The sequence below is a fragment of the Rhyacophila brunnea genome, unplaced genomic scaffold (assembly GCF_057557595.1).
Source record: "Rhyacophila brunnea isolate RB1 unplaced genomic scaffold, BYU_Rbru_1.0 scaffold_14, whole genome shotgun sequence".
Taxonomy (NCBI): Eukaryota; Metazoa; Arthropoda; class Insecta; order Trichoptera; family Rhyacophilidae; genus Rhyacophila; species Rhyacophila brunnea.
Window position 1 is genome coordinate 38,590,196 of NW_028232796.1, and position 60,948 is coordinate 38,651,143.

At 36.6% G+C, this 60,948-nt stretch overlaps 1 protein-coding gene across 1 annotated transcript; it reads left to right on the forward strand.

Annotated features, from left to right (window-relative positions):
• Window positions 1-34,787: 34,787 nt before the first annotated feature.
• LOC147075952 (cilia- and flagella-associated protein 53-like) lies at window positions 34,788-59,926 on the forward strand. Its single transcript, XM_085941815.1, has 10 exons — window positions 34,788-34,874; window positions 35,374-35,510; window positions 47,889-47,969; window positions 48,191-48,370; window positions 49,681-49,843; window positions 52,261-52,444; window positions 54,115-54,293; window positions 55,598-55,774; window positions 56,374-56,586; window positions 59,891-59,926. Exons 1-10 carry the CDS (start codon window positions 34,788-34,790, stop codon window positions 59,924-59,926), a joined length of 1,437 nt encoding a protein of 478 aa, XP_085797941.1.
• The last annotated feature ends 1,022 nt before the right edge of the window (window positions 59,927-60,948 follow it).

Genomic DNA, 60,948 nt, shown 5'->3' on the forward strand with positions numbered 1-60,948 from the left:
TTACTTACATAGTTGTCAACATTGAATTAATTTTACATTTGCCTACAGTGAAAGTAGTACCAAATTAATATTCACTTTCAAAGATCTCGGGCTCGAGCTCCGCAGCTGACCCATATCGACGTGATATTTTTGACCTAAAAAGTCTAACTACCATCCGTCGTAATTATAGAATATGGTTACGTGTCAATTGTACGTATTACATTTATCCGTATCACAGTTAACGTGAGCTGTCGAACCGGAAATAGATAGCCATATAGCAGTGGCGAAAGGTGGAAATAAGCTTTGAATATCCGACATAAACAATTCACAATAAACTTTGTCAGTCATGCGTATTTGTTTTCATTGAACTAAGACTACAATTTAGAGATGGGTTTGGTTAGTTTTTTTTAATTCAATTAAACAATGCGAAAAACAAGCCATAATAGATAATAGTCAAAAAATAATCGTCGATCTATAAAATATCTAAAATTATGCCAATAAACCATATATGGTCTTGGATATTTTATAGATAGAAGAACATTTTTATTGATGAAGGTTTACTATATACAGGAATTACTGAATTAAAAAAAACTAACACCACCTGTTCAAATGTATTCTTAATTTAACGAAAACAAATAAGTATGAATGAAAAAAATGTGCACTATTTTGCAGTGGCGAAGGGTGGAGGTAAGCTGTTAATATCCGCCATAAATATTGCACACGAAACTTTGTCAGTCATACGTATTTGTTTTCATTGAAATAATACAACAATTTACAGATGGTATAGGTTAGTTTTTAAAATTCAATTAAACCTTGCGAAAACCAAACCATAATAGACAATAGTGAAAAAATCCTCGTCTTTCTATAAAATATTTAAAATTTTGAATACTTTGAATATTTTATAGACAGAATAATATTTTTTATCTATTATAGTTTGGTTTAGACAGGGCTTAATGAATTTTAATAATGAACCTACAATATGTGTAATATAATATGTATTCTTAATCCAACGAAACGAATAGGTATGAATGAAAAAGTATCCACAATTTTGTCATGTCACCCAAAATATACCAATAATATTATGGTTTGGTTTAGGCAGGGCTTAATTGGTTTTTAAAAACTAACCAACACCATCGGTAAATTGTAGTCTTAGTACAATAAATTTAATATAAATACGTATGACTTAAGAAAGTTTAATGTGCACTATTTTTGTGCGGATCTTAACAGCCTTCCTCCACCCTTCGCCGCTACTATTTTTTCGAATCGCCCATAACATACCATAACGTCTTGTGGTTTGGTTTAGGCAAGGTTTAATTGATTGTTTTCTGTGCTACGGTGAAATGTAATACGTTAAATTTACATGTAACCTATGATATTATACGTCATATCCTGTCAAATATATATTTTTATATGCAATTGAACATTGTTTGTGTTTCGTAGTATCTCTTCAGAGCAAGTGGAACTCCATTAGTCGAAGCTTGAAAATACCGATGAGTAAATATTTTGATACAATCACTCCAGACAGAGATGGCTTATAAACTTAAGTGTTTACGATTTCGTAGAAGACGTCTCGACGTGTATTGAAATAACATTGTTCACTACCAACACTTTGACTGATGTTGCCATGTAAATATGGCCTACAATATCTTGAAATAGGGCCTCTGTCCGGGACAGAAACACAGCAGGGGTCGTTCCGGCGGCACCTATTGTCCGCCGTCAGAATAAATAGCCTGCGAAGCCTGTAAACATTCAAATTAGGGGTCGTTCTGAAGACAAAACGTACGTAAGCCAGACCTCTACGGCTCTACGCCTCTACATCCCAGAGTCGCACCTGGAATATCTGATGCCTTCGTGAATTATTGTTTTAAGAGATAGGTATGTATATTAAAAAAAAACAGAACATAATACGTCTAACAGTAAAAAAGATATTTAGCACATTCTAATGGATTATTTTCTCTAACACTATTCGTCGCGATTTCATTTCGAGTGCAGAGTGAGTGGTGTATTTGAAAGGAAATAGAAGTTCCCCTGCACTAATTATTATTTATTTTTTAATTTACATATGCACAGTTTTTATAATGTTACCGAAACAATTACAGACAACATTTTACACGGTTATACGAAAACCTAAATTTTAAAAGAGCATGAGGTCAAGGATCTGACTGAAAATCTCCTCCAACGGAGAACGTAAATTGGTAAGATTTTACATTTTAAAATATTGATTATGATTCAATACTTCACTAAGGGGTTATCGTAAGACAATGATGTGCCACATAATTATGAATTTGTTGATTTTGAATAAAACCAATTCTCAGGGCAATCACTCACGTTTTACTTAAGACACGTTAAAAAAAATACACTGATGTCTCAATAATTATGATCAATGTGTAGTTCTTACAAATTCAAATTTTGCTAAGAAATGGTTATAACAATAATATGATGTGCCATGCCAGTCAAAATTTATATCGGTCAGTCATCCACGCCCTCTGCTCCAAACAGAATAATTAGATGTGAGCAGTGCTCGAAATGGAACGGAACGCACCGGAGCGCCGTTCCGGCTCGTGAAATTTGTAAAATTATCGCTCCGTCTCGTGGAAAAAATATGTTGACCGTCTGAGCTAGATATGCCATAGAATAGAAAATCTGATACACTTATTTTTATAAAATATACATACGATTTGATGACTATGTAAACATCTTCAGAAAGTTTGTCGAGCGCTCCGGTACGTAAACTTTTCCATTTCGAGCGCTGGATGTGAGATGTATCGAACATTTTAACGAGGATAGTAATTTTTCGTGTTACAATAGTGAATGAACAAGAACATTAAATTGCTCATATGTTTCTGTGGCATATCATTGTCTTGCAATAACCCCTCTAATGTCCGCTGACGGAGAAAAGATTCATTCATGTATATCAAGCTAGCCGAGAGCCATCTACGGCTTTTTTTCCCAGATCAAACGCCTCTCTTTGTATTTGTGTGTACTATGTAAAAATGGCGGGAGATTTATAAATTTATAAAATTTAATTGTTTAAGTAAAAAAAATCGTCTTATTGATGCAATATTTGATGGTCATTAGCTTAAGATGGTCATATGGCTTAAGCGTCGGCCTATATCGTCGTGGGTCCCAGGTTCGAATCCTGGTTCTGACAAGTACACATATTGTTTTTCAATTTGTGTATGGGTCATAGTATGGACCTAATAGGTTGAGCAAGTGGCTAACATCCTTTTCCCGTAAAAAAAAAACCTCCACTCTATCGAGGCCCATATAATCGTATTAGGATCAGACATCGTAGGAAAAATTTTTTACTAGACATAAAAATTACTTTAACTGATCTTATCTTTTTGTATGTGCATTTATTTGTGATCCTTGTTTTAATTCGTCCTATCCATTTTAATGCGGTCTTGTCGCGACGTTTATGCAAAACTAAGAATCTGCAGTAAAATTGTTATACATAATTATTATTGCGAAAGTTTTTAATGTGGATTATACAATGTTTTCAGAGGATTATTTTGGTTGTTTATAATATTACCCTAAGATTAAAATGCTTAAATAATGATAATACTTATATCAAACACGCGCGTCAATATTATTTTACTCCCTACTTCAATTATAGATTGTCAATTTATGGCTACGGCCGTATGTTGTAGCTTAACCACTGGGGAATGACAAAAGAAATGGCGTATTTAAAAAAACACTACCTTATTCTTAGGTCAATAATTATTATAAAGCAATCATTATTCATAAAATGTTTATCACACTTAAATGATCAAAGACATAGCTTATAAAAATTATCTTTAGAATCATCTTCAATTGTGTTAATCTTGCCGATTTTTTGAATAATAAAATGCCTAATTCTTGTCAAATTTGGGATCACAGAGATTATCAATATAATTTTTATCGTGAATATTTTACAAAAATTATCTTGTATTAAATTATACTAATGGTTTCATAAATGCGTTTAAAAATTAATAAATGTAAAAAATCTTAACACCACTGCACAGTTATGTACCGAAATATGACTATATTCTAAAACATTAGAGCGAGAGGTTTAAAAGAATACTATTTTATGTAACAAAAATACTTTATGCAGTCATCAAATGTTTAAAATAACTATAAAGGATAATAAGGTTTCAAAATTATATAAATAGATTATCTACAACGTTTAAGGAGTGTCCAGGATCATGGTTTGAAAATACAATAAAAACTCAATTTTGACCTACGACGAGCACGTGGGCCGTTAACAATTCCAAAAATACACTAGGTATTCTTTTTTCTAGGATTTTCTTATTCACATAATATGGCGGTTCTTATTTATAAATGTTTTTTCCTATGCGTTACAGATAAATCAAGACACATATGCCATACGGTAGTGATGGTGAACCTATGGCACGCGTGCCACTGGTGGCACATGAGATGATTTTGCATGGCACGCGAATGTTTTAGTTTGAAGAAAAAAAATACCTATAATAATAATAGACAGATCGCAGTGTATATAGTTGAGACTGTATAGGTTGAGACTGAACTGTCGATCCGTGCAGACGTGTTTTTGCATCGCTATTATTTCGCTTTCGTTATCTTCAATTCTGACCCTGCTATTCACAAGTTTTTGATTTCGTTTCTTCACTAATACCTTTGCCTGCCCTTGGAATATGATTTGTGAAACTTTTGTGTGTTTTCCCCTTGGACTTTCTCGGGAATCGTGACTTTTAATTCGTTTAATAATAGTTACGTAATTATTGTAACAATAATATTTATCGTGCGATAAATTGTGGTTGAGTGAGTGAAGTGTGACGAGTGTTACCTAGCGCCATGGTCAATCACAAAGGGGAACCCATGCAAGTGGAAGGAATGTCCACTAGGATGCGGAAGTCGGACGTGGCTGAGGGTATTGGTGACCCAAAGCAGGCCCCCAAGGTCAAGTATAAAAGGCCTGATAAAGAAAAAGAGAAAGACAAGCAGAGCGCTTCCACTTCAAAGGGTAAGGGCGTTAAGTCAAGGGCTGGTTCAGCTTCAGCATCTTGCGAGGAGATCAGTCCCGTGGCTTTGAGTATTCTCTCTGAGTCTCAGGAGAGTGCGTCCAGGGCGACGATTGCCATCAAGAGGGCGCTTGCCACCCTCGAGAAGGACAGTCGTATTGCCAGAGCAACCGTGAACGCAGTAGCCGAGGAGCTTGAGATGGCAATCACTGAAACGTGGGCCATGGCGATAGAGCTGGAGGCGCACAAGGCAATTGTTAAGGATCGTGCCTCCTTAATGAGAGCCATCATCCAGGCTCCTTCTAATGCTCCTCCCAGGGCTCTTTGGAGTGACGTAACCCGTAGAGAGGCTCAACCAACTAGAGTCTCTGAAAGGCCACCAGTTCCTCCGAAAACTGTCGCCAGGAGATCAATTCACGACTGAAGCACAAGTGACCAGTTGCGCAAACTTTACACAACTTGCTTCAACTGTAGCATATTAAAAGTCAACCGCTGGGTGTCACTAGGCCAGGCTTTGGTAGTACACATGCTTTCACGGTAGGGGCGCTCGCAACTCTCCGTTTGACATAATAAACGTCAGATTTCGTATCGTACGTAATATTGGAGAAAGCTGTTGATCTATTGTTTTACATTTACCACTTATTACCACATATTACCGCTAAAATTATTATTTCGTGTTTCAATTCTCATTTAAGGATGTATTTATTGTGATTTTGTAATACAGAAACACACATGTTTGTTTGCAAAATACAACGGAAATTCCGTGTTGTAATCATGTTGTAATATTGTTATATTGGAGACGTAACTATCGTGTTTAAAGATTAATTGGTTACGTACTTCAACAATGAATGATTTAATCATGCAACGTTAACGGTAAGTACTGATTAAATATGAAGTCATTACCACAATGGATAAAAATGTTATTTAATTTGACAATAGTGCTGTTTGACATGTTTACTTTCTATCTTACTCTAACGCATGGACATGAGGTATAAGCATGTTGAATGCTTTCTCACTCGCACTTATATGCCGTTTACCCGTTTCACGCGAAGCTCTGTACACCCAATATCTCCTGTAAAACTAAAAATTTTACGAGCTTCAATTGAAGCGGTTCGGTGACGAGTTTTGCACTGCTTCGTTCAGGAATCGCCGTCCAGGCCGGGGGTGATGTTTTACCCGACTAAGGAGGGTCAAGAATCGACTGCCACAAAGGAAGCGGTCATGAAAACTATAGTGCCTGAAACTTTGGGAGTGCACATCACCGGGGTACGCAAGATCCAGGGAGGAGGGATCATCGTGCATCCCAAAAGTGACGACAAGGCTAAGCGGCTCATGTCTGCCCCTGGGCTGACTGAGGCCGGCTTAAAGGCCCAAGTCGCGGGGAGAAAGCTTCCCCGCGTCATATTTTTTAATGTACCCATTGAGACGACAGAAGAGCAGCTCAAGGAGGCAACCATAAACAATACCCAGGAGGCGTCTGGCCTTGCATCTGAGGGTTACGCTGGAACCAAACTGAGCCACAAGGCGGGACCGAAGACCGAACGTTGTCATATGATAATGTCGATCCCGGGAAAGGCTCGAGAGGCGCTGCTTAATGATGGCAGACTTTTCATGGAATTCGTTCCCTGTGCGTGACTTTTGCGGAGTTGTCAAGTGTGCAAAGTGCCACTTATACGGACACATGGCGAAGGGTTGCAACGCTAAGGTTACAACGTGAGGCCACTGCACTAGAGAAGGGCATGACAGAGCAGACTGCCCCACCGCTGACGAACCGGGCAAGTGCCCTGCGTGCACGCGCTACAAGGAGCCGAACGCCCACTTGGCCACCGATCCCGACTGTCCCGCGCGCCTACACGCTATTGAGGAGGAAAGAAGCCGCACTGATTACTGTCCGCAATGATCTCCTTCGCTCAGATCAACGTGGGCAGAGGTCGAGCCACATCTGTCGAGCTGCTTGAGGTTGCTCGGGATCAAAATACGGACATAATTATGATACAAGAGCCATACGCCTTTGGTCCCAATCGGGGCCTAAGCGGTGGCCGTATCATACAAACTACCCCGAAATCTCTAGCTTGCATATTTGTAATTGACACCGCACTGACTGTGTTGCATCTCTCGCATCTATCCAATGAGCTCTTCGCGGTGGCGGAGATTGCTAATAACAGGGGGCTCTCCATTGTAGTTATATCTGCGTATTTTCAGTACAGTTCTTCTACCCTGTATTGCACAAAACAACTGGAGAAAATCTTATATGCTTATGCTCATGCAGAGGCAAGTAGATAATTGTTGGGGCGGACGTTAACGTCCAGTCCTTGCTCTGGGCCCCCTCTGGGCCCCCTAACGGGCCGGCCACTTTCTCCACCAGAAATGGTGAGTCACATATTGATGTCACTCTGACATCCAGTGACGTTGCCAGACGCGCCGTGGACTGGCAGGTCCACACGGACGCGGTGGCTAGCGATCACCGTCTGATCACATTTTTGTTCAGAGTTGCGGGAGATGCGGCCCCATTGAGCCAAACCGAGAGCGTACTGCTTCCCAGGCGCTTTCGGACGAGCGGTGTCAATTGGGATGCTTTTGATGTCAAAATTGGTAGACTGGCATCTGCCAAGTCGGATGACGATCTCCACCAAAGAGCCAATGACTTGAATGCGTTCATTACTCAAACTGCGGAGTCCACGCTGGGTAGAACCTCTCTAAGGCCACCCAACCTTGCGCCATGGTGGATACCAAAATTGACGTCTTTGAGAAGGACTATGAGACTTGCCCAAAGAAAATTGCAACGAGCTAGAAGATCTCAGAACGACTTACCCAGAAATGACGAACCTACGGAGATTGCTTATAAATCCGCAAGGGCAAAATTCAAAAAAGAGTTAAATAAAGCCAAGAAAAAGCACTGGCGGGATTTTGTGTCTGAAATGGGGGGCTATAATCTGTGGGAACCGCCTTTCCGCGTGATAAAGCTGGGCTCAAGGCCTAGTAAAGTCATGGCGGCTATGCGGCGCCCCGATGGCACTTTTGCGATGGACAGCGCAGAGTCTGCATCCATACTGCTGGAAGCTCTAATTCCACAGGACATACCTACGGCACATGAAGATGACAGAACCTGTCAACTAAGACTATCTGCAATCTTGTCGTTGGAGACTCACCATTCTCCTGAGCTTACCCAGTCGGAGGTGGGATTAATTTTTGATGGCCTCAGGGCGGACAAAGCGCCCGGACCTGATGGGATCAGCAATGTGATTGCCAGAAGGGCGTGGCTTCGAGCACTTCATGAGATAGTCGGGCTGTATGCTGACTGCATGAGCAGGGGCATCTTCCCGGACTGTTGGAAGAAGGGTCTCCTTAGGATTATACCTTAGATGAGCACACGACCACCGCATGACCCAAAAGCGTACCGTCCAATCACTCTTCTGCCAGTGCTGGGTAAGATATTGGAGCGGTTAATCAGCAGAAGGCTGGAGGACCACCTTGAGAGAATCTACCCTATCTCGGATAGGCAATTTGGCTTCAGACCCGGCAAGTCTACTGAGGACGCCATCAGATTTGCACATAAATTCGTTAAGGACTCAGAAGGAGTCATTGTGGCAGGCTTCTTTTTGGACATAGCCGGTGCCTTCGACACCGCATGGTGGCCATTAATTCTATCTAAGCTTCGACTCCGACAGATCCCGGGGGACCTCTTTGCCCTAGTGCAAAGCTATTTTAATAAAAGGGAAGTTATATACGACTCTAGCACTGAATTGATTTACAGGGAGACCACCATGGGGTGTCCGCAGGGTTCCGTGCTTGGCCCCTTGCTATGAAATATACTTTTTGACGATGTTTTGACATTACCTCTGCCACCGGGCTGCGCGCTCGTCGCGTACGCTGACTAGTTTGACTGCTTTTTGACGCTGACTTTTACTAGTTGGCTCGTCGAGCCGTCCGACACTCGAGCGCGTAGCTAAGGACGCATTATCGAGAATCCTTAACTGGGGTAAGCTTAATAAGCTTGCATTTGCACCTGGCAAAACGGAAGCTATCCTCCTCAAAGGCAGCTCAAGGATAAACATAAATAAGCGATCACCCGCAGTGCGCTTCGGCGACTCTGCTATAAGGTTTTCTCGAGAGGTGACCTACTTGGGGGTCGTTCTGGACGAGAAACAGACCTTTTTGAAGCATGCTAAAGTAATTGTGGCTAAGGCCAACTCAGACTATCAGAAGGTTGCTCGCCTGGCGGGCAACAATTGGGGCCTAAAGCCTCGGGCCCTGAGAATCGCCTACGAGGCTATATTCATGGGCATCGCTGGCTATGCCTCCAGCGTGTGGCACACCAAAGCCTCGCTGACAATTGTAAAGAGGGCTCTGCTTAGCGGACATAGAGTTGTTCTGATTGGCCTTACTAAGGCCTATAGGACTACATCTTCGGATACCCTGGCGGTCCTTGCGGGGGTCTTTCCCCTCGACTTGCACGTTAAAATTAGAGGATCGATCACTCTCCTTATGAGGAGGATCAATAAAACTCTCGCCGGTGTCCCTCTGACACCGCCATCGAGAGTGGAGGGCGTGAGCTACAGAAAGACTGTATCTGAGCTGGTCTACAAGACCGCATATGCGGCATGGCAGGCGAGATGGGTGGCCTCCTCTAAGGGCCGCCAGACTTTTCTATACTTTCCAGATGTCTCGGTGAGACACATGACGAGGAGACTGGTGCCGACCCACTGGACTAGTCAATTCATGACTGGCCATGGAAACTTTGCGGCCAAACTGCAGGGGTTTGGTTTGGCAGGACATGGGTCGGGTTGCTCATGTGGACACGACCAGCAGGACGCAGAGCGCGTCCTGTGGGACTGTCCACTTATGGGCCCCGAACGAGCGGAGTTGTTTGCCCGGGTCCGACCCCATTTGGGCCCAATAGGATACGCGGACATGGTTGCAACCGAGGCCAATTTTGCGGCCTAAATTCGCCAGAGCGTACGGGGGGCGGGACACTCTCGACTCCCCTTGCGACTCTTCAAATTAGTCATTCTGATAGTTGCCATATAAATTAACATCATGCATTCGCACTTCGGTGCAAGGTTGCATCACCAGTCCCGTGCGGCTCTGCTCGGGACAAAATGAGGGCTTAAATTCTTTGATCTGGCACACGTAAGGGTTATGTTAGCCCTCTTTCAGACGGGATTCCGGTGTCGAGCCACCGGCGTGGCTCGATTCCGCATTTACACATAACTAAATGGGAGCGTTCAGACGGAAGACACCCGTATCGCACTTTTTTTAAGCCACCTGTGTGGCGGAGATTCCGCATTTACACATAACTAAATGGGAGCGTTCAGACGGAAGATACTCGTGTTTACGAGAATCGCACACTTTTCCTTTGCCCGCCACAATGTCAAGCCGCTCGAACTCATTATTATTTGCGAGCGCGGTTTTTATTACCTTTTTTTATGCATTGCCTCGGCCGAAGCTCCGGCGATCGTAATAAAAATAATAATTAATACAAAGACCGCTTTGATGCGGTGACACGTGTGCTATTATTATTATTGAAAATGAATTTATCATTGACACATAATTAATATTAATAGGCATGTTTTTTAGCTAAATAGAAATTTCTTCAAAATAAAATGCATAAATGAAAACAGTGTTTCATACTGATCCAGATTCTGAAAAAAAAAATTAATATTATTCTGTTTTCAATAAAAAAGACAATTTACAGATGGTGGTGTTGGTGAGAAAATTTCTTACGATCGATTTGATGAAATTCATTATTGACAATAGTTTATAATCAAATAGATCAGTTTGGTCGAGCATCTTCAAAATACCTACTTAAGTAGGTATGTAAAGAAATAAATACTAACAAGTTTTTCTCTCAATGTATTTGCCATACTTTGTCGTGTAATTATTTTTATTGCTGAAGCCAGGTCTAATTACCTATTGTCTTTTCATTGAACTCCTCGGCGCTATTTATTTTGTAAATTTTAATTTATCATTGACGCATAATTAATATTAATAGGCATCTAAAATATCTAAAATTATGTGATTAAATTATAGGTAGGTACATAACTTTGGTTATTTTATTGATATGATAATATTTTTTATTATTTGATTAGGCAGAGCATAATGAGCAGAATAAATTTTAAATTATTGTTTATTGTTATTAAATCGTATTTAATATTATTCTGTTTTCATTAAAAAAAAAACTACAATTTGCAGATGGTGTACTAAGTTTTTTTAAATTCGATGAAACCTGCGAAAACCATAGCTAATAGTAAAAAATACTCTAAAATTATGCGATTAAATTATAGGTACACAACTTTGGATATTTTATAGATAGGAAATATTTTTTTTATTATTTGGTTAGGATGGGAATAATGAAGTTTGTATTTATCGAGCGTTCATAACTACAATGCACAATATAAAATTTGTCATTGATAGGGAACCTTTTTTTTTAACATACGGTAGGTGAATTTTAAACACAGCAAATTTTTCTATGATAAAATTAGGCAATCTCATAATGTATATAAATAAGTACAAATATCACCAACAAGTTAATATTAATTTAAGTAAACAATCGAAACCGACGTTCTCTATAATTTTTTTTATTCAATAATATGTACCTATATTTTTATTGTCATTCAATTGAAAATTTACGCTAGGATAAAAGCGCTTGTATATCAAAATTATGAAATAAAATGTGGAAAAAGTAAAAAAAATAAGAACCTTTTATTTTCTAAAAGTGTTTTTTGAATGAAATATGTAGGAAGGTACCTGCCGTTGCATGTCATGAATCATGTGTCTTTCCACGTTATATATATTTAAATCAAATAATAATACCTCAGTAGCGAAGGGTGGAGGTAGGCTGTTAAGATCCACTATATATAGTGCACACTAAACTTTATCAGGTATTAGTATTTTTTTCATTGAAATAACACCACAATTTACAGAATCTGTTGTTTCGTTTTTTTAATTCAATTAAACCCTGCGAAACCAAGCCATAATAGATAATAGTAAAAAAATACCTATCTATAAAATATCTAAAATTATGCAATTAAACCATACATAACTTTGAATATTTTAAAGATAGAATAATTTTTTTTTAATCTTTTATAGTTTGGTTTAGACAAGGCTGAATGAATTAAAAAAAAAAACAACCAACAAAATGTGTAATGATATTTATTCTTAATCCAACGAAAACAAATAAGTATGAATGAAAAGGTATGCACAATTTTGTCGTAACGCCCAAAATATACCAAAATTAGTATGGTTTGGTTTAGGCAGGGTTTAATTGATTTTAAAAATCTAACCAATAATATCTGTAAATTGTTCAATAAAAACAAATACGTATGACTAAAAAAGTTTAATGTGCACTAATTATGGCGGATCTTAACAGCCTACCTTCACCCTTCGCTCCTGTAATACCTAAATACATGATTGAATAGAACGGGCGTGTGTTCTTTTAGAAATGAACGTTAGCCTGCATATTGTTAGTGTGACATTTCGGATTAGTAGATATAAAATATTCTAAATCTAAATAAATTAACGTTTAGTATATTTTAGTTAGTTATAGTATTACTTTAGGTATATATTAGTTGGTATTTGTATGTATCTATATTAGTTAAAGGTACCTGCGAAAAAGCTATTAGATATAATATAATTATTAAACAACGTATTCTATACGCATTGTATAAAATAAATGGTTTGTTAAAGCTGCATCGACTAAAGAACATAGTTTATTGCGGCAAGTAATTTCTTTATGATTCAACGTCGTAATAATAATACGTAATAATAATAATAGTATTATATTCGTCGACCAACATGTGATTATTATTATATTATTATTAATTAGATGATCGTAATGAAACCGCACCATATAAATTAAACCGCCTAACGCAAATTGGTTTGACCTTTCACATTTTTGTACTGTGTTTTCAAAATATATTTAGAAATTGAACGATCTTTTCACTTATAGATATGAAATTTTCGGTACATGTAGGAGAAGGGTGTACAAAATGGCATAGTGTTTAGTTTAATGAAAAAAAGAATATCAAAACGTATAATTTATTATAAAAACGGAGCACGAATAAAGTAAAACTACAAAAATAAGAAGTAAAAACGTGTAGTTAGAAATCATTTCACCCCTCCGGTTGTACAAAATGGCAAACGACATAAATATTTGTCAAAAATAGAAACAAAAATATATTATCAAATAAAAATTTCATATTTTGACATTCAATTTCCACTGGAAAAGTAGTCATAAATCTTCCAAGATGTTTATCTCCGTTTTTATTGTTTTATTTCTATTTAAAAAATGCCTTCTTTAAGTTCTTCCATTCATTTTCACAGCTAAAACTGCCTGATTTATTTTCATTGTATCCCATGTCTCTTACAGAGTTTTACGTAGGTAATTTCGGAACATAATCTTTCAGAAACAATAAAATCATAAATCACATAATATGCCGTTTTAGCCTACCATAATGTATGCCATTTTATCCCAATCAAATGAATTTGGCAAATTCGTTAAAAAAAATGCAGTTTACACTTCAGTAATTATGATAAATTTACATCGTACATGAACACTAATAACGGCTACTTAAGCTGGTTTATATATATATAGATTTAATAATATAAAATACATGTAATATTACCTTTTGTCGACAAGCTGCAAAAATATTCGTTTGGTTCACAAATCTTTCGACTGTATCTTCTTGTACGGCTGTTTTGAGTAAACTCAATATGGCTGAATATTTAAAAGAAGGGTCATGCATTGTTCCTGAGCTAGTTGCATCATGTTAGACTGCACCATTTCGCCAGTAGAGCAAAAGTTTATTTTTCCCCACTGTGCCATTTTGAACACATTTCCCCTACTATGAATGATAGACTATTAATCCTTACAGCGCTGACAGCACAGCTGTTGTATCCTCATTTGGTGGCCATTATATATAATTAGCATGCTATTTAAACATGGTATTTAAATAGTAATTAAATGTTCCGCGGTGAAGCGATTAAACGTAATAATTAACTCAAATCATATAATTTTGCACTTGTGGCGGTTTAGTTGTGATGGTGCGATATGAATTCAGTGGCTGCCATAGCCACTGCAGTGTAGAGTGGCTGGATTCTTCGGTGGCTCGACACCGGAATCCCGTCTGTGAGAGCTCTTAGCCGGCCGCGTATGACGTGGCTGCATATACATAACGGGAGCGGAGGTGGGAATTTTACACACCATGTAGATTGCAGTGTATAAAAATAGCAGGCATATTATGTACTCTTCATGAATAAGCATTACGTTTAATGTATTTTAAGATAGTATGAAATTACAAACAAAATATTAAGTAAGTTATCTGCTAAGTATAAATGTTTCAGTAGTATGATTGATAAACTACTTTGGTACTGGGTGCCGGACGAAATCCCGAAGGCCGAAATCCCGAAGACCGAAATCCCGAATGCTGAAATCCCGAATGGCCGAAATCTCGAAAAATAAAAAAATACAAACATATTGATGTTTGTACTGAATTGCGCAATTTTTGTAAGAGAGACAAATCCCATTTTTTGCGGAAAATGGGTTTTTCCGATTGCGCATTTTTTTTTTCAGGAGAGACCATTTTGTAGAACAAATGGATTTTGTGTCTCTTGCAAAATTGCAATTATTGATGTTTGTATTTTTCGGGATTTCGGCCATTCGGGATTTCAGCATTCGGGATTTCGGTCTTCGGGATTTCGGCCTTCGGGATTTCGTCCGGCACCCAGTACCTAAGTAGTTTGTCAATCATACTACTGAAACATTTATACTTAGCAGATAACTTACTTAATATTTTGTTTGTAATTTCATACTATCTTAAAATACACATTTATGCATAATAATATACATGTTTAAGCTTTATTATAATATTAAGTCGATAAAACGCTGAAATATAATGTTATTTTCATTCTAACATCTAACATTATTTTTAATATTTGTTGTAAATATAAATAAGTACCCATGTATAGACAATAAATTAATTGATTGTGCACATCTTCAAGTTTTAACGAGAGAAGAATTATTTTCTTTTAATAAACATCATAAGGCATAATAATTATTCTCAATCTATATTAAAAATGTGTCAAGCGCGAAATGTATAAGGTACAACTACTGAGAAGATAGAAGCATATTAAACTGACTTGCTTATTTACTCCAACAAATCGTAACGTACGTATATTCCTTTGCGCATTTAATTCGACTGTGCGACGTCCAATTTTCCCGGAGGCCAATTGGGTCGGCGTCGAATTGGGTCGGCGTCCAATTGGGCCGGCGTTCGATTGTACCGGCGGCCAATTACCGGAGACCAATCGCCGGAGGCCAGTTCGCGGTGCCGAATCGTCCCATTCCCGAAATGTATGTATGTCATACGGTATTATTTTATTTCTAAATACCGTTATCGAAAATATCTCGCGACCCCTTGGAAACAATTTAAGTCCCCTTAGTTTGAGTACCTATTGTTTATTCGACATAGGCTAAAAACGTATTATTTCCTGACTTTTTAATCACTATATTATAAGGTTTCTTTTTTTTCTTAATTTTGTATTCGATGCTATCACACATTTTAGTTACTTACATACCTACACATAATACATAAATAAACGGAAAATTAATTGAACATTGAACTTTGAATTCTGGCAACTTATTCACGTCAGTAATAAATTAATAATATTACAATTCAATTACAAGCCATTCCGTAATCAAACCACTCTTATCACTACCCCCTCCTCCCTTCACCCAACCGCCAAGTTTGAATTATGTTCTACACACACAATTAATGAAATGCAGGGGATGAAAACGGGATATATTAATTGAAGGAATATTTTGGAAGGATCAAAGAAACAGAAATATTTTTGTTTTCCGGATGCCGGACAATTCCACGAAGGACAAAATTCTAGATGTTGGTACCTAATAAAAATATTTTGAGATTTCGAGACACATCACCGTTCTACATATTGTTTACGTTGTTACCATCATGAAAGCAATATAACGTAGGCATGGCCCCCACCATGGCCCCCACAAAGGGGGTGCTGACAGGGCTCTAGCCTGCGGGCCCGGGCTTAGGAAGGGCCCGGCGTGGCGAGTCGACCAGACAAGTGATATAAACACACATCACAAATTCTCTTTAATAGTAAAAAAGTATATTTAGCTTATCTTATCTTATCTTATTAAGCGCTATTTTTCTTCAATAATGTTATTATTTAAAATTATGTGGTTGTATGATACAAATTTTAATTGCGTATCGATACTCGGTAACTCCATAATTCAAATGGATGTATTAAAATATGCAAAAAAAACACTAAATATACCTACACATTAATTTTACCGCGAACACCATTTGAAAAACGCTATTGTGTCGATACATCGAGAGCGTCGACAGCTTCAAGTATCTGGGGGTACACATCACGGGAGATGGCATTTTGCAGAAAGAGCTCGCTATCCGAATGGGAATGGCTGGAGCAACATTCAACTCGATGCGAAATGTCTGGGACTCACGATTGTACTCAGTCAAAACCAAATGCCGCCTATTCGACGCTTGCATTCTGACGGTGCTGCTTTACGGTAGCGAATCATGGCACCTTACGAAGGCTCAGAGCAACCGTATACTGAGCTTCGAAAACAGATGTTTGCGACGAATACTGGGTGTGCGGTGGTATGACTTTAGGAGCAACGAGGAGATAAGAGAACGTACCAAGCAGCCTCTCATCACACTGAAAGTGAAGAGGCGACGTTGGACCTGGCTCCGCCACGTGCTGCGGATGCCAGAAGAGAACTTTAACCTGGCTTGCCTGTTCTTCAAGCCGACCGGATTCCGGCGTCCTGGAAGGCCGCTAAATACAATCTACAGAGTGTATACGGCGGAGCTACGGGATGCTGGTTTGACCTGGAACGAAGCAAGAAGACTGGCGAGCGACAGGGAATCTTGGAGGCGCAGCGTGGTGTCCATATGCTCCAGCTAAGGGGCGGATATGGACAAAGAAGAAAGAAGAATTGTGTCACACTGCCTTTATCTTTAGCGATAGGTAGGGGGCCCGCCAAATATCCTATAAATCTTGTTGATTTATTGAGTTGTCGGCACTCTGCATATTATTATGAAGCACTGGTCGCGACCTTCTTTTGTGGTAACCAAGTAACATCGACTATCGATAAAAATATCAATCATCATAATAGGTATCACGTCAAATTGCAACGCACAACCACATATTTAAAATATTTAGCAGCCCTGAAACAAAGCAGCGCCGCAGGCGACTTTTTTACTATTAATGAAATAATGTGAAAAGTGCATTTGCAAACTAATCAAGAACTCAGTAAATAGAATTATCTGGCGCAGAAATCATTTAAAAGTGGAAAAATTGCGAACTCCATTTTTCCAAAGCTCCAATTTTTTTATGAATGCCTTCACTTTGTTTTTTTTTAAATCAGTGAATGCATTAGCGGTCCTTGCATTGATTTATTCACTCATTTTTTTAAGTTTCAACCAAATAGACAAGTTTAACAACAAAATTATCGTTTCTAAACAAATTTAACATTATAACATTGACCCTTTTATTTCATTTTTTCACGAGATAGCCAGCGCGCTTCACAATAGTATTGAAGTGAGGTATTATAAAATTAGTTTCCATATTTTCAGACAGGTTTGCAAACAACCTTTTATAGGACTGTTTTTTTATGTAGTTTATAACTTACTGGCTACAATAATTGTGTTAAACTTTTCGCGCCTCCCTCGGCAAGCCTCCCCAGGGAGACGCGCCTCCCAGTTTGGAAATCGCTGCTCTAACATGTAGTTTTTGACATTAAAACTATTAGGGTAGTTGAAAATACATTTACCTTCCTCCAAGAGGTAAACTGTTTTATATTGTGATAGCGAATTAACTATCTACTCTCACTTATAAGACCTATTCGTAATTACTAATTAAAATATATCTAGCAAGAGATCTCTAATGAGCAAAATTTACATGCTTTTATGAACACAATAGTATTTTGAAAGTGTAAAATAAAGAGTGCACGGCCATGTTTCCTTGGAAAATTACTTTATCAGTGTTTCCATAAAACACGCTCCATACAGCAGGGAGTCTCTGGGCTTCTGATGCTGTAGAATCAGCGGCAGGAGAAGAACCTGATGACCTCGAGATGTGGCGATAATATTAGTGGTGTTCTCTGAGGAGTGTGTTGTGAGTGAAACCTCAGTAGACCGTGTAATTAAAATCTCGACTTCAGACACATGAATGTAAACTATGTTGCAGTGATGGCGAACCGTTTTCAATAATTAAAGTACAATTAGTTTAAAAAAAAAAAACAGATATGGTGTGGACACATTACGATCACGTCATGTGAGCACACGTGTTATAACTATCAGCGCATCTATTTTATACACAAGTTATAGCGAATTAATATTCACTTTCAAATATCGCGGGCTCGAACTTCGCAGCTGACCCATATCCACATGATATTTTTGACCCAAAGAGTCCAACTATCATTTGTCGTGATTATAGAATATGGTTACATGTCAATTATACGTATTACACTTCTCCATATCACAGTTCACCATGTGCTGTCGTACTGGATATAGAGAGGCAAATAGCATTGAGATAATAAAAAAATACCCATTGTTTACGCGTTTATACAATAAGTAACCGTCCAAACTGACAAAAAGTGCTATGTTTTAACAGATCCTCCTTGGCTGTATTAACTTTTAGGGCGAGATAGATAGTTTTGATAGTTTAGAAGGCTAACCTGTTGTAACAATTATAAAACTCAATACATAAATATGATAGACTACCGTCGATAGCACCCTCGTGTGTAGAATAGATGCGCTGTTCTGATTTACTTAACTCATTTTGAAAATAATTATGCAATGTTAATACAAACATGAGAATTCAATTTTACCGAAATGACACTTATCACAGAGAAAATATGAATATATGACATATTAAATGTGACCTATATAAATAAATGTGAATATTATATTATAATAATACTGTATTGAGAATATGACTCTAGGAGCAACGAGGAGATAAGAGAACGCACCAAGCAGCCACACATCACACTGAGAGTGAAGAGGCGACGTTGGACCTGGCGAAGAGAGCCTCAAACTGGCTTGCCTGTTCTTCCCTGAAAGGCCGCTCTCCTGGAAGGCCGCAAAAGACCTACGGGATGCTGGTTTGACCTGGAACGAAGCAAGAAGACTGGCGAGCGACAGAGATTCTTGAAGGCGCCGCGTGGTGTCCATTTATGCTCCAACTAAGGGGCGGATATGGCTGAAGAAGAGAATACGACAGCTTATATGTTACCGCCTTGTGTATAGAATAGATCCACTGGTATGCAATGAATAAAAAATATATATAATTAAAAATCCTCGACTATAATTTACTTAATTAAATATACTTTTCATCAAAATGTTGGCTGTCACTATATTTCGACAAAAGGATTTTGTGGCGCCTCCGTTAAAACATGCGAGAGGGCAATAAAATTCGTACAATTACTAATTCTTGTCCTCGCAACTCGCAATAGTAATGATTGTACATACTTAACTCGTTGCAATAGAATGCTCAGCTGGATTTGCTACACCCTTGCGGTTTTTCGGTAGGTCTAGGCTAGAACCATTAAATAAAAACTCGCTAAAGCTCAAATTACATTGCCAGATTTTCAAGCTAACCGTCTGACCTGACTATCTGCCACGATCGCCCCGATCGTGAAAAGTCACTTTTGAATCGTTACCTGGAGTTGTGACCGAATTGGAACAAAACCTATTTTTTTGACTCAATTGTGTCGAAGAACTAGAGAGTTCTTGGTCAAGAACCACGATTAAATATAATTATATTATGTCAAAAAGTACATTAAAGCGTCAATTTGAGGCGAAAGATCTTGGGATAATTTTTGATTCTTCATTATCTTATCACTCACATATAACTTATATAGCTCTACGTGCGAGTAAGCTTCTAGAATTCATCCAAACCATTCAAGAATCTCGAAGTCTTACGTACACTCTACGTCTCGTTAGTGCGTAGCATTCTTGAATATGGGTCAACTATCTGGTGACCTTATGAGGTTTCCTATACGATTTTTTTAGAAAGCATCCAGAAGAAATTTCTTCGATGTCTTTATTTTAAGACGTATAACTATTTTCCTTTCGATAATTCGTCAAATGATTATTTTCCGACTGCCTTTCTACAAGGCATGCTTACTTTTCACTCTCTTGAATCTCGTAGGTCTCTTCTGCTCTTGAAACATTTTTGCCTGTTATCGCGATGGATGGTTTCCAATCTTGGTGTCCTAAAGAATACAAATTTACATGCACCTGTCACCTACGTGGTCGCAGCCATGATTTGTTCTGGATCGGAACCGTTTCCTTGTGTCAAGCCTATCAGGCACCATTAGCGAGGGGTGCGAGACTAGTCAATGTGCTCCCCAAAGACGTAGAAATTTTTGGTGACGTGCTATGTATTTTGTACATATTCGAAAATTTATTTTTCTATATAAAATTGTACTTATGTTTTTACTATTATTATTATATAGAATATATACACATAGCTCGAAGAAGGGACAATCGTTGTACAAACTTAGTCGTCCAATGGTATCCAAGAGGTACAAAACGTCCGCAAGGTAGACCTAGAGGCCGCTGGATCGATGAAATGATAAAGTTCTGCGGAAGTACATGGCAACGCAACGGACCGGACCGAGAGAAGTGGACTCAGCTTGGAGAGTCCTTCATCCAGCAGTGGATAGATTCAGGCTGATGATGATGATGATGGTATAATATATATTCTCTTCTTCTCTCTTATGAGGGTAATATTTATTTGTGTATAAAAAAAAATCTCATATTGTGAACGTCTTGAATTTAGATTCTACAATGTTTTGTTTTCTTAAATAAATTACCCACAATAATTATTTTCACAAATTTAATGTTTTCCATCATAATACTGAATTCGTATAAATAATGCTTTCGTACAAACATTATAACCTATACCGACTGGCATAACCAATGGGGGAGGGAGTTGGTTGCCGTTGGTAACTCAAACAAAACCTAAATATGTATAATCTCACCATTGTATTCCATATGGACGACAACAGCGTAGAGTTGCGGAAAGAACGGAGAAGACAGAATTTAATGAGGCATTCTCTGTTAGCTTTATAAAGGTCAGATCTTATGAAAAATCTGCCAAAACGTACATAAAATACAGAACTCTATCAAGCCCCTAAAAATAAGAAGTGTTTCTAATTCTTCAATCTGAAAATCAACCGCGAGAAAATAGTACCTAAGTATTTTAATGAAAACTCCTAAAGAATCTTAATAGAATATTGATAGCAGAATGTCTATCTCTAGACACACAATGTCTTTATTAATTGTGATTTACAAAACAGTTTTAATTAATATTGTTTTTAGTTGAATAATAGTAAATTGATTCTGTTGAAAATATTGATACATAGACTTAGCAGCCTAAAAAGTTAATGTTTCCAGATCTTTTTTAATGTTGTTGAATTCGTAGTCATTGACAACCATAAATAATATACGTAATAGTACACTGCCCTCATAAGCAAAAAACACAGCTAATGGGAAAAAGTCAATTTTGAGGAAAGAGAGATTATCATGTTTTTCATTGCTGCTTCATTAAAAGTTAATCAATTTTAATAAATGTTTCGGTTTATAATAGATTATTTAAAAATTGATATTTTGGTTACATAAAAATGGCAAAATTACAAAAATATTGATTATAAAACTTCACTATTGTCTTTTTATTTATGATTTTGAATGGAATAATGTCAGTTTCATAAGGAAAAAAACAGTAAATATGTTTTTTTGCTTATAATTTAAATTGTAATGAATATTTTTGAAAAAATAAATATTTATTTTTTAATGTAATGGTATTTTATTTATTAAATAATATTGGAATGACAATATATATTTTTAAATATACAAGAATTCGTCAGTTTTGGTGGGAAGACTCCAAAAACGTCATCTTATTTGTAGGCATTACTCTTCCTTATTTTTGAATTATGCATTTCTTCTTTTCCTCTGTTACTCTTCATGGTGCAACGTACACTTGAGGTTTTGGTATATTAAGGAGAGAAGTTTTAGTCAAAAACTTCATATCGTGCCCCGCAGAAGCGATATCAAACGAAGTTTTGTATTTTAAATGTATTGCCTCTGACGACTTTGACAATCATCATGTCCTTCATGTAGGGTCTATACCAGTGGTTTTGTGTGGCCCTGGTGGCCGCATGCGGTTACCAGCGCTTTACAGAATAATATTAAAAAAATTCATTTATAAAATTATGAAATTGATTGAATTCACATGACTTGTCTTAAATTTCTTTCCACGCTCAAAAATGATCCATAAACTGCTGACATGTTAATTAATATTTAATTACCACATTTAAATATCATGTTAATTATATCTAATGGCCAGTCGTGCCAAACGCGCCAGTCACAGTGGCAGCACTAAATGAGTTAATATTGTCAATTTTTTCCTACTACTGTATACTGTGAAAGATTATTCAGTGTAATGCACTTCATAAAAAACAAATATCGAAGCCAGTTGACAGATGTAAACTTAGAAGCAGCCATGCGGCTCGCATTGGAAAAAAGGAATTTTGAAGAATTTCCGTTTGCATTTTTTTTAAATATTAAATGTTCAGAGAAATAAGTACAAATATCATTAATTTAATAAAACCAGATAGTTAGAAATGTATTTTATGATGGATTAAAATTAAAATTAATAACTCATTTAGTGCTAACAACGGGACTGGCGCGTTTTCAGTAGTTGGCCATTAGATACAATTAACATGATATTTAAATGTGGTAATTAAAAAGTCATTAACATTTTACTCGCCATTATAATTTTATTGGATTTTGTAGCATTTTGATCAAGTTTATCCAATTGCATACTCTCCAAAACAAGGTTGAGAATCTTTTTTTCACGATTCTTAGTCCAATTTCGAACTTAATCACCTTTGAGTCTTAAAATACCATTAAAAATGTAGGGCGATATAAAGTTAGTGAATGATTAATTTGAGGTTATCTCATTATTACCAGTTACATGTGGTATTACGTTTGTGTAAAAATTCTAGAATCATAAACAAAAAAACAGCAAGCCAGCGTTTTTAAGCAAAAAACACAGCAAATCGATAGATGTGCTGTGTTTTTGCTTATGAATCATTATTTACTGTTTTATTGCTATGAAAACCCTAACATTTTTGCAAAAGTAATGAACACATTATGATGATTTGTATATTAAAATAAATGATTTGCTGTTTATTTTGTTATGTAATTATGTTCATAATTTTATCTAGTATGTCACCTCATACTTACATTAATTTTTCATTTTTTCCCATTAGCTGTGTTTTTGCTTATGGAACAATGGACGCCATTTTGAAAACGTTATTCGAATGTCAGATTTTGTCCAGTTACAAGTCTTTATTGCGTAGTTTTCGACAGTGGCTCCCCATCCATTCTTTAGATAAGTTTGTAGGTCTGTAATAATTATATGCATTGAAATATGACAACAACCATAAAGATGGCGGTCTGTTTCGAGATTTGGTTATGAATACGTACCTAATGTACGTATGTTGTACTTTTTACTACAGTCATCATCATCCATATCGTCTAAAACAATTTTTTTATACATTTCATTAATTCATTTCAATCCTTGTACACTGGCGAATGGCGAGTATTTATTTTCATGTACCCGCAAATATCTCTCCTAACTCTGTGATCTTCTTGCTCTCACATCGCAGGACGGATGCGATGTTTCACAATACTGTGTATCGTGCGGTTTACTGATCTTTTTATAAATTATTTATATTTTGTGGATATTTTTTGTTGTCAATTAGTTTAAAATTATTTGTATTAATCGAATTATTATACTCTTGCTAAATTTTCACCGTGTTTTTTTATAAGGTATAACTATAAGGTAAACAAATAATTATAAGGTAAACAGAACAAGACAAAACAGAACACGACAAAACAGAACATGACAAAACACATCATATTTTCTACTAAATTAACTAAAAATAATGAAATTACGACTAACTTTATATTTTACAAAAAAAAACAATAAATTTCAGCAATACGTGCTCATATTTTTAAATGACTGTAGTCGTCCAAATCAATATTTACCAGCGACGTGTACAAAAAATATTTAATTCAGCCGTAGAAATTCTATCTTACTCTAACACATATTGCGGAGATATAAGCGTGCCAAATACTTTCTCATTCGCACTTATGATTCGTTTTTGTTCAGGCCTTGAGTAAAACAGTTCACTAGAAAATAAAAATAGTAAATCATAATAATTGCCGATGTAAACAAAAAAAAATATCTTTCCTCCCTTGCATTTTTGTCTAGATTTATTCGCAACCCTCCCACCCCAATGCCACCGGTTGAACGAGCAATAAAATAATAGCGTTATACAGTGCAGCAACCACCCCCAACCCCCGTCATCCCCGTAATTAGATCGCGAATCGAAATGTCATAAAATAAATTTTATAATGGCGGCCATAGCTCGACATTTTATAATAAAACAAGATTCGTCATTCAGTGACGTGGTGGTACTTAAAATTTCTGAAAGGGGTTTCCGACTGGTTTTTTAGGTAAATCTTCTAATGTTTCAGTACACATAGGTGGGTTCATTTCTGCGCTCACAGTGTCAGACTTTCGTGTCACCTACGTTCGTAGTGCTCCGTATCTATTCCGAGCGGTTCCATGACAAAACAGAACATGACAAAACAGGACAGTGACAAAACAGAACGATGACAAAACAGAACATGACAAAACAAAACGATGACAGAACAGAACATGACAAAACAGAACATTCAGGGGAAAAATAAAACATTCATTTTTGTGGAATCTATTTATTAATTAAATACTTATAAAACTTAAGTTTATAAACGAAATATATAATTATAAATATTTAATATTTCAAAAATTTTCAACTTTTAAGTGAAATCATCAACTGTTTATTAGGTATATAGGTATATACATTTTTTCACAAAACTGTTATTTTGAAAATAATGCATTTTTATATAAGTATATTATAATTTAGAGTAATATAAAATGTTATTATGTAATCACTGCATGTTGGCCATTCGGCGTAAAAACCTCAATTTATCTGTTTGATTTTGATAATCATGCACGACTATTGCCACTCGATTATTAATGGTCTCATACTTTTTTTTTATAACTTCAAGGTGACCTATATGAGAATTGGCTAATAATAATCTTTCTTCTTTTTTTTCTTTCGACCATGTTCGATCCTAATAGGATCATATGGACCTCCACAGAGTAGAGGTTTGTATTGACAGATTTTGTTTTTACGAGAAATGGATTTCAGCCACTTGCTCAACCCTGACACACACAAATTGAAAAACAATATGTGTATTTGCCAGACCCAGGATTCGAACCTGGGACCCAAGGCGTTATAGTCCAACCCTTAAGCCGCGCGGCTACCATGGGCTATCGTTGTACATAATAATAATCGCTGGCAAGTTATTAAAAAATGCATTATTTTCAAAATAACGGTTTTGTAAAAAAAAATGTATATATACCTAATAAACAGTTAATGGTGTCACCTAAAAAATGATTTTTTTTTAAATATTAGGTTATTATTTATATACATTCCGTTTATAAACTTAAGTTTTATAAGAATTTAATTAATAAATAGATTCCACAAAAATAAATGTTTTTCCCCTGGCTGTTCTGTTTTGTCCGGTTACCAACTTATTTAAAATTCTTTTGCGCGCCATTGCCTTAAAAATGAGAGAAAGAGATTTTGTAACGGAAATGAGTCTGAGCATTTATCGTTGAAAAAGCCGCGGCTCGACGGAAATTGTTTCTTATTTACTTGAAAACGTCGAGAATTAACCTGTGGCAATCGGTTTTGAGCAGACGATTCGCTTAACCTCCTCCCGTTTAATGTGCGACGTTTTATGATCCCACCCGAAAAGCCTCACGTCTTTACATTTAAAAACATAAAACCCCAATGGAAAGATTGCGAAATTTACGACAAATGACGTTTTGCATGAAATCGCGTAATCAAAGGAGAGAGATAAATACGATAATTCTATAACAGATGTCGCGGTTGCTAATGATTTTTTAAATACCGCGTTTCTTGTTTGTCGATAAAAATCATATTATAACCCACGATGGCCGCGCGGCTTAAGCGTTGACCTATAGCGTCGTGGGTCTCAAGTTTGAAGCCAGGGTCTGGCAAGTACACATAATGGTTTTCAATTTGAGTGTGAGTCAGAGTATGGACCTAATAGGTTGAGCAAGTGGCTGACATCCATTTCTCGTAAAAACAAAATTTGTTAATACAAACATCCACTCTGTCGAAGCCCATATGATCTTCTTAGGATCGGACATGGTCGAAAAAATATATATTTAAATTTAATGTTGACATCTTCAAACGATGTTGAAAAACCTTCTTCTATGGAGATAGAGCATAAGTATAAAATTGAAACAAAGAAAGTACCACCGGTTCACTAATAAGTTAGCTACAAATGACTTCGCACTGAATGATCATTTTTAGATAACTTCACACTACTTCCGATAAAGGGTTCAGAGTTTGAATCCCGGGCCTCGCAAAATTCACATGTGGTTTTTCTAAGTGTGTTTGGGCCCAGAGTATGGACCTAATAGGTTGAGCAAGTTGCTAACATCCATTTTTCGTAAACAAAACAAAAAGCTGTTGGTAAAGCCGCCACTCTTTCGAGGTCTATTTATGATCCCCATAGGGTTCATACACACAACAATACAGTTGCAGCGCGTCGACGCAGGTCTTACTTGATTCCAGATGCATCTGATTAGAATCTTCAATTGGATTAAACATCTAATTTAAGATTCAAGTGCAGTGCAGTGTGTCTGAACCCTTAGGATCAAACATGGTATATAAAAAGTTAGCTAGTTGAGATTTTGAATAGAGTTACGTCTCAACGGTGAAGAATACGACAATAAATAAAGGTCATGGCCTCACGGGTATGGGTCTAAAGTTTTTTAGCGAATGGCTAGTAACAAATTTCTCCTCCTTAATTTCCTATTAAAATATAAATTCATTCTAAATAGGTACACGGTACACCTACTTTCCTTTATAGTTAGTTTTTATTCCTTCACTCACCGAACCAGCCGATGTTTTACCGCGAAGAAAGCAATGAATATAATTTATTTGATTTTTTATTACTTTCTGTAAGCACATACTAAATTTTATTGCATAGAGACTTTTTATAATAGTGTTATAATTTCCTTTGGGATGAATTAATAATCCAATGTGAAGCTTAAATTAAAACACTAACAACCCGCATGCAGTATGGTAATAAATACGGGCTGCATGGCCTCTGCGGGGGTGGTTTTAAGCATTAATTATTTATTACACCGTAAGTTTCGTAATTACAATAATTCAAAATGGATATTTTCAGTGTGTAATGGCGACAACTAGTGACCAAATTAAAACCCATTCGCTGCGGACCCTATTATTATTTTATTTATTTTATTACTATTCAACTACCACATTTAAATAACATGCTAATTATATCTAATGGCCAACGGATGGGCAACGCACCAGTTGCGTTGAACGCAGCGAATAAGTAAGTCAACATCTATTAAATATACAGTCGAGCTTGGTTATTACGAGGAAGATGGGACCGACTGATTTTGCTCGTTATAAACATTACTCGTTATATTGTTATATAACATTTTTCGCGCCACGTTCTATTTAAGCATAGAACATAAAAAATCTGAAAACCATCGTAAAAATCCTCGAAACAAGCATGGCATTCATAAACTACAAAAGAAGTTGGTAGTTACCTACTTACTGACTTCACAAAGCTTGGATTTTTTACATGCAATTTCAACCATATGCGTGGATATTTTTTTAATGTTGTCGGCGAAAACACCAATTAGGTACTTAGGCATTTAATTAGTGTCATAAACGTAATCCGATCCAGGCGGCATTGGTCGGATTTTATTGGATAGGGTCGAAAATGTTAAATGATCGACACATCAACAGTTTTTCTCGGTATACCAGAGAAGTAGCTCGTTATAAAAGTGAATAAATGTATGGAGAAAATCGTAAACTAAAATGTCAACGAATGTTTCCTCATAACATCCGAGATCTCGCTATTTCCGTGATCGTAATATCCAAGTTCGACTGTAAATATGCGATTATTCTATATAACTGCACTTCTTTCTGTAAATGAGGTGAGATTCGCAAATAGTGATAAATTGTTCAAATGTAAAGAAAAAAATATTGGTAATTCTTTATTTTATTAGTGTGTTTAATGTTTGAAGGCAGGGGTCGTTTTTCATAATGCAATTAGTGAGACCGTCGCTTCTTTAAAAGTATGTACCAAAATCGTAAAAAGATACAAATTTTTCATATTTATACTGTATACTAGTGTATTAGTGTATACAATCAATGCAAAGTGAAAAAAGTGTATAGATAATTGCTAGAGCTTGTGATTTCTCGAGATTAGAAATCAAAAATACGTGTTTTCTAGAAAATGTGTCATTATAACAACATTTTACTTCTCTTGCCGATTTTTTTTTCCATTTCTTAGATCTTCCGGCCATTTTTTAACCATATTTGTTTTCATAATATTAACAGTTGATACCTTTTTTATCACTTCCGGTAAAAAAGAAATAACGGCAAAATTGAAGAAATTCCTAGAAATCTAATTTTCTTGAGAATTTTCATTCGGTTTCTTTTAATTTCCAGTTGTATTCAGTAGCTTAGCCTAGTGATGATTTCTCTAGAATCTCATGAAAATGAATTGCTAGAGAAGAGAAGTCTTGATCGCAACCTGGAGATATTGCTGTTTATTTACATTCAATGTACCTACTGTCACGACCTCGGACTTCGGGTCTTATACCTAGAGTACCTTTTAGGGGTGTAGAGTGGCCTGAACACGCCCTTGGCCTCGTAGTCAAATAAACTGCACCGAGCCGCACCCTTGACCACCCAGAGGGACGTTTCTTTCCAGAAATAAGTCCCACGGCCCGTGTCTTTGAGGCTGAGGACACGGTTCGTGGAAGACCAGGTGTGAACAAATAAGAAAGTATGCGAGACGACGAATGAAATTGGGCTTCACCCCTTAAACAGTATAAAAAGTGACCAACTGTCGCTAACAATAATGTATGAAACATGTCAGTAGAATGTGTAGACAAAACGCCAATAAATTGCAATACCATGTATAAAGAATGAATGGGAAAAATAACTTGTATTGTAATTGAGAGAGAGGAATGTTAGATAGTGCAAGGAGAAGAAAAAGAGTTGTTAGAAAATAATATGTTGAATGGCAACAATGCCATAATTTGACCGTTGGAGATATTGCAACGTCGCCTTGAAAAAAACCGTTGAAAGCGATTTTCAAGATGGCGTCAGTGTCGGAAAACAGTCAAACAATGAACTCACGAAATTTTGTCCTCCGTAAAACAAATTATAAAACAATGTAATAATTATATAACATCCACGTAAATATACCCTGCCGTTATAAAACTAATTCCGGTGCGTTATTTTGCCCAGCCCAAATCCTAAAAAAAAACCATACTAAAGATAAAAAAAGGACAGTTTACCAGTTACTAACTAAAAATTGTGATACCAGGATTCGAATTGAACTTTGTCTGAGCTAGACCGGAACCCTGGATTTATCACTACCTATAAGCGCCTTGAGCAGCAGTGTACTTAAAACTGTACAGTCTGAAGAAGTACTATTAGATTCGTTGCTATGAAATAATAACGAAATTTTATACAGGATTGCACGAGAGCAAAGCCCGCTATAGTCAGGCCGTGACATGAAACTATAAACTTTGGTGGTAGTGCTAGTTATTGCTTATACTTAGAATGAAATATGGTAAACTGTTTGTAGAAAATATTTCTTGCATATTGAAATAAATGGTAATAATTTGAATTAAATATGTAATTTAAAATCTTCATTTATTTGCGAACAGTTTATCGCATTGCATTAGAAGATAATCAATATCTAAAGCTGGGTATTTATTAGCGAGCCGTAACTATAACCGTTCCAGCGCATCTATTCTATACACTATACTGCTATCGGCATCTATCGAGGGTAGTTTTGTATCGAATATTAGAACTTATTGTAACAATTACAATAAGTTAGTTGTAATAATAATACTTCGATACAAACAAATGAAAAACCACCCTCGATAGCGACCGATAGCAGTCTTGTGTATATAATAGATGCGCAGATACTGTAACTAACTCCAGATGAGAATTAATTATTTATTAGGCTTGCAAACTAATTATTTGGCGTCCATATTATTTACTGTATCTACAACGTTCACAGTTACGACTCGCTAATGAGTACCCGGCCTAACACTACCATAATAATTCGCAATTCAGTGCTACGGTTTTAATAAAGTCGACCTTGCAGCTTAGTTTAATCGAATGATAGAAATAAAAATCCGTATAACCAATCATAGAAATCAGATTCATGTTTGAAAACTGGTGATGTGAAAATTTGTCCCATGTCCCATTTTACTCTTATATATCACTTGAACCCCTTTAATCCTCAGCCCTTTAAATATTTGTAAAACCTATCACTAAGCATCTGCATTGTACCCAACGCAAGGCATCATGAAAATCCCTCGAGCCGCTCAAGAGAGACCCTTGTTAAAAATCATAGTCGCTCCCTAAAGATCAATATCCTATTACTCACAGAACAGATAAGGACTTGCCCAACAGAGTAGGTAGGTACCTATCAGATATGTACATATTCATGGATGTTATTGCGTATAATATATCGACTGGTTTTGGTGTTAAGATGAATGCGCCGCCTATCAGAGGCACCTAACGGAAAAATACGAAGTTTGCATTTTGAGACATTTTTTTTTCTATATTTACATTTTGTGTTTCAAGTGTTTTAGTTAATTAATACGTAGTGATCTAAAAGCAATAAAAAAAAGAAAAAAATCAAAGATAATAATGGTAGTTTTACAATTTAAAAAACGTTATACCATGTGAATTCCTTAAAGGATGCACTCTTATTATTTTTTATTGACCATGCCCGATCCTAATAATAAGATCATAATATGGGCCTCCACAGAGTGGAGTTTTGTATTGACAGAATATTGTTTTTACGAGAAATGGAAATGTTTGCCACTGGCTCAACCTAATAGGTCCTTACTCTGACACATCAGCCTGAATCTACCCACTGCTGGATGAAAGCCTCTTCAAGCTGCTTCCACTTCTCTCAGTCCTGTGCGTTGCATTGCAACGTACTTCCGCAGAACTTTATCATTTCATCGATTCAGCGGCCTCTAGGTCTACCTTGCGGACGTTTTATACCTCTTGGACACCACTGGATGACTAAATTCGTCCAGCGATTGTCTAGTATGATAATAATATTATGTCGTTACGAATTTTGGTCTGATATTCCTTTCCTTCGGGCGATTTTACGTTACTGCTGCCAAGGTAGTTTTACTTTTTTTCGTGTCCGGAAACTTGCACGTATGCAGTTTGCCGTATCACACTTCACCGTGAAATGTTGTATCGGAAATATATGGCTGTATATTAAAGACCGTCCAACCTCTTTGTGTCGTATAGTTCTTATATAAAATGCATGCATAAATAAAACACAGTTCTTTTCTGTTTATAGGAAGATAATATACTGGATTATTTGTTAGGTTAGTGTCACACACTGATTTTTCGCCCCTGTGGGGGGCGCTCCCATAAGGAGTAGTGCTCCCCAGCCGCTCGGTCTGACCCTGGTAGTCAATGTGCCACCGGTGGAATGATGATGACCCTCGACAAGGCCGAACAAAATCATACGAAATATCACATATGTGTAAGTCCCGCAGTTTGCTCTGGCAGGTCCCACGACTTCTCAGGGTGAACTGTGGATGTATAAGTCGGTCGCAGACCATGTAAATATAGGTAATAGGTAATAAGGTATAGGGTTAAATTTGAATTAAATATATATTGGATAAAGGGGTTAATTAAATTAGATTAGATGTAATATAAGATTTGATTTGTTATTATAATAGGTATTGTAAAATTGTAAATTAATATGCAATGCAAGGATTAACGAGGTAATAAAGGGGGACTTATGGATGGGCGTTAATGGTACATAGTAATTAAGGTAATTAAGGTGTATGTAATATTAAGGGTATATAGATCGATGTCGCTACGCATCGCGCGTACACGGCACAATAATTGTTAACATATGCTCATAGGCCTGTTGCGAAAACTTCCATTTGTACATATGTGCAATCACAAAGTATAGCAACACATAGCTGTTCCGCGCGCGACGTTTCCGAATCGGTATTCCGGCAGCTTTCCTGCTCTGACGTACGACGGCGTCTCTGTCGTATGTGTTGAAACCGATTTCGCGATCCGAATTTACTCTCTCTGCACATTCGCAGACTGGCACTCACCGCGAACAGTCACTTCAAGCTCCGATACGAAAATTACTACTGTTACATATACTGTTACAATACATACTACGTTACAATAATTCGAACAAAATCGATACGAATTCCGCCACCTATCTTGAACGTCACAACGTCGCCAGCTTGCTCCGCCACCTCCGCCGATTGATTTTAATACGAAGCCGCCACCTTCGTCGAAATTATTCCGCCACCTCCGCCGACCCAGCCCGCCACCTTTGGATGCCAACGCCATTACAATCGCCCATCCAGAGGACATTGATGCGAGTTCCGCCACCTTTCTCGAACGCCATAACGCCGCCATCTTGCTCCGCCTCCACTACCGATTGATTTCAATACGAAGCTGCCACCTTCGTTGAAATAATCCCGCCACCTCCGCCACCTTTGGATGCTGTTTCACCGTTATCATCGCCGATCTGGAGGACATCTGGTGAATATCTGCCGCCATTGATGGTCTTTTTCAAGATAATTATCGACGGCCGACCGAACTAGATCTTCTCTGAAGCCTTCATAACGACGAATAGAGCAGACACACTCAGATATTGTTACCGATATTGCGCTGTAGTTCGATAAGCGAGTCAAAATGAGCAAGATCCCCTCGCTTTCCGGGTTATTGAACCCGGACTCACATGCGCCGATTGATGACAACTTTAAATCCGACCTGACGCAGATCCATGGGCTGAGGAGGAAGCTGAGAGCGGCAGATTTTGCCTGCATCTACGGCTTTCTCTGCATCGCTTATGGGGTCCCGCCTCATGAGTCACTGCCAGATCTCCAAAAACAAAAGGATAAACCAGAGAGAAAAAAGAAACCAAAATCAAATATGCAGAGAGTCTTGGAGGAAATAGAGGCCATCAAACTGGTTACCTCCGATCACGCCGACACGGAGGACGACGCTGACTATGAGGACCTAGACATAGATGACTCAGACTACTCCAACGACGATTCACAGATCCCGGTTGCTGACAAACCCGCTCAGGTCCCCGCTGAGGCTACAGCCAAAGCCCCGGCCTCAAGCGGCCCTTCAACATCCGCCGCCAAAACCACGACCAGCTCCGAAAAGATGGACACCACTCTTGCGGTGCCATCAATTCCCAGCACCAGCAAAGATACTCCAAAAACATACGCAGCTGCAGCCAAATCAAATGCAGCCGCAGCCAAGACCAAAAGGAGCGATGACGAAAAATACTACAAAAGACTAAAAGCCGTCAACGACCGCTTCGATCGAGAAGAAGACGAAGAAAAAGAAAGAAGACAGATCAGGAGAGCTAGCAAACGCCTAGCTACCGAAAGCCCCGATCTCAAAATTGCAAAAAAACCAGCAAAACCAACACCGAAAAAGCCAGACATGCCAAGCCTCAAAACGGCAGAAACTACAAACGACAAAAAAACAGACAGATCGAAAAAAACTCCGCCTATCATCTTGCACGATAAAAAAGTATATAGAGATACAATGGCCAAGCTGAAAGACGCTGGTGTCACTATCTCTAATGCTAAGAACATCAAGGTAGGAATCCTACTCACACTGCCAGACTCAGACTCCTACAGGCTAGCAGTACGGATCCTGGACGCAGACAAGACTGAGTACCACTCATATAACCTCCATGAGGAAAAACCACTGAAGATAGTGATCAGAGGTATCCCTGAAGAGACGACTGCCGAAGAAATTCGCAGTGAACTCACTGCACTGGGATACCCGATCAAGAACGCCTTCAGGATGACCCAAGGGAGCCAGAAGAAACAGATCCCGCTGATTCTCCTCGACGTCGAGAAGAGCGGCGATTCCAAGAATATCTTCAAACTCACCTCCATCTTCGGATTATCTATCCAAGTGGAGCCGCTACGCAGAAGAACGGCGGATGGACAGTGTCATCGCTGCCAGGGCTTTGCACACTCCGCCTCCTGCTGCCACGCAACTCCGATGTGCGTCCGATGTGCCGGTGAACACCTCACCTTGGACTGCAAGAAGAAAAATATGACCGATCCCGCCAAATGCGCCAACTGTGGTGGCCCACACCCGGCCAACTACAGAGGTTGCCCAAGGTACCCCAAACACGCCAGATATGCGTTTACAAACGCTGACAAGCAATTTCAACAACAGCCCAGACAACGCGAAGAACCGCAAAACACATTCAGACCAGCTTGGATGAATACCACCACCAGAAACTCGGAGCCAGACCAAATCAACGAAGCGCTGATGGCGCTCAAGAACGCCATCGATATCGCCAACGAACTCATGAGAAGACTAACCAGCAAAAGGACCTAAATCCAGACCAAGATAGATAGAAACGAACGAGCGCCGGCAAGAGTGAAGAAAGAAGAAAGAAGAAAAACACTATTTTAAATCCAACCAACAAGCCATGATGCAGACATAACAGAAAAAAACCCGCAAGGGAGGAGACTTCCATCACACGCCATCATACAGATGAAAGGGATATGGGGCTTGCCCCGGTGCCCTACACGCCAAACATACCACAACAACAACAACTCCCTCTGCAGAGACAGAGCCCCTCTCACTCGCGTGTATGACAGCGTCACGCTCACGCGCGACGGGAGAATCAGATCAATGATTTTTGTCGATCAAGGGGACCACGTACTAGAATAAAGTGCGGGAAATCTTTGATCGGCGAAGTATGAGTATGTACTAAGCAATTATTACTGCCTATATGTTTGGTTGACGGAATAACATCCGTCAACTAGTCTAAGTATGTGCCTGTGGCGACACCGAGCTATATTAGTTGTTAAAGTAAGAAAGATTGCGCGACCAGTACAAATATATATTCAAGTAAAGTAACGTTCCCGCTTGATATTATTAAATATTAAGCATTCATTTTTTAGATAAATTAACGACCTATCGATTCCATGTTCTTAGACTGACGTCAAGTAGGTATTCAGGCCGTAGGGGCGCCTCAAAGTTGGACCCCCCAACGGTAGTTGGCCGAAGGATTGGTATGCGCTGTCGTAGGCCTGGTGCCACAAATATGCCAATTTAACCACTGGGATATGACGCCTTATCATACAGGCTAACTTTAGAGTACTCTTGTTTCTGAGTGAGAGGTACCTTCGCGCCGCTAGAGCCCGTAAAGCCGGCCGCCGCGGGAACGCCCCTCCCTCAGCCATGGGGAACGCCACCACGCAGGGGGTGTGCTGTATCGATAGGCAATTTAACCACGAATCCGTCGATGCGTCGTGCGTTTTTCGTGTGGCTGGACCAGAAACAAGGTGCTATTGCTACAGCAATTGCGCACTCTCAGTACTAGCAAGTGCTCGAAGTACGTAAGTGACGCGAGAGCGACGCCGCCCATCGGCGAGCGTCGCCTTACGCCTATAATTTTACTTAGCCGGCCCTTGCGTAGATGACGCGGGTAATTAGTCATTGTGCAATTTCCGCCAATCTCGTAAGGAAACCGTTAATTAATTTTGTCACCCTCAAAACGTCGGACTAAGGGATGAAATCGGGCAGATTTGCATATAAACCCCCAATTATTAAATTCTATATTAGTCTTCTCCCGCCTACACGACCCCGAACCTGCGATGGTCAGCGGCGTGATTTTTGCTCGCATTTTTCATACAAGTTGTCAAGAACTTGTGAGATAGATCCGGTAGTACTGGAATCATCTCTCAGGAATATTCGCCGTGGTTCAAATACCTATTCGACGAATACCTACTGTCACTCTGACAGATCGCGAAGTGAAACGTCAGTCAGCAGTTTTCGCGCATTTTAAATTTCTTTCATTATTGGACCCGGTCCTCAACCTTTCATCACAAGTGCCCCGTGCTCGCGCAATCTCAGTTATTGACGATAATAATTAATTAATTCGTAATTACATAAATAATAAGTGTGTCAATTGTAATAATTAATACTATATAATAAATTAGTTTCCTTTATAATATCTTTCTTGTGGTTTCGTATTTCTGATTGTGACTTTTTATAACTTTTGGTGGAAGTGAGATACAATAAACCGACTTTTATATAGTGAATACTAGTTTTTATTGGCTATAACGCTGTGCCTACCTGTTCTTCCAAAACTGTATGTACCTCCACTCCAGGCCCGGAGCTAGCCGAGGATTCGGAGGCCTACATTAGGTTAGTTTTTCATTCGTGAATTTTGCGAAAATCGGCCATGAAAATTGAGTTAATGTTCATATTGAATCTAATAAAATTGGAGACCGTATTGTATACGCTCATTTCTTTCCGATAGAAAGCTCGCTACGGTGACATGTTTTACGTACAATTTACATGTAACCACTATTTTAAACCATTAATATCACAGTTCACGCTATTCTTGCATTGGTTATAATCATGATAATCTATTATAATTCACGCAATCATAACAAGTTTTTCCCATTATTGAATAGGTAGGTAAATGATTATGCAAGTGTAGCAAAACGAACACCCGGGGGTCAATAAACCCAGTGCCCGGTGTGGGAGTTTATCACCCGGAAGGCGTCCCGCATGTCCCGTAAAAGTGCGGCCTTCAGCCCAGTCTGCCGCAACCGGAATCTACCCTGGGGACCTCCCTACGCGATCCGGAAAGCTATTATAGTCTTTGTTTCTACGGATAGTGTCGGAATCATGTGGTTATACTACGTACCTATATACTCCGATGGTGTCTACCATCTTGATTAATTTCTTTGTGTCTACATACAAACATAATATAATAATGCCGTCCGGCGCTCCAGTATTGATTAATTACAAACGCGATTTGGTAGTTTTTTTTGTGTAAAATTTACCCGGCATTTCAGTGTCATACGGACAGATTTACATTATTTGTCACGAAAGCAAGTATAAACTTTACAAGGGAAATGATTTTTGTCAATGTAACTTATATCAACTTGGAAATGTGTAGATTTTTACAGTGTAAAATGACTTAATCATCGGCCTAAAACTTCGTGGGTCCGACATTTACACAAGTACACATTTTGTTTTGCAATTTGTGTATGAGTCAGAGTGTGGATCTAATAGATTGAGAAAGTGGCTGACATCCATTTCTCGTAAAAACAAAATCTGTTATATATAACACAAACCTTCACTCTGTGGAGGCCCATATGATCTTATTAGGATCGGACATGGTCGTAAAGTATGTAGATACCTACTTTCAATGATTAATATTACATATTTACAAATTACACTTCAAAGTATAAAAAAAAAACATTAAAATATCGAATAATAGTGAAGTAATTTTTTATACTACTATATTATTAATTTAATAGAAATTTTACATTTCGATCCCTGTATAAAATTGTACATCATCATCATCACTGCTCGAACCACTACTGGGTGAATGCCTCCCCTTGCTCTCTCCGCTCTTCTCAGTCCCTAATTCTTTGCTGCCACGTACATCCACCGAACTTTATGAGCTCGTCTATCCAGCCGGTTTTAGAGCATCCCTGTGGGGATTTAGTGCCCCTTGGGAACCACTGTATGACGGCATTTGTCCAGAGGTTGTCTACTCGCCGAGCGACATGTCCATTCCATTGCCATTTCGTCTGATTAACGGCCTCTATCACTTCGCGTATTTTTGTCTGCTTCCTTATCCATTGATTTATTTTGTGATCATTACGTGTTATGCTCAACATGCCATGTTGCGCTACTCGGATTTTTGGATTTCTCTTACATTAAGAGTCCATCTTTCACATGCATACATGAGCGTTGGTAGTACATATTGGTTGAACACTTTACGCTTAAGACACAATGGGAGGTCACTTTTGAAGATACTATTCACGCGCCCAAATGCACTCCATTAAACATAATTATATACAAAATCGTACATATTATAATAATAATTACATAACATAGGGCAAGCACAAGTCGCGCCACTTCCATCGATCCATCGCCAACTCTTGCGCCTCTCGCCATTCCAGACATGCAGCGCGTAGATCGCTTTTGTAGCGCCGCTTCAGGGTAAGGGAGGGCCGGCCATAATAATAATTACACTGCTATTTTTCTCGCTCCTCATCATCGATGATCGTGACTCCATTAGAAAGCTTATTTATTATCTGCATTCTACCATAATATAATATTAGGGAACGGTATACCGTAGTGTTCTTCATTTTGTCGGACCATCAATTATAGATCACCTTTACGTACTTGAATGTCTAACTGGCTTTCCAATTTAAAAAAATCTAATAATATTATTATATTAACATTCTCGTAAACATTGTAGTGTTGCTATCACCATATAAAAATAATACTTTTGATTTTGATATACCGGACCGCAAAAACATTATGTCTAATTGATTTTCCTTTTAAAAACAAAACCTATTTTAAAATAAAATCGTTTCCATGGACACATTTTAAATGACAATAATTATTATCGAACAAACAATTCGAAAAAAAACAATATGGTGGCAAATTCGCTTGCAGTTGTGACAGGTCTCTTATAATCAACTTTTTAGAGGAAATTAAATATTTTTAGATATTTTATTTAGAAAAATTTCTATAGTAAAAATCATTTCGCGTTTAGGTAAGCCTATTAACATTTTATATTTGTATTGAAATACTTATTTAATAGTAATAATATTATAAACTGCATTATTATAATAGTATGCATCTAATAGTTTTATCTTATCTCATATTATATTCTTTACTGTCTAATTTTGTGGGTAGGTATCTATTATTGATATGGGTTGTAATATAACAGTGGCAAAGGGTGGAGGTAGGCTGTTAAGATCCCCCATAAATAGTGTACAATTGTAGATTAAACTTTGTTAGTCACACATATTTCTTTTTATTGAACTAAGGCCCAAATTTATAGATGGTGTTGGTTAGTTTTTAAAAATCAATTAAACCCTGTCGAACCAAACCATAATAGTTTTGGTGTATTTTGGGCGATACGACAAAATTGTGCACACTTTTCCATTCATACTTATTTGTTTTCGTTGGATTAAGATTACATATTACACATATTGTTGGTTCATATTTTAAAATGCATTAAGGCCATTGGACCCGTTTTTTCCTGTCTTCTCAGAATCGTGGAAATGGCAAGGACGTTTAACACGAATTGACACATAATAAACACTTTATTTATTTAAAATCTAATAAATAATATTCAAATAACACTTTTTGTGTCATTAAAATTTTCTGATTCGCTTTACTTTTTAAAATAAATGACAAATAGTCGGTCCTGTTTTCGAAATTGGCCAAAACGACTGTCACGCCACAGTGAATTTTTGAACTTAATAATAGTTTTGCAGGTATATATTGTATGAAAGAAATGGGTAAAACAATACATTTCATTGATTAATTCACGTACTTTTTTTAATTTCAGAAAAATAAAGATTTTAAAGCCATTTTAGTTTGAGTATACATCAGCCAATTTTGAATGATTTTTTCTCACAAAATAATACATACTGCACAATAAAAATATTTTTTTATTATAATATAACATTTCCGTAATACTATAAATAATAATTAACAATGAAAAAATAAATAAAACCCTATAAATTCGGTACAATTAGTGACGCTATATTACCAAAACACGTCGTACGTTTTCATGTATTTATCCTATTTTCAGACAATTTAGATATATAATTATTTTGCAAAATTAACAAAAAGAGACCATTTGATCGATTAATCCATATAGTTTTTCTAATTTCTCATTTCTAACCTTAGTAGGCTTCTGAATTTCAACGGGTGAGGACGTCTTTTTTTTCCAAAATTTTACGAAGAGTATTTTAACTCATAGAAAAATGACCTTTACTCGCATTGTAGTAACAATCAAATTGGCAAGACCACATGACGTAGACCAGGTGTTATAATTTGTGTTGACAAATCAAACATCATAAAATACCAGTGAATGTCAAACTGAGAAAAATATAGTTATATTATATTATTTATTATCTTGTAATACAAATGGTTGCAGCATGTGAGATATTGTAAGATAATTGAATCTTATAACCACGATGGCTACAAAGAAATCCTAAAGGTATTCTTGAGCAGTTTAGATAAAATATAGGTGGACTTTAATTATTTTGATAAATACCTACTTGGTTGGGCTTTAAAAATGAATAAAATTATATTTGTTTACACTTTCGTGTTTTTTAGTATTAGATTTTTTTTTGAAAAATATTTGCACTGAATTTGAACCTAAATATGATAGGTTCAAGAAAAGGTGTCACTTCACAAATTCAGCATATCAATAATATGAGGTTCTTATTTAGAGGTCTACTATTTTTATTCTTATAATTTATTCTACCGACTACAAAAATGTTTATAAAATTTGTTAGGAAAAAAATATTATTAATTCAACACTTTTAAAACCTCTGATTTCGTATCTACTACGGGAGAAGCCGAGCGAAGCGATTTTTGTTTTTTTACGCTTCGAGCATTGTTATTTTTCATGGCGCTTACGTCAAATTTGATTCTTGCGAATAAACCCATACGCCTTAAACCGTGCCTAAATCAAACTATAATTGATAAAAAAAAACATTATTCTATCTATAAAACATCCAAAGTTATGTATGCTCTATTTGCATATATATTATATACTATTATCTGTTATGGCTTGGATTCGCAGGGTTTAATTGAATTTTAAAAACAAAACAACACCATTTGTAAATTTTACTCTTATTTTAATGAAAACAAATACGTATGACTGACATAGTTTAGTATGCACTATTTATAGAGGATCTTAACAGCTTACCTCCACCCTTCGCCACTGTAAATATAATAGGTCGCATTATACCTACAGGCAGATTAGCGACAATGTATACATTTAATGCGTCATGATTAATTCCCAGGAGACGCATAAAGCTATGACAATAATTATCAATTAATTTACAATGCTATTAATAATGCGTAGGTATGTTAAATCTAATTTTTATGTAAGTAGCTATATTGTGTATACATGCGACCCACAAAAGTTTTAGGTATTTGATCTGGCCTTCGTAAAAAGAAGATGTTACTCATCATCGGTTTAGGACGTTTAAGCCGCGTTGACACGGTCCAAGTACACTTGGATCGAGTGTCATCCAAGTGACAGCTTCATAATAATTATTCCTATCCAAGCTAACTTGGACGCGGTCCAAGTAGCTTGGATATGAATAATTAGTATGAAGATGTCTCATACGAGAGCACTTGGATGGCACTCGGTCCAAGTGTACTTGGATCGTACTTGGACCGTGTCAAGGCGACTTTAGGTCAAGATATCTCTTGTATTGATAACATGATAATTCACAGGTCGTGTATATTCTCATGCACTGATAGCACACAATGGTTGAAGACAAATGCTTTACATACAATATGCTGTGCTTTTTTCATATAATATTAAATATTTTAGAAAAAGTAATAGTTAGGTGTTTTATGCTTTGGCACAAGGACGGCTCTACCTTAAAGGTTCGTAGGCATCATCCTCACATCGTTATCATGTCAAAAATACACGTCCGCCATTTTAATGATTGTCATAATTAGGGAATCCAATCCCGAGCCGAAATTCTGATCCCGGGATTTCGGGATTACAATTTGACAATCCCGGGATCCCGGAACTGGTCCCGGGATTGGCATTTTTTTCCATTGTTAATATAAAGTTTTTATATTTACAAATAACATTGATAAAATCGGTCAAAAATAAATCTAGTAGAATTTATTCTATTTAAGACATTTATTGTTAATATTGTATACGTTCAATCTTGGAAATACACAAGTTTAATGGAGTAAATAATATTGTAATATAAATAGTAAAGAGTGTAAAGACATAATGAATGGATTAGCGAGATTTAAAATAGTAAAGCAAATAATCATGGTGTACTTATGGTCTTTCCGCTTCATAAATCTAATTAGTCAGCCAAATATGAAACTGCCGTAAAACGTATGATATCATGGTGGAATTACTTTGTTAAAAGTGCGAAGCATTGTTTTTTTCCAATCTTTCTCATTTTTAATAATTCATGTGAAAAAATAAAATGAATCGGCTACCTACACATGGGTATAAATCAAACTTCATTCAAACTCAGTTTATTTCTAATGTAGTTATATTTTATTAAAAGTATTTTTTCTGTTATATTTTCGCTTTTATTTTATTTTCCATAAAAATTGATAAAAAAAATCAATCCCGAAATCCCGGGACTATGTTTATCAATCCCGGGATTCATAGGTATCTAAAATAGCTCGGGATCCCGGGATCCCGGGATTCGGGATCCCGGGATTGGAATCCCTAGTCATAATATACCTACTTAATTACATGATTAAATGAACTATTTAATTTATTTTATCCATCTAAACCCGTCGCAATTTTAAAGAGATATTTTTTTATTATTATACAACTAAATAGGGCAATGATTATAAATTATGTAATAACAATATTATTATGAATACGCGGTATTAAAGTAATTAATTACATTAAATACGCCCTATTTCACGGTAACACCTATGTACAAATTAAGAATTATTAGGAAAACTACTACGTCTTTTTTTCACTGACCGGGGTGGGGTCACTCAGTCCAAACCCGTCGCCACGGTACAAATCTCGTTCTACAAAGTATGTGAATGCATTAGCGTTAGTAGACGCATACTGGGGAGCGAATCAAATAACCCCTAATTATTTATTATGAAAAATTACTCTTTGCCTCATTAATAAAATCATATTATTATATAAGTAGCTCGGTACATAGGTACTGTATAATATGAGAAAGTTGGTAGATATGCATATTATTTAATAATTATTGGCTAAACCCCATCACCTAGAAAGTCGTCGAGCCTCCACTGCTTTGGCAACAATGTTTGTAAAATATTATCGCATGTTTTAACGATTTGTTTGTTTGTTTATGTCATCATCATCATCAGCCTGAATCTATCCACTGCTGGATGAATGCCTCTCCAAGCTGATTCCACTTCTCTCGGTCCTGTGAGTTGCGTTGCCACGTACTTCCGCAGAACTTTATCGTTTCATCGATCTAGCGGCCTCTAGTCTACCTTGCGGACGTTTTGTAGCTCTAGGATACCACTGGATGACTAAATTTGTCCAACAATTGTCCCTTCTTCGAGCTATGTGTCCAGCCCATTTCCATTTGAGGCTTTTTGCGAACTCTATTATATCGCAAACCCTTGTCTGCTTCCTTATCCACTCATTCCTCTTTATGTCCTTCCGCGTTATGCCCAGCATACACCTTTCCATACCACGTTGTGCTACTCTAAGTTTCTGGATCTCTCTTTTACTTAAGGTTCATGTTTAACACGCATATGTGATTACCGAAAGCACACACTGGTTGAACACTTTTCGCTTTAGGCACAGTGGAAGGTCACTTTTGCAGACATTATTCAGGTGGCTAAAAGCTGTAGGTACTTACTGTGATTTGCGATTATATGTGATTATCCATTTAAATAATGCTGATTCATTGTAATATATTTTTTTTTTATGCTTGTAATATTGCAAGGTGTGTTCAAGCCAAAATCATGTTAATTTAGAGATAAATGATTGTGCATTGTGAAATGACTTGCAGCTCATTTAATCATTAGCTTCTGTTCCTTTTTTTCAGCTTCAACTTCATACAAGAAGATAAAACATATTATACTCAAGTAGGTACCATATATTTTTTTAAGATGGCTGATGAATTTGGTACCGACTTCAAAGGAAGAGCAGTAGTGACGCAGTTATATGTGAAGAAAAAAGATGAAGAAGGTCGACCAACCGATGAGATTTCCAAAAGTAAAGATATTTTGTACCACGGGAATGAAAAAAGGTATAACAAAACAAACTTACAACAGAATTTGAACAATGAAGATTGAAATATTTTTTGTAGCCAGTGGTTTTCAAACTTTTTCATCTCGCGGCACACTTTGTGTCTCAAGATTTTTTCATGACACCCTAAAAAATAAACCCGTCGTTCTCCACGCAGTTTCTCAAATCTTGGAATCAAAATATTATACGCACCTATCCAGTGATATACATAGATAAAGTGAGGCCATTAGCTCGACTCAAAATTTCGCCCCATATTATTTTTAATTTAATTTTTATTAATTTCTTTTATTGTGTTAACTGTCAATACATGGTGGAACTGCATTGTATTATTAATCGATACTAGCTGAGCCAGCTGGCTCTCGCCAGTCTGTCTCGCTAGGTCTTGCAGACAGCTTTTCGTCATAGTGACTTGGTGTTGGATTTTAATATAATAATTGTAAAGTGTGTATAGACGGGGCCATAGTTTTCTCTTCGGGATGGATTTTCATTCACGTCAGACAGTTGAAAATTTAGCTGATTTGTCAGTTTTACGATCTACATGTCGTCACTGCCAATACAAATTTGGAGTCATGTGCGTAGTCTATTCTGGAGTCTGGCCTTCTCAATGTCGTCTGACACCATTTCAGGCTGCTAGGCCTAGCAGAACAGCTGGAAATCACCGATTGCTACCAATGTCATTTTAATTTTAATAGAATATATGTGTAGGTATGTGAATTTAAATATGATAAATAATTATACATCTCAATCGTGATTATCATAAATAGCGATCCAATATAACGCGAATATTAATCTCTTACGGGTCCCATTTATATAATAGAAAAAGGTTAGCAGCATAAAAAATAAATTTAAACATTATTTTGTTTCATTGTCTATAAAAAATAAATGCTTGGAGCCATAGAGTAATATTTTAAAAATCATATTTTGATTTAAAAATTAACCTTAAACAATATAGTTTGCCGGTGCGGGACATTCATATCGACACAAATGTTGATAAATAATGAAGCAATACATATTATATCTGGTAAGAATAGGAATTTATAAGACCTAAAGATGTGGAATCAGCTTAAAGAAGCCTTCATCCAGCAGTGGATTGATACAGGTTGATGACGATAATGACGATATAAATGGGTAGGTATATAAAATCACAAATTTAAAAAAAACATTGCACTTTATATGACCAAGAAGAGTAGAATTAGGTTGGGATAACCTTCATCCAGCAGTGGATTCATCTTGGCTGATGATGATAATGACGATATTATGAATGGCTAAATATAATATCAGCAATTTTGATAAATATAGCAATTCATATGACCGACAGAAATTCAAACAACTTAAGAGAGGCCTTCATCCACCGGTGGATTGATTCAGGCTCATAATGATAATGGAAATATAAATAGATATAATATAATATCACCGATTTTGATAAATACAGTAATTCAAATGACAGAAAGGAGTAGAATCAGGCATGGGAGGCCTTTATCCAGCAATAGATATGTTCAGGTCAATGATGATAAGGACGATAGAAATAGGTATAATATAGTAGTAGAATCAGGTTGCGGAACCCTCCATCCAGCAGTGGATTGATCCTGGTTGATGATGATGACGATATGAATATGTAGATAAATGTAATATCACCGATTTTGATAAATACAGAAATTCATATCACAGAAAGGAGTAGAATCAGGCTAAGGAGGTCTTTATTAAGCAGTGGATTGATTCAGGTTGATGATGATGATGATGACGATATGAATATGTAAATAAATATAATATCACCGATTTTGATAAATACAGAAATTCATATGACAGAAAGGAGTAGAATCAGGCTAGCGAGGTCTTTATTAAGCAGTGGATTGGTTCAGGTCGATGATGATGATGATGATGATGACAATATGAATATGTAGATAAATATAATATAACCGATTTTGATAAATACAGAAATTCATATGACAAAAAGGAGTAGAATCAGTCTATGGAGGTCTTTATTAAGCAGAGGATTGATCCTGGTTGATGATGATGATGATAACAATATGAATTTGTAGATAAATATTATAGTATCACTGATTTTGATAAATACAGCAATTCATATGACAGAAAAGAGTAGATTCGGGCTAGGGAGGCCATTATCCAGCAGTGGATTGGTTCAAGTCGATGATGATAAGATGGATAGAAATATGTATAATATCACAAATTCGTTAAACCAATAGTAGTAGAATCAGGTTGCGGAACTCTTCATCCAGCAGTGGATTGATCCTGGTTGATGATGATGATGATTATGATGACGATATGAATATTTAGATAAATAGCATTAGAAATTCAATACTGTCAAGAATACAATCAACGTAGAGAGGCCTTCATCCAGCAGTGGATTTATTGAGGCTCGTGATAATAATGGCATTATATATAGATAGGTAGATAATAATATAATATCACTGATTTTGATAAATATAACAATTCATGTGTAAGTAAGGAGTAGAATAAGGCTGAGGAGGCCTTCATCCAGCAGTGGATAGGTCAAGATTGATGATGATAGGGACGATAAAAATAGGTAGATATTATACAATATCACATATTTTGATGACTATAACAATTCGTATTAATTTCTTTCATTGTTTGCAATGGCAACTTTGTTAGTTTAATATGACTATCTGATCTATGGAAATTAGTAGCCTAAGTAATTATTCAATAAAAAAAGATTGAGTGAACAGCCACAAAGTATTTTAAAAAAATCAAATTTGGAATATCACGTTATCTATGAAATGGCGGACAATGTCGCTTAAATGAGCTGTTAGTGCATTTTCCAAAATCTCTTAGGATAATAATATATAGGAGATTAATAAAACTCGAATTGCCGAAGTGCCAAAAAAAATTTTCATTTTATTAATATAAATCAATAATACTCCATTTTTATGTTAAGTTATTAAGTGTGCACAATTTATGTCTGATCTTAATAGCTTACCTCCACCCTTCGCGTTAATCCATCGTTTGCGCATTAATTTTGTCGTCGACTTCACGGAAACTACCATCAAAAGTTGTGTTACTTGCATTCCTTCATTAATTTGCCACCTCAAGTAGCGAATACATGATCACATACCCACACGTAACGTCACTACAGCTACCTTCATTTCTCTCAGATCTTCAAATCCATAACTTTTCAATATTATCTCCCTAAAAGTATTTTTGAAACCAGTTGCTAAGGTTAAGGTTAGTTGATGTTCAAAAACAATTTTATATTTATGAAGAAGCGTTGAAAATGACAAACTAGTGAAATTTATAAATATGATCACGCATCAGCGTCTTGTAATAAAATTTTCTATAATTATAATTTTTTTCAAGCACATTGTGGTGTCGCACGGTGTAAAGTTTGAACACCACTGGTTTAAGCAATAAAATATAATGCCTTATGAATGAATAAAATATAATAAATGTGGAAAATATAGTAAAGCGTCTCTAGATGTTATCACATATACACTGATGAATACAAATGATATAACTATGCCATTATGACTGACTTACTAGTAATTACGGATACCTATTAATTACTTACCCACCTAATTGGCGCCAATGACCATCCAGATCCATAGCTAACTGCATGATTTTATTAACCTTTTTGTATCTTAACCTGAGCTTTGTCTCTCCAGCAGAATGCATTACCCTTTCCTGAGTCCTTATGCATTTGCTTATCTTTTGAGTGTCAATGTCTTGCAGGAATTCCCTCGCATCTAATGACATCATCTGCAGCATTTGTTATACAGGGCAGAGACAAATCCCATAATCCCATAATTGAAAATTCTTATGTTTATGCACTTATAATAAAAATTGCCTGTACCTATCAATAATACACATTTTTTTTTAATTTCAGAGTTTCGGTTAGAGATATATCGGCCAGAGTCCAAAGAGGATTGCTAGCCTATGATAAACAGCTCGATTCGAGACGAACAAAGTAATTAATGCATACAATATTTTTATACAAATATCTAACACTATATTATTATGTAGATACCATAGGTAGATACTTACAATACTTATAATATTATTATAGCTAAGATATTTTTGTGCATATAGTGGCATCTGTTGATAATAATGTGATACATTTCATAAAATATTTAGAGACTCTTAATTAGCAAAGTTTCAAGCCATAAATTATCTTTGTTTTTCTTCCAGATTAAAATCACTGCTGGATTCTGAAGAAAACGGCTATTTGTCCGAATACAGACAATGTTCAGCAAAAAACCATGTCCCGTATGACTTGGAAGCGGAGAAGGAAAGACTGGAAAATTTGAAAGTGGACGAAACTATAGAGACCAAAGAGTTTTTGGCTAACAAACAGCTGCAATTGGACATGTACGCGTTATATTGACATCTATAGTTTGCAAATTGAACTAAAATAATATTTAAATACCATTTCCCAAAATAAGACGTCGATAGAATTTACATTAATATACCAATTATTATTTTTTTAACCTCTATGGGATTGTCAGAAATGGCAACAATTGCTGCAGAAGATCTTACAATACTGAGCTCTACGGCCTGTATGAAGATTTCAGCGCAGTTCAAACAATTAGGATTAGAAGCTGGGTTAGCCCGATCATGTGCATCTTACAAAAGACAATAAGCCGCAATATATATACTAATAGCGCCTGTAGATATGAATGGATTTACTAGCAATAATAGCGTATATATTTAACTATCGCGACAATAACTATCTACAGATAAAAGTGCTAATTGCCTTGCCAATCTCATTCTTCAACCATAAGCGAATCTATTTGTTGCCCTTGTATGGTGCTATTTGACAGGTTCGGACAAGTTGTTAAAATCAGTAACCGTCAAAATGCTCTGCACGGTGTAATTTGTACTTTTTTTCCATCAGGTTCGCCATTATATTTCTACTGCGCGCAGATATTGTGCAAGTTGCAACTATCGCGTGAAATTTCAGAAGCCGCTATACTTTTTCGATCCAAGCATGCAGTCTGGCAAATCGCACGATAATACAGGACGTTTACAGTTGCATTTTATTGTTATGGTCGCGATAATACGTACTGCCAGCAGTAAATCCATGCGTGTGAAAACGGGGTATCATAACCCACGTTGTATTATCGTGCAAGATGCCAGACTGCATGCTTAGATCGAAAAAGTTCAGCGGCTTCAGAATTTTCACGTGGTAGATGGAATTTGTGCGATATCTGCGCCTGCGCCGTAGAATGATAGTGGCAGACCTGCCGGAAAAAAACCAACTATACCGCGCAACGAATTTTGACGTTTACCAATTTTCACAACCTGTGAAATAGCACCATACAATGACAACAACGCATCTCGCTTACGCTTGAAAAATGAGATTGGCGAGACAGTCAGTACTTTTACGTGTAAACAGTTATTATCGCGTTAGTTCAATTTACACACTATCGGTACCAGTAAATCCATGCATGTCTACAGGTGCTATAATGCCGAGCAATCCAATAAAGTGCAAAAGAAGAGGCAAGTCAAAAATTACCTAACTGTATGGAGCTACCAATGACTGCTACTTGGAGTACCGAATAAGAATGTTTAGGCAAAGTTGTTTTAGGAAGCTACGATTCACTCTATTTTATATCCCTTGTAAAGTGTTGCCATCATAGATTTCCTGCGAGATATATTAATAATATTATTATCATCAGGTATAAATGCAAAGCGATTGCACCACTTTTGAAGAAGCGTAGACAGATGGAAATAAAACAGATGCAACAGATGCAAATGCAGGAAAAGCAAGACATCATACAAAACGAAAGAGAGGCAAACAAAACGTGGCATTATGTCATGGAAAAAGACTTGGAAGCAATGGTATAATTTTTATATTAATTTGTACCTATGTAGGTATTAATATTATGACATAATATTATACTAAATTAAGATACTAATACCGTTGTCATGTCATCTAAGCCTCAATATTTGATATTCATTGATTTATACAAATCAACATATACCTACTGGGCGCCGGACGAAATCCCGAAGGCCGAAATCCTGAATGCTGAAATCCCGAATGGCCGAAATCCTAAATGGCCGAAATCCCGAAAGCCTAAATCCCGAAAGCCGAAATCCCGAAGACCGAAATCCCGAATGGCCAAAATCCTGAATGCTGAAATCCCGAATGGCCGAAATCCCGAAAGCCTAAATCCCGAAAGCCGAAATCCCGAATGGCCGGAATCCCAAAGGCCGAAATCCCGAAAAATCAAAAAATACGAACAGTAATATTTCTCAACAGTTCAAGAGACAAAAAACCATTTTTTTGTTGAAAAATGGAAACTAAGATATTAATAATCGTCAAAATATATATATATTTTTTTCATTTCATTTTCTTTTATAAAAAGTAGTATTTTTGCTTTTGAGTTGGTAGTTGTTGAAAAATATTACTTTTTGTATTTTTTTATTTTTCGGGATTTCGGCCTTCGGGATTTCGGCCATTCGGGATTTCGGCCATTTGGGATTTCAGCATTCGGGATTTCGGCCATTAGGGATTTCGGCAATTCGGGATTTCGGGCTTTCTCTCTTTGGCCAAAACTCACAAAGACCAACCGATCACAATATTAAAATAATCCACTCAAAGCGAAGATAATAAACCTAAGTTACAACGCTGTGAGTAGCTTTGTCAAAGTAATACTATAATATGTGTCTATGGCATGAATATGTTGATAAGTCTAAAAACATCAATTCTCAGGGCTTACTATTTGTAAGGTTGGTTTTCTGTGGTAAATCAGGAATGTTTGTGAAATTTGGTTTTGAGTTTGACAAATATTTTACTGAAATTAAAAAAACATCCAAAAACTTATATTCTGATTTAAACGTTAAAAAACAGAAAAAATGTTGTGTTTTCCGAACTTTTGATATTTTTTATTTACTTTGTGAATACAAATCACATTTTCTCTGACACCTCTTACCCTTTCCTCACAAATAATCACATTAGATCAGAACCCCCCTAGAGCGTGACGTCATATATGGACGACCCATAAGCAATCACTCCCAATGGAAGAAGATTGTTGGCAATGCCTGTAATTTCAGTCATCATCCTTGATTAAAGATATTATGAAGAAGAGCATCTAATAAATGTTTACTATCAAATCTTCCCCACTGCTGTATAAGAAAAAGCCTTTATAAACTCAGAGGGCGTTTCTATTTCGACCTGAATAAAACTGAAGAAAAAATGTATACTTACGAGGGTTGTTCAAGAATTAAAGACCTTTATTATTTTAAAAATCAGGAAAATTTTATTTTTTTAATTTTAATTAAAAAAGCATACGAAATGTTAGGTACAACTCCCCACTGTTTTTCGACGAAGTCCCCGTTACGATTGATGCACTCGGTGAGCTGTGTGTCCTTGATTCCCTTGTCGTACAACTCCGGCGCCACCGTCCTCAAAAATGTTCTCACCTCTTCCTCCACGTCCCCGTCAGTCTCCAAGCGTTTTCCGGCAAAATGTTGCTTCAGGTGAAGAAAAAGATGGAAATAACTATGGGGGGGCTATGAGCAGGATGACAGAGGACATCCCATTTGAATGAGTCCAAATGGTTAAAAAAGACCTATGCGCTTTTCACACGATTTTGTTTGTGAGCATCCTTCAGCATTTTGGGCAACCAACGAGCACACCTTTGCATACCCCAAATTTTTCCCTCAAAATCGTTTGTATTGTAGACTTACTGACGTCTGGGATCGAAATTGCGAGCTCACGGACTGTCTGACGGCGATCTTCACGAACTTTATCATTGGTTTTCTTCAACAAAACATCACCAATTGAGGACCTCCTTCCACTCCCCTCCTCATCATTAACACTCGTTCTATCACTCAAAAACACAGTGCACCACTTCCCGACATTCCGCTGGTTTATCACATTACCATAATTGGATGTGATTCGACGATGGATTTCAACAGGGTGGACTCCCTCCTGGTTAAGAAACCGAATGATTGAACATACCTCGCAGGCGGTAGGATTCGACAGCAGAGTGTCCATCTGAAACGGACGCAAAGGTCATACTGAAGCAGCTACTGAGCCGATTCACCACTCGTTCTAGAGAGGGATGTCTACGCTACACACCGGTGCTACCATCTTTTGAGAAACAACATCAAAAATTAATACCAAAAATGAATACCAAAAATGAATAAAGGTTGTTAATTCTTGGACAACCCTCGTACATATTTTTAAATATATTACAACAATGAGTTTTATTGATATTACTATTAAATTTTTACATTTTTTTATTGATTAGAAAAAGCTAGAAGCAAAAATTAAAATGGAGCAGGCGCAAAGGGAAGTGGAAATGAAAGCCTTTTTGGACAATCAAGTTCAAATGGCATCGGAGTGTCAGAGAAAGAAGATACTGCAAGAAAAGGAGGAAGAGAAAAGACTTATTGAGAATCTAAAAGTAGTTAACGCCAAAGAAATTCAAGAGAGTATGTATACTAGCAATTTCAATCAGTAGTTAATTAACTGTAAAGCAGAGATTCCACGCGGTCCTGTTCAGTGCTCCGCTAGAATTTCTAGAAGCCAAAAGTACAGCTCGTCACCCTTTTGTATCCCATTAAAACATTAAAAATAATTGTAGTTTTCCAGTATTTTAATATAAAAAAAACTAACAGATCTATTTGAATGTTTAGTTTGGTTAAATACCCATGTGATATCTATTATTAAACTGTCAAAAACCATTTCAACGTAATTTTAGATTCACCCATTTAGTCCAGAAAATAGGTTGCCAAGTAAAACCTTCACATTTGAATTTTTTGTTATTTCATTCACTACATTGAGCATTTCAAACACAATACATGATATTCGACTTGCACTGGAACGAAAGCATTCAGATTATAATACAAAATAACTGCCTGTTAAAGGGCAGACCACATTGATATATATCTAGATAAGCAGCCAAATACACCAAATCATCATTATTTTGAATATTTTATTATATAATGACAGTTAAAATAATCACGGAAACACGCACACATTGAGAAAATTATATAGATGTATTGTGACATCACCAGAAATCGAACCTGGAACCTCCGAATGATATGCCAGTGCCTTACGCATTGAACTACGAGGGCTGCCAGCTAGATCACAAAACATAAAATTATTTATGTACTGTCAAACAAGAACTTCTTGTCTACATGTTAAAACTGTGAACTAACAATCTCCTTCGGTGCAGTTAATCACACTTCCGTTTTGAAATAAGGAACGCCTCCAAATTTATCATTTCAATTTACGCTTCCGTGGTGTACGTATCTCTCAATTTACGTAATTTGAAGCTTTTTATAATAAAAATATGTCTAAAACTATCAGGAGTAATATTAGAATTATTATTAGTAAACATTTGGTTTGTTTCGAAGAAGAAAAAGAGTAGTACTAAAGGGAAAGCCAATAAATTATTTAAACACACCTCTAGCGGGCGTTGTCGCCATGACAGGTACGTCACTAGAAGTCTTCTACATGCGATTACAGCCACTTCCTGTTATCGCCAAATTCTTGTTGGACAATATATTATATACGTTATGTCAATGACGTCACATAAGAGTTTGTAGCTGCTTGTTGTAATGCACCAATGTACAGAATATTATTTTATTATTACAATAATTCAACCGCACTAAAAACGTTGAAAAATACTAGTAATAATATGTTTACGTGTATTAAATAAGGCTCTAAGTACCAAAAAGTAGTATTGCCTGTAGTTACAAAATACCGAGTCATTGCAGTAAAATTTCATGAAGCAGACCTTTTGAAAAATGTAGTTTTACAGTGTGAAGCAATCACAGCAGCTTCTATAATTTTAGGAACTAAGAACTCGCAAGTGTCAACACACCATCGTCAGCTATTTTATATTGAATGCCGTTGACCACTGCAGTGCTACTTACACCATTATAAATAAAACACGGCAACGGACTTACTACGTCGACAGGTTTAATTATTTTGCTGTATTTTTTGACTTGCTTGAGGCACTTAGACTATAGTTGAAGTTATTGGCGTTGGTATGTAGAACATTTTTCTATAAAAATGTCAGTTTTTATTATTTTGGTACTTAGCGCCTTAATTAATACACGTATTCATATAGTAATGTCACTTCCATATTTTTCAGAATCCGAAAAAATACTGAAAAAGAAACTCACTTTGAGTCAGATTCTGAAACAACAGATGACTTTGAAATGTGAAACTGAGCAGAAAATGACACAGAAAGAAAGGGAACACGAGCATTTTTTCGCCAGAGTCTCAACGGCTGAATTAAATGAAGACACCAGGAAGAAGGCAATGAAAAAGGTATAATATTGTTTATTGAATAGTAACCTTGGTCGTCAGATGGCAAAATGATGCAATGTGTCGTAGGTTTATCATGTAACCTCATAAATCGGACAGGACAAAAGCTTCCAATTTTAATTTAAAATGGAATTTTGGAATGAAACAAAAAATTAAACTCTATAGAAAATATTTCTGGTATTTGCGAGGTTTACTAAATCGTCCGTTGTACGGATAACAATTGAGACTATTATTTGCAAAGGCGACACCTTCCAAAATTTTTGAAAAATCAACCTTAAAACCTTAAACTTAAAGAAAAATACACTTTAAAGGAATTTTTAGACAGTAGCCTTAAACCCGGCTTTATTATATACAAAATATCAAAACAAAATAACGCGAAACTTTAAAATGTGGCTTATTCCAAAATAATTTAGTTACAAAGACGGCTCGTTTCACATTAACCAATAGGAGCGCAGCTTTTGGATTATGTGACTATCATTTTAGTGGTATGTCATTCGGTTGCATACTTGCATAGGCGGATTACCCCGAATTGTTATGTTGTAGAAACGGCTTAATCCAACTTTCATTTTCAAACCAGACTTGTTACAAACATTAAATGTAAATAGATTATTTACTAATAGTGAAATGAATAAGTTTCACTTTGTTTTCTATTTTAAATATACTATACTACAAATGAATTAAAAAATCATACAAATTAGTCTTTTATTAGTCTGTAAAACAGTTAATTGCATTTTGCCGCAAATTATGTTTTTTGGGAACGAGCCGTGTTTGCAAATAGATTAGCCTTAATTATGATGTTTTTGTGAATTCATTTTTGAAACGATTAGGCATATTATGGGTAGGTATAATAATCTTATACAGAGGTAGCTGTATGCAACATTAGTTTGAAAAAGAAGCCGCGACAATGACACTCTTTGCGAACCGACTATACTGGTCATGGCCCCCACGAGGGGGGGGTGCTGACTGGGCTCTAGCCTGGAGGCCCGGGCTCAAGGGGGGCCCGGCGTGGCGGATCGACCAGATAACTGAGATAAACACACTTCACAAATTTGCTATAACAGAAACAAAGTCGCCTGTGGCGCTACTTCACTTGAGAAGTTTTAACATTTTAAAACATGTGGTTTTGCAATGCAACTTTTGATTATTGTGTGTTGATACTCGACAACTTCAAGTGGATTTATTAAAAATACAAAAAATACACTGAATACCTACCATTAATTGATGTATATTAATGTATATCAATTATGCCTGTCGCGTTTGGTGTGTGTTCAATGTCTAACTAAATAAAGATATCACGTTGTTGATAGGAACAAGAAAAGAAGGACTTGGACCTATTTGCGCAGCACTCCGCGGCCGTCAAAGCGGAAAGGGAGGCGCAACAGCGGACTGACGATGAAATGGTGGCCTCCGTCGCCAACAAGTACATCGAGGACAGCGAGAAACAAAGATGTCTTCTGGAAAAACAGCGCAAACAACTACTTCAGGTGAGCATTATTATACTTTCCCCTCACTTGGTACATCTTCCAGTCTCCACGACCACATGCTACCATGCCACTAAACACTATCCATGGGGTATAATAACGGAGCTATGGGATATTAACATGACCTGGGAAAGTGCAGGAAGACGTCTTGCGAATATCAGTGATTCTTGGATGTGCTGCATAGTGCCCATATGCCCCTCCTAAAGAGCATATATGAAAAAAAAAAGAAGAGAAAGAAAATATTCAATCAACAGACAATATCAATCAATAACCATTATAGATTTATTTTTTATTATTTTAATTCTTCCATAAAAACAAAATAATTTATTTTATAAATAAATGTCGATGCTGTTAAATAAGTTAACCATACGATAGACAGCAACGTGAAGCACAATACCTGTCCTGCGAAAGGTATCGTTTCGACTGCAAAATTATCAGTAATATTGATGGGAATGAAAATTAGCTTTCTAATAAGCAGAAAGAAGTGTTTTAAAAAAGAACTCATTTCAAATATATTAAGTTGTCGTTGATTCCAACAATCGACACATTAAGTTGGAAGACCAACTTTAAATTATTTTTTGAATGTTTATACTTTTTTTCAGGAAGCACTGTCTGGTCGGCAGCTACAAATGCAAGAAAAGATGGCGGCAGCTCAGCGAGCCAACATGGAGTCCGTCATAGACAAGCAGCTGAGGATAGAGCAGGCTCAGCAGGCGGCAGACATGGCGAAAGTCAGCAAACAGAGGGACAAATGTGCAAAGGCCGCTTACAGACATTATTTGCAAGGACAGATGAGATGGGCTAAACTTGCTAAAGTAATGTATAGTAGCCTAAAAGATTCTTGTTAACACAATCACTGATAACCTTTTAACTACGGCATATAAATAACACGTTAATTATATCTAATGGCCAACGACTCCAAAGGCGCCAGTCTCAGTGTTTTCACTAAATGAGTTAATATGTATTTTTTGGATTTTGTATTTTAAATGAACGAAATGCCCAGACGCATCTTCACCAGCAAACTATGGAAAAATGGGATTAAATTAAGGCTATACCTCAGCTTAGGCGTGGTCTAAAAAGTCATAACTATGCGACGCCTGGATTGTGCTAATGAAGCGTGCCGAACGGAACATAATTTGTCATAAAAATTCAACATGCGTCCATTCAGTGTTATGTTTATTGTCATATTAGTAATAATAATTATAATATATTATTCATTGACATGTTTTCTTTTTCGAGTACAGGCATAACGTTTTTTAGTCATCTTTACACGATAATTATAAGAATATATTCTTACGACGCCATCACAAAAAAAATCGACGTGCTCCCACCTCGAATGCCGCTCGGCGATTGGCTACTAATGCAAAATTTCATCCCACCACTTGTTGAAAATTATTTGCAGTTTCACTTATGTATGCTCGTAAAGAGTGTGACCATAACAAGATGATAGTGGCGAGGGGCGGAGGTAGGCTGTTAAGATCCAACATAAATAGTGTACACTACATTTTTTTAACCCATTTGTTTTCATTGAACTAAGAATATAAATTACAGATGGCGCTGGTTAGTTTTTAAAAATCAATTGAACTCTACCTAAACTAAATCATAATTGTTAAGGTATGCTATGGGTGATCCGACAAAAATAGTGCTCACTTTTTCTGTCATATTTATTTGTTTTCATTGAATATCTAAAATTATGTATGTTTTACGACTTACGACTTGGTTAATGCAGGGTATAATTGAATTTTAAAAATTACCAACAATATCTGCAATTTGTAGTCTTAGTTCAATGAATACAAATACGCCTGACAATGTGCACTATTTATGTCGGATCTTAACAGCCTGCCTCCACCCGTCGCCACTGCAAGACGGAACCTTATGAAATTTTAGTATCAATACCATCGATTTATCGTATGGAATAGGCATTTAGCTAAATTCGCATAGATTTAATGCGTACACAATTTCTGACAGTTCGTAAGACAGTCGGGGCCGTTCATTTGTCAGCATATTATGCGGTATCCAGCTAATGGGTATCGGCTGATTAGTGAAGAGCAGTTTTCAGCCAATGTTGATCCAGCTGAGCGCAAACTCTGTAGGATTTTCATTTGTAAGGGTGTTTCCATGAGCGCAACGAGAACCTCATTGATCAAACAATATTTACATTACATAAATTGGTCTAATGTCATTTTGGTTTCTACATTGAAAACATGAATTTTAGGCAGTTTTTTTGTTTTGTTATATGGCGTACTGTATCTCACCTAGGTATGTATTTTACTATTATTTTCATTATATTATTATTGGTATGCTTTACAAGGTTTTAAAACTATGGAAATTCTATTAAAATGTTACTTGATATATCAATGGAGATGGCCATTCAATTTTTTTTCTCTACTAGGAAAAGGCTGCGGAAGAAAAGATTTTAGAGTTCAATAAAAGGATGCAAGAGGAACAAGAATACAATCAAAAAATGGTTGAACTTATGAACAGGTATGTTACTCTCTCTAAGTGGATCAAATATCCAAAATTCGCTGACATTAATTAGTCTTTTAATTAATCTTCACAAATCCAATCCCGACCCAAAATTTTGTTCCCGGGATTTCGGGATTACAATTTGACGATCCCAGGATTGGCGTTTTTTTCGTTAGTTAATATTATTTTTTTTTTATTTATACAAATAGCATTGAAAAAATTGGTCAAATATGTCTAGTATAATTTGAGGCGTCTAATTACAAAAAGCGACAAGTCCACAATTCAATATTTTCGGAAACAACGTTTTTATGTTTCAAGCTTCAATTATTTGTTTTAACGTGAGGTTATTTTTTCCGTTGTACTCTATGTCGAAATTAGAACCAAATGGCAATTTGTTTCAGCCGATAAACTCTTAAATGTAATAAATATAGTCAAAATAAAATTGGACGTAGCGCTATTTGTATCTGACTTTTTAATTTATTCCGCATAAAGCACATAATTCCGTGGCACTGTCAGGAGTTTACCAGATGCTACAGCATGGGAGACGCCCTTTTCAATATTGAACGTTCCCTTATTGGTAGAATTAAACAGGCGCGAAATCAACCAAGCTTTAAATATTATGAAACACAGACTTGGCGCTTTTTGTAATAAATCAATACTTAAAATGTTTTTTTTCGTACGGCTATGTCGCGTTTTGGAATTTATAGATCAATACATATTGTGTAAAATTATACAAAGAATACATGCGTATTTTTTTCTCGATTTTGACCAAATGTGGACTTATCGCTTTTTGGAATTACACGCCTCATTTATACTATTTACGACATTTAATGTTAATATTGTGTACGTTCAATCTAGGAAATACATGGGTTTAATGGAGAAAATTATATTGTAATATAGATAATAATGTGAAAGTAAAATAGTATTTTTAATTTATTTAAGAAAAGATGACATTCATAAAATTCGGTGTAGAAACAAGTATATGCCTGCACGTCGGCGACACTGGCGGTTAGACACCATTCACGTGCCAGAACGTCAGTGGCGTCTAGCTGTGTAAATGAACTAATATATTATTTTTCTCATGTTCTTACGATTATGTATGACAACAAAAAATGGTTATTTATTATTCGTAAGCATCCTGTGACATGTGCAGGTACATACACTTCCTAACATAATTTTGTACACATACTAATTGATTGTGATTGATAAATAAATCAATCCTGAAGATTTCGGGATTATGTTTACTAATCCCGGGATTCATAGGTATCGAAAATTGTCCGGGTTTGGATTGCCTACTTTCAATGTCTAGCTTATATCGTAAAGCAGCACTGTCAAAATGCACGTGTTGACTTGGTTTTAGTCTTAAACATGCTGCGTGGAATTGAAAGATCTTTGAGTTGTACCCATTGGAAAGGACATATTCTTATGAAGTGCCACCTAGCGTAGAGATTAATTGAAGTTGTCATCAATCTAAATGTTTACTGTAATAACTACACTTAACGCTAGCATTAAAATTTCATTACAACAGAATAAAAAAAATATTTATGTATTTAATACAAAAATTAGGCGATTGGTGAGATTTACAGACAGCTTTTGAGGAATTAGGTTTTGTGTCATCTTTCTTATTTTTCTTTGACCATGTCCACTCCTCAGTTGGAGCATATGGACATCAAGCGGCGTCTCCAATAATCCCTGTTGCACGCCATTCTTTTGCGTCTTCCCGAGATATGCCAGTATACTGTAACTCTGCCGTCCACACCGCTGGAATCTGGTTGGCTTGAAGAACAGGCAGACCACGTTGAAATCCTCTTAAGGCATTTGTAGAAAAATAACAGATTTACAAAAATAGATACTGGGTGTGCAGTGGTATAATTTAAGGAATAATAAAGAGATATATATATAGGAATCAACAACCCTTGTCAGCATATTATAAGTCTGCGATATAGGAGCCTCAATTATAATATTCATCTTCTTAATATCCATTTTCACATAGTCAGCCAGTATCCAATTATTGCAAACTCAATGGAATAGCTGACCTCAATTATAATATCATTTCTTAATATTCATTTCAGCGACAATCAGCAAAATGTCCAATTTTCGTATACTCAATAAAACAGCTGATCCGCAATTTATTGAATAGTCATTTCAATATAATATTATTCAATAGTGCGTACGTCAATAAATAGCGGATCATGATTGATTGGATACGATACCCTATCATAACTTCCCGAACTGAGCATATCTCACCGCGTGGTACCAAACATAAAAGCGGTCTCGTCCCTTTTCAATGAGATCGCCAAATATGAAAGGCAGATTATGCAGCCTCTCATATCGAGAATGACAATGACGTTGGAACTGGCTTCCCATGTGCTATAATTTGTCAAATCTGGCATTATTTTCCATTTGCTCTACAGTGAGAAATGGTTGTTAGTAATTCGCCATGCTCTGAATCCAAATAACGTGCTAATTCCCTAATGCAACACTAAAGACAAAAACTCCACCATGTGTCTCATTACGTTTGTCAATTCTCTAATATCAACTTATTATAGGTTATTATAATTAATTTACATTTCAGGGAATTTGCTACAGAAGGTGTACATCCATTCATGAAGTCAGCTCGAAAGGCCCAAACCCTGAAGAGTCCACTAGTACCAGAAACCAATTACAATAAGTACTGATACCTTATCAATGACGAATATTCAAAAATATAT

Coding starts and splice junctions, on each gene's coding strand:
- LOC147075952 (XM_085941815.1), top strand. CDS start 34,788: ATGGGGCTTGCCCCGGTGCCCTACACGCCAAACATACCACAACAACAA. Junction 52,445..54,114: donor CGCCAAAGAAATTCAAGAGA/GTATGTATACTA, acceptor CATATTTTTCAG/AATCCGAAAAAATACTGAAA. Junction 56,587..59,890: donor GATGGGCTAAACTTGCTAAA/GTAATGTATAGT, acceptor TCCACTCCTCAG/TTGGAGCATATGGACATCAA.